General features: G+C 39.7%; 10 protein-coding genes and 3 long non-coding RNA genes across 31 annotated transcripts in view; 7 read left to right on the top strand and 6 right to left on the bottom strand.

Moving 5' to 3' along the window:
• Positions 1-3,191, top strand: part of LOC116917206 (flocculation protein FLO11) — a 7,325-nt gene extending 4,134 nt beyond the window's left edge. For 3 of the 4 annotated variants that reach the window (XM_045169471.1, XM_032922581.2, XM_045169472.1), the window contains 6 exons: positions 256-545; positions 613-746; positions 834-1,128; positions 1,545-2,279; positions 2,340-2,663; positions 2,724-3,191. In XM_045169471.1, the coding sequence (XP_045025406.1) occupies positions 256-545; positions 613-746; positions 834-1,128; positions 1,545-2,279; positions 2,340-2,663; positions 2,724-2,948 (2,003 nt within the window). In that variant the 3' untranslated portion in view covers positions 2,949-3,191. The remainder of the gene's footprint in view (positions 1-255; positions 546-612; positions 747-833; positions 1,129-1,544; positions 2,280-2,339; positions 2,664-2,723) is intronic. The other variant, XM_032922582.2, reaches the window with a different exon arrangement.
• A 9,003-nt stretch (positions 3,192-12,194) lies between these two features.
• On the top strand, positions 12,195-17,122 carry LOC123469968. Its single transcript, XR_006643257.1, has 4 exons — positions 12,195-12,566; positions 13,918-14,075; positions 14,274-14,668; positions 14,843-17,122. It is a non-coding gene; the product is annotated as an uncharacterized LOC123469968 (long non-coding RNA).
• A 2,286-nt stretch (positions 17,123-19,408) lies between these two features.
• Positions 19,409-23,296, top strand: LOC116917568. Its single transcript, XM_032923084.2, has 6 exons — positions 19,409-19,429; positions 20,141-20,392; positions 21,794-21,872; positions 22,010-22,047; positions 22,169-22,392; positions 22,476-23,296. Exons 1-6 carry the CDS (start codon positions 19,409-19,411, stop codon positions 22,531-22,533), a joined length of 672 nt encoding a protein of 223 aa, XP_032778975.2. The 3' UTR covers positions 22,534-23,296.
• A 410-nt stretch (positions 23,297-23,706) lies between these two features.
• Positions 23,707-32,720, bottom strand: LOC116917567. The gene is made up of 12 exons (XM_032923083.2): positions 32,496-32,720; positions 32,102-32,426; positions 31,783-32,006; positions 31,407-31,694; positions 29,522-29,638; positions 26,293-26,383; positions 26,193-26,225; positions 25,864-26,025; positions 25,603-25,788; positions 25,397-25,535; positions 25,083-25,276; positions 23,707-25,020 (listed from the first exon to the last, which is right to left on the bottom strand). The coding sequence occupies exons 1-12, from the start codon at positions 32,582-32,584 to the stop codon at positions 24,835-24,837; spliced, it is 2,034 nt and encodes a 677-aa protein (XP_032778974.1). The 5' UTR covers positions 32,585-32,720; the 3' UTR covers positions 23,707-24,834.
• Positions 30,083-31,410, top strand: LOC116917571 (U-scoloptoxin(01)-Cw1a). The gene is made up of 5 exons (XM_032923088.2): positions 30,083-30,464; positions 30,556-30,833; positions 30,924-30,937; positions 31,024-31,104; positions 31,210-31,410. Exons 1-5 carry the CDS (start codon positions 30,422-30,424, stop codon positions 31,286-31,288), a joined length of 495 nt encoding a protein of 164 aa, XP_032778979.2. The 5' UTR covers positions 30,083-30,421; the 3' UTR covers positions 31,289-31,410.
• A 23-nt stretch (positions 32,721-32,743) lies between the features above and the next one.
• Positions 32,744-34,305, top strand: LOC116917569. The gene is made up of 5 exons (XM_032923085.2): positions 32,744-32,884; positions 33,108-33,184; positions 33,254-33,437; positions 33,508-33,738; positions 33,828-34,305. Exons 2-5 carry the CDS (start codon positions 33,110-33,112, stop codon positions 33,941-33,943), a joined length of 606 nt encoding a protein of 201 aa, XP_032778976.1. The 5' UTR covers positions 32,744-32,884; positions 33,108-33,109; the 3' UTR covers positions 33,944-34,305.
• Positions 34,160-36,369, bottom strand: LOC123469936. Its single transcript, XM_045169291.1, has 4 exons — positions 36,361-36,369; positions 34,807-36,015; positions 34,619-34,744; positions 34,160-34,554 (listed from the first exon to the last, which is right to left on the bottom strand). The coding sequence occupies exons 1-4, from the start codon at positions 36,367-36,369 to the stop codon at positions 34,405-34,407; spliced, it is 1,494 nt and encodes a 497-aa protein (XP_045025226.1). The 3' UTR covers positions 34,160-34,404.
• Positions 36,370-37,152: 783 nt separating this feature from the next.
• Positions 37,153-39,998, top strand: LOC116917570. Of its 3 annotated transcripts, none has more exons than XM_032923086.2 (5): positions 37,153-37,289; positions 38,783-38,859; positions 38,929-39,103; positions 39,174-39,404; positions 39,494-39,998. In XM_032923086.2, the coding sequence occupies exons 2-5, from the start codon at positions 38,785-38,787 to the stop codon at positions 39,607-39,609; spliced, it is 597 nt and encodes a 198-aa protein (XP_032778977.2). In that variant the 5' UTR covers positions 37,153-37,289; positions 38,783-38,784; the 3' UTR covers positions 39,610-39,998. The 3 variants fall into 3 exon arrangements, with proteins under 3 accessions (XP_032778977.2, XP_045026091.1, XP_032778978.2); XM_045170156.1 differs by lacking the exon at positions 37,153-37,289 and adding an exon at positions 37,919-38,051; XM_032923087.2 differs by lacking the exon at positions 37,153-37,289 and having other exon boundaries at positions 38,719-38,859.
• On the bottom strand, positions 37,762-39,312 carry LOC123470194. The gene is made up of 3 exons (XR_006643812.1): positions 39,207-39,312; positions 38,909-39,049; positions 37,762-38,841 (listed from the first exon to the last, which is right to left on the bottom strand). It is a non-coding gene; the product is annotated as an uncharacterized LOC123470194 (long non-coding RNA).
• On the bottom strand, positions 39,896-41,948 carry LOC116935052. 3 transcript variants are annotated; one of them, XM_045170154.1, is made up of 3 exons: positions 40,500-41,948; positions 40,312-40,437; positions 39,896-40,247 (listed from the first exon to the last, which is right to left on the bottom strand). In XM_045170154.1, the coding sequence occupies exons 1-3, from the start codon at positions 41,946-41,948 to the stop codon at positions 40,098-40,100; spliced, it is 1,725 nt and encodes a 574-aa protein (XP_045026089.1). In that variant the 3' UTR covers positions 39,896-40,097. The 3 variants fall into 3 exon arrangements, with proteins under 3 accessions (XP_045026089.1, XP_032798322.2, XP_045026090.1); XM_032942431.2 differs by having other exon boundaries at positions 40,321-40,437; XM_045170155.1 differs by having other exon boundaries at positions 40,105-40,243; positions 40,321-40,437.
• Positions 41,949-42,313: 365 nt separating this feature from the next.
• On the top strand, positions 42,314-45,578 carry LOC116917327. 12 transcript variants are annotated; one of them, XR_006643808.1, is made up of 12 exons: positions 42,314-42,449; positions 42,512-42,591; positions 42,653-42,812; positions 42,897-42,994; positions 43,071-43,502; positions 43,567-43,642; positions 43,715-43,781; positions 43,837-43,953; positions 44,052-44,306; positions 44,434-44,696; positions 44,879-45,096; positions 45,158-45,578. XR_006643808.1 is itself a non-coding variant. In XM_045170157.1 (5 exons), the coding sequence occupies exons 2-5, from the start codon at positions 42,720-42,722 to the stop codon at positions 43,640-43,642; spliced, it is 384 nt and encodes a 127-aa protein (XP_045026092.1). In that variant the 5' UTR covers positions 42,314-42,449; positions 42,512-42,719; the 3' UTR covers positions 43,643-43,703. The 12 variants fall into 12 exon arrangements, 1 of the variants encoding a protein (XP_045026092.1); XR_006643807.1 differs by having other exon boundaries at positions 42,650-42,812; XR_006643803.1 differs by having other exon boundaries at positions 42,512-42,812; positions 44,052-44,133; positions 44,196-44,306.
• A 1,892-nt stretch (positions 45,579-47,470) lies between these two features.
• Positions 47,471-55,137, bottom strand: LOC116917121. The gene is made up of 7 exons (XR_006643770.1): positions 48,745-55,137; positions 48,556-48,677; positions 48,161-48,489; positions 48,029-48,100; positions 47,880-47,921; positions 47,739-47,819; positions 47,471-47,643 (listed from the first exon to the last, which is right to left on the bottom strand). It is a non-coding gene; the product is annotated as an uncharacterized LOC116917121 (long non-coding RNA).
• Positions 55,138-57,071: 1,934 nt separating this feature from the next.
• Positions 57,072-61,972, bottom strand: LOC116917120 (meteorin-like protein). The gene is made up of 4 exons (XM_045170090.1): positions 61,433-61,972; positions 59,271-59,439; positions 58,364-58,643; positions 57,072-58,189 (listed from the first exon to the last, which is right to left on the bottom strand). Exons 1-4 carry the CDS (start codon positions 61,636-61,638, stop codon positions 57,681-57,683), a joined length of 1,164 nt encoding a protein of 387 aa, XP_045026025.1. The 5' UTR covers positions 61,639-61,972; the 3' UTR covers positions 57,072-57,680.
• Between the last annotated feature and the right edge of the window lie 4,724 nt (positions 61,973-66,696).

The following is a 66,696-nucleotide window of genomic DNA, read 5'->3' as shown; positions in this document are numbered from 1 at the left end:
CGTCAGGGATAGAAAATAGAAATGAAACTAAAAGATCGACTTTCCATCAGACACACGTTCATGGCAGACGAGTATTATTATATAGCTGATGGGCCTGATTACACCGACTTTTAGTGGAACACTTTCGCAAAAGGCGAAATAAACCCAAACTGCGGCCAATCTCTGCCCACAGTCTCCGTCAAACAACAGCAAAACAGAAACGTGTAACCTCATTTTTTTTTCCCCCTCTCCGTTTTCCTTTAAAAAAAAAAAAAGTTTTAGGTCTGACGTTGATGGTCTCGTGCCAAGAGGTGAAACTCGAAGAGGTGAAATCTGATGTTGTCGAAGATGTTCCGGCCAACGTTGTAGAAGGATCCACTCGGCCGCCATTAACGGGCATCCCGCAGATCGACTACATTTGGGATCCGAATCTTCCGCCTGCTCTAAACGGCTACAATCTCAGCAATTATCCATTTTACTACAAAATGCCCGGTCGTGACGAGATGAATTTCGAATGCGACAATCGCCTCGATGGCTTTTACGCAAGCGTCTTCCATAAATGTCAAGTAATTCACAACAAGTTGCCCTTCATTTCAAACAAAATCAAACTCTTTCCATCGATGATGCCCACAGGTTTATCATCAATGTCTGTTCGGCCAACGCTACGACTTCATGTGCGCAAACTTCACCGCCTTCGACCAAAAGATTTTCAATTGCCAGTTCGCCAATGAAGTGGATTGCGACAATTCGCCTTTGTTCTACGACAGGTCTGTTATTGATGTGACACTTGCTCGTATTTTTATTTACAACCTCAATTTCTCTTTTCGATTTTTGGTGTGACCTCCATCGTGAAGGAACGAAGCGCTTTACAAAGAAGCGTCTACAACGCCCGCACCGACGCCGGCGCCTCAGGTTGTCGTGGTACGAACCCGTTTCGTCGATGAGTCAGGCCGTGAGGTACCGCCACCAGGCCGTCCTCAAGGTGGACGTTTCCGTCGTCCACAAGGCAAACGCCGACCCGTTTACTACGACGATTATTACGACTACGACTATCAAGAGTACTACGACGCTCCGGCCAACGAGGAAGAAGATCCGGCTGCAGCAGGAAACGGAACGGCGAAAGCCAAACCATCAAAAGCCCCAATTGAGGTGAGGAAAATAGCCCATGGAATCGAAAAAAAAAAATTTTTTTTATTTGAAATGGAGAAGGAATATTTTTGAACGAAATTTCTATTGTCACCTGAATAGCTGACAGTTGAATAACCATAGTAGAATAGGGTAATAGAAGAGTCTATGATTGGTAAGTAGGAGGCATAATTCGGTCACTGTAACATAAGTCGTTTTTTTTTACAGCATACGGGAAGAACTAGCTGAACTCAAACCAGAAGAGAATAAAACAAATTTCTTTTTGATCTATTTACTGCAAAGTTTTGATTTCGATGGGAAACTCATCATTCCGGTTTGAGAGATTGCGCTTGAAAGAATTATAGGACATACAGAAAGCGGGAAACTCTCAAAATGAATTCAATTATCTTCTGTACATAAATTTTCTTCCCTCCTTTTAGGAAGGAGTTGCTGCGCCAGTTAGACCGGCCAAAACGGGTGGTGGAAGACAACAACAACAAAACAAGCCGAATTCAGGACAAGGCAACAAGCTCAACATTTTCAACAACAACCGACCCCCACCGAGGATCCGTCCACCCGTTCCAAACAGCGAAGGCAAGAAACAGCAACCGGTGAAAACGACAACTCCATCGACGACGACTGTCCTGCCTGCCGAAGACGAGTACGAATATGTCGACTACGTCGATGGTGAACTGGGGGTGGAAGTGGTCACTACCACCACAACAACAACTCAAAAACCGACGACAAAGAGACGTGTCAGACGTCCAAAGATGTCAACGACATCCACGACGACGACATCAGCGCCTTTGGTCGAGGAGTTTATCGATGACGAGGTATTCCTTGACGAGGAAATCATCGAACCAGTTACTACTCCTGCCCCACGTCCCAGAAGACCAAATGGATCATTGAGAGGCAGTGGAACAAGATTTTCGCAATCCAGCACAACGTCGACGACTGTTGCATCGACATCAACGACTACATTAGCGCCAGCCGTCGAAGAAGAACCGATTCAATTGCCTTCGAAACCCAATCCTTCTTTATTCAATCGCAGGACATCCGTTGTCAACATTCTGAAGCGGAGAAGTTCAACAACCACCGCGCCATCTCAGGACATCTTCAACGAATACGATGAAATAGTGGACGAAGTCGTTAATGAAGCGCCAGCAGTTACTCAAGTAAGTCAAACAAAATCCTGATGGCCGCCAGTGTTTTAATGGCTTCTCTTTGTTCGATAGGCAACAACAGTTAAGACTACAACTACGACCACAACAACGCCAGCACCAACTAGACGGACAACCAGAGCCAGGCCTTCGAGACCTTTGAACACGGCCCGTGCTCGTCCCACTACGGAAGCGCCTGTCGTTGTTGTCGAAGAAGAGGCTGTTGCGACCGAAGCGCCTGTCGTAGTCGAAGTTGCTTCTCCTGCGCCGGAAGAAGCTCCTACCACACGGGCGGCAGTTCGTTCGAGACTGCGTTCCAGACCACAAGCTTCTCCGGTAGTGGAAGAGGAGCCAGTCGTTACAGCTGCTCCGGCAGTGAGGAGAGGCGCTCAAAGACGAGTATGAAATTTGAAAATGTTTGCGTTTGATTTTGGTGTATGAAGAATCATTTTACATTAGATTCTTTCTGTACAAAAGGGTCCACAACCAGTATCTGAAGTCGAGTTGGATGCGCAGACAGATGTTATTGGGACGGAAGAAAATTCGCGGCAAGGAAGAGATCTGATTGCGCCTGAAACATCCCGCGTCATGCTGGAAGAGTCAACAAACTTTGATGAGGACCACGGCGAGAGCCAGTGGTCTCTGATTCATTTATTTTCTCGTGTTTTCCCACAACGCGCTTGATTTTTCACACACATTTGGCCCTTTCCCTTTAAATTTGAGCCCAACATTCGCCACAAACGGAAAAATTAACGTAAAGTAAAATAATAATTATAAAAAAAAAAAAAGATGAGAAAATTTGGTTCAAAAATCGGGGAATCACGTGCCTCATTGTCCCTCACGTGAACGCCACATTGAAAACACGCATCAACACGAAAGCGCAAATGTTTAAATAAATGCACGAATACAATTAAATATAATTATAAATCATCCATTCTTATATTATTACATCCAGCCATGTCGATAAAAACACGATAGGTTACGGTGAACAGTATCAGTAAACGAACGACCTTCTATCGAACATGTGATTCTTCCATCATCCAAAAGGTTCAGTGCCCTGATACTTCTGATTCATGAATGCGTTGTATGTACAATGACAACCTCTTGGTTTACTGATGAATCTTCCCTTTTTCCAATTTCTTTGTTCAAGTGTCTGCAATTTAGGAAAATAAACTAGGAATAAAAAAGGACTTGATTGCATGCAAAACTCATTTCCACGTATAGTTGAGAAAAGAAAATTCTTCGAATTGCGGACAATACATTCATGGCTCCGCATAGTAGGTAAAATCTATTTTTATATTGCCATTCTGCGTATTGAATAAATAGCCCAAGGATTGTTGATCTATGCTATAAAGGACAATGCTCGACTTCCTCAATCCCATAGCCCAATGACCGTTAAAATGTAGACTGTTGACGAGTCAGCGTGAGTGAGATCATTTCGATAAAAGAAAAGACCGAGAAAGCTTTAGCTATACAAGCAGCCGACGATGATACGGCAATCTTCCATTTCCAATTTGTTTATTTTTAAAACCTTCTTTTCCTTCGGCCGGAATATGACCCAATCAAAGAACGAAAATGCACGCAACCTCCATCTTCCGACATGGTCGGTAAGTTTCTTACAACTTCACTTCACTCGACATCTTTCTGGAAGCTCCTCCCTGTTTTAATGAATTCACACACACACGGTAGTACCACAACAGCAAACTTTCACCCTCCCTTTCTTTGTGTTTCTCCACCTCATTCGATTGGAGATTAGCCAATGGAGGCAAAACAGTTCCCATCGTTAAAGGGATATTACGTGTTTTCACGATTCGCGCAAAAAGGGTGACGATCGTCTGTTACTAATTGTGGCAATTGATGCTGGAAAAAGTATTAAACAACCATCGGAGAGAGCTCTTTTCGTTTTTACCCGTACTTCCCCAACTGAAAGTTGAGCCAACAAAATGAGAAATTGCGGACCACCAAAAAAACATTTTTTTTTTTTCCAATTATTAATTTCATCGCTTATACTGGTGACAGGCAGCAACCACGTAAAAGTTGGAAGATCAATGGTTGTTAATTAGAGGTTTCCTTCGAGGGATTTAAAAAAAAAAAACATAACTGGATCCAAGCCAAAAACACGCCAGTCCACCAAAGCGAACAAGAAGAAAAGTTTATGCAATTTTCCAATCAGGGATTCCATCGTAATTTTTGTGTGTGTGTGTCAATGATATGAAAGAAATAAAAACACGGTTACATACACATCGCGATAGTATCAAGATTCAACGGATGCTTTAGTTGTTTGTCAACGTTTTGCTTTTGTTTATGAAAAAAAATGCGCGTTTTTCCTTTGAACTTCCTTGTTCCTTCTGGTTTTGTTTTTGTTATTTCTTGTTTCTTTTCGTTTAAAGGTAGAAGTAAAAGTGAAAACGGAGGGCGACATGATGGCGCTGTGTAGTCGAGAAAGTTTGTTGTGCACCACCTCCCGTTGTACGCCCTTGTCCGTTGCTGGACGATGAGGCGCCATACTGGATTGATCCGGACGTTAGTATTATGTACGTGAGTGCCAAATTGATCGTCACGATCCTTTCCACTCAATTGTCTCATTATTATCTTGCGTCTCTTTCTTCTTTTCAAGGCGGACGTTCGTTATTTTTTTTTTTTTATATTCACGCCGTCGTTAGCATCTGACGTTTTTGTTTTTCTTATACCTCACGAGTTTCATTGCCATTCGTTTTTGTTCCGCTGATGTAAACGTTTCAACATTTCAATTCCCATGTCAACTGATTAACCGGCCCCGAAAAATCATTGCCACTACATTTTTATATGCAGTTATGTATATTTGCGGTTATCACAGAATTTAGTTCATCCGGAATGGAATTTAAGCAGAAACGAGTCGCAAACAGACGGCACCGTTTATCAGAGTCAAAAGCAGTTAGACGTCTACATGCACACAGCAGTGGGCCCATCATTATCGGAGAAAGTTTACCTTTTTTTTTTTTTTTTTATATTGAACCAAACACGGCGTTCATGCGTTTCGTTATTCGATACGTACAGGATTTAATTATTCAGATACTAAATCAAGCGTGAATGAAACATTTTTGTTCCGCTTTTTTTTTTGTTGTTGTTGTGCCGCTTATGTTTTTTCTTCCCGACGAACCGGGTGATGATATTTCGAAATTCAAAGAACAACTTAACGTGTTTGTCTTCAACATCGATTCATCATTCACGCCTACTTTGATTCCAGTTTCCGGGTTTAAAAAAATAAATAAATAAATAAATTATTGATAAGTTTTATTCTTTGTTTCTAAGCATATGTCATCGACGACTCTGAAATAATTATCTCGATTTCTGTTATCATTTGTCTGTCTGTGTGTGTGTGTGTGTGTGTGTGTGGAACATTTCGTATTCTAGTGTAAAACCTCGGTCTGGATCTTAACACGAACGACAGGAGATCATTCCCTTTAAAAAAGGGATTGGGAGTGGCAGTATCACTATCATGATGTATAAACATGAGTAACAGCCCCGAATCGAAGATAAGGAGAGAGAGAGAGAGAGAGAGACAAGAAATTCCACGACATCACGGACACCTGACTGCAAGACATCTCTTGTTGGGTTACATAAATGATATTTTTATTTATGCAGTCCCGGGGCACTGACACAACACGCACCTATTTGGATATGCATTTCAAGGAAATGTAATAATCGAATAGGAAAAGGGCAAAGTGTTACGCGAAAGAGATCGCGCAAAAGAATATACTGCAAAAAAAAATAACATTATTATAATTATAATTATTACTAAGAAGTAGAGGGGAAGAAAAAGATTCCAATCATCAAGAGATTAACTGATGAAACTGTCACTTTCTCTGCTATCTCTCGCTCGTGCGTAGCCAAACCGGCGTCGCTAGCTGCCGGGAACAATGGCGTCTATAACGCTACACACAAAACGGGCCAGTCAAAGGAATAATTCAGTTTCGCCCTCCTCTTTTCACTGGAAGACCTTTGCTTCTATTATTTTTTTCCCCTCTTTTAATCAAGACACGCACGTTGACCTGCTTCTCGGACATGGTGTCGAAGATCGGATCTATCTACTACATGATGAGCCGCGAGCCACGAACAAAAATAATCACAGTATCAGTGAATTGAAAAGAAAGATGAATATTAGCCATCCATAATTTTAGACAGAAAAGCGGGGAAAAAAACAAAACAAACAACAATCGCTTGACAAAATCCTTTGAACAGTTTGATTCAGGTTTTTGAAATGTATACTGGAGAAATGCTTCCGTCTTGTTACAGATTTACCTGAGCCCGGGAGGGACGCATTTGCAGTTGGGCGCTTGGTATTTTACACGTTGCTAAAACATCCAAAGAATTTTAGAGACTGCGGACGCCGAAAACTTGTTTCTCCATCACCGCAACAGCTTATAAGCTCTTTGCGCAAATATTTAACTTTTTCCAACATCAATGCTCCCTTTTTAGAAAGAGAGAGAATAACACATGACGAATTTTCGCCTTTCTGAAAAGAAAAGTCCCCTCTCTGTTTGTTTCATCATATTTTTAGTTGTTTGTTTGTTGTTGTTTTTTTTTTGCATAATTTTTTGTTATCTTCTGGTGACTGTGAAAGGTTACCCAAAGAGACAGATCTCTCTCTCTCTCTCTCTAGGCTAAAAAAATCTGACGTTCCTGAGTTCTCATCTTGTAACTCGACTGCGGACTCTATCGGTTGCTGCTGCTTTCCAAAAGCCATCAGTTGAGATCTTACGTGTTGAGGGAAAATCCGTTTCGCTGGATGACGTCCAGTCAAGTTTTTTTTATTTTGTGTCCTATTCTTCGTTCTTTACTTTTAATATACAACATCAATACGTTTCAGGCTATATATCAAAGACGTTAGAGAGCGAAAGTAAAAGTTAGTCTTTTGAATAGGGGGAGAGAGAGAGAGAAAAAATGAAGAAGGAAAGATTTCTTTTCCTCTTATATATTTTTTCCTATTGTGTGTGTTTCGCTCTCTTCTGGCTTTTCATGTCCCTCTCTCTTCGTTGGGTGGACACACACACACGCACCAATGAAAATAGAAGAATTTGAATCTGAAAGCCCCAAAAACCAGTCACAAACGGGGCCGGAGGTGGTAAATTGTCGTTTGCTTGCGTGAGATCGAGTTAGTGGAAATCCCTCAATTTTTTTTTTTTTTTTGAATTTCTTCAACTACATTTTTTTATGCATTATTTATTGCCGTGCAATGTCGGCACGATTCGTTGATGGCTGGCTCTAAACAGCCGAATGCATAGAAAGACCGTCTTGTTCACCGTCCCGCACGAAATGGCGCAAGCTTCTTCTTTCTTCTGTCGTACCAGTGTACGGCACTCGGTCTGGTCATTGCTGTTATGTACGTGGACACAAAACTCACCCAAAAAAAATGCCAAAAGAAAATGGTTATCTTTGATTTTTGTCGTGTTGAAAAGAAGAAGAAAAGCTTCTTTTTGTGCAATTTGAATGCTATACGTATTGGCAAAGTGCACGAAAGCCAAGAGATGAGAAAGACGAAAGAGTTGGCCATGCTTGTGTGTTGCCACCTGCTATATATCTGATGATGGGGAAACACTATGAGCTTTATAATCTGTACAAGTTAACAGCAGCGACGACTCCATCACGAGGATCTTGGGAAACTTTCACTTCACGGCCGTCGTCGCGTCTACCCCTAGCCGTGTCTTCTTTATTTTTTCTTTCCCCTATATCTACTTCTCCTCTTCATATTTTTATTGCAGGGACTCGAACGGACGGCGCCCGTCTTTTCTGGCTGACAACGGCCAACGTCAAACAGCCTAAACGAAGCCTTGGGCGCAAAAGCCGCGTCATAAACGCCCTGCGTACAACACGGCCCGAGAGAGCCATCCAACTCAATGTTGCACACTTTTTAATGTCATTTCTTTTTTTGCTTTGTTTTTGCGTCCCACGCATTGTGTCTGTCCCTTCGACATGTTTTTAACCGTCTCTGTTTGCAGGTCCTGCCACTACAAGATGCGCGTGCGCAATTCGCTCTTTATGGACGATGACAATTCGGAATGACGAACACAAAACCAGAGAGAGAGTGAAAACTCACGAAATGTCATCAACAGTCAGGTGATAATAAAATCATAAAAAAAATTTAAAAAAAAAACAGAAGAAGAAGTACATAACGACACACTTTTGCTTTGTTTTCGCATATAGGCAAATAAGGCAAAGGCTTCATCAGAAAATCTTTCGGACCCTGAACCGCCACCGTTTATGGCTGCGATGTCTTTGATTCTTATGGATGTTGTACAACAATTGTGTACCCTTGGTAAATACGGTCTTTCTCTTTTGCTTGTAAACGTGTAAACGTGTTAGCTATATGTATTACCTGTCGTTCGTGAGGGTCACATAGAAATATTTCTGACCTTATGCCCCTTTTTTTCGACCATCATCAACCGACCTTGACTTCCAGCGGCCGATGATTTTGCTATTTCCGATCGGTTCGGATGTCGTGTCATCATTCGTTAGAGGCAATGCATTTCTTCTTCGCCACAGCATTTTAAAACAGAGGCCGAGCTTAGGCACTGTCAGAAAGAAACGAAAGATTATCTAAATGAAAATTGAAGAAAAATCATTAATAAGACAATAAAAATGTATCGCAGTAAAAGGAAAAGCGTCAAAGAGGATTTGCAATAAGCAAATGGCAAAAATGGATAAGAAATAAAAGTGTTTTTTTTTTTTTTTTTTGCTGCTCTCATCGCGTTATCACATTGTCAACCGTAGTTGGCCCGATGTGGTGGAGCGTGAGGGTCTTTTAACATAAAAAGAAAAAAAAAACGCGGTATGCCGTCACTACTTTGGGCTGATCTGTTGATTCCATGAAAGTGGTGGTCTGCTGAACATACCCATTTCGTCACAGCTCTCTCTCTCTCCATGCCAGATTTTCTCCGAATATTTTGCACGCACGAACGGGACATTTGAGAGCGAGGACACAGCGAGTGATTCTATTCAATAAGCAACATCCTACACATAAATAAATTATGTATTTATGTTTCTTAAACGGCGAACAATAACCAACAATCTGCTAAAATATAGACGCCATAATTGACGTTTTTGTTTCGTTTGTCAAATATATTCAAGTCCCGGTTTTATTCGTTTTTCGCTTTGTGCTAACATCACGCCGGCTCGACATCATCACGCAGTCAAAACTGGCAAATGCGTACGCACTTAATCGTATTTTATATACACACTCCACCCAAAGAGAGAGAGAGAAACATATAGAGAGAAGAAAGTGTCTTTCCATTTTCTTTTTACTATTATGCGCATATAACGAAACGATCGGACAGATATCACGATGGCACATCACGATAGAGTCATCACGATCATCAACGGTTGGGACGCATAGCATGGCGTTCATTGGCGGCATCGGTGGTCGTAGTTCTTTTGTTTTTATTCTATTTGGTATTGCAACGATGAATGTCAGTCGTGTACGTCACGAGCTCAGCATGCGGTGCATTTGTATTCAATATATTTGGCCGCTGTGCTGTATACCCCTGGGCAGGGTGTGATCTCTATTTCTTTAAATCACGAAAATTCACGTGCAACGGGGCGAGCTGTAAATAAATTGAAATGCATCAAATCGCTGAAATTGTTTTTCGTTAGAAAAGTTTTTCTCCTTTTTTTTCCCCCTGTCGTTTGTGTTCCGTGAAAACGATGGCGGTTGGATTTACAAGTCCCTTTTGTTCAGCGACATGTACGAAATCTGATTGATTGATGGAATAGCTTCTTTTTCTTTCTTTCTAAATTGTGCACAACTTTCCCGCAACGGCTTGTTGTTGGGACAACTTCGGACATGCGTCAACATGTTCTACGTATAAGGGGCCCGTTCTTTTATTCTGATGTCATACCAGTCGGTCCAGTTGCGGTTGAATACAAAACAGGAAGGAACAAGACGAAAGTAAAAAGGGTAGAAAATAACCCATGAACGAGACATGAGAATATCAAAGGGAATGTGTTTAATAAAAAGAAAAGAAAATTAAAAAAGCAAAACAAAAAAACAAGGAAGAAGGTGAAAAAAGGAGAAACTGACGAGAGAAAGAGACGCAGGGCAAGAGGAGGTGGTGATGGTGACCGGGACGAGTTGATATAGAGTGGCCTCATGTGATTGAAGTGAAAGTGAAATTCCATGTCAGCAATTTCATTAAAAGTATTTTATTTTTTCTATTATTTCGCTTGGGGTTAGGACATTCGATAGCGTCCATATAACTAACAAATATTATTGAAATTGACCAATCCGAGTGTTCTCGAAAAAATAATAATAACAAATAAAATCTTAATTTCAAATATTAGATTGGGGTTTGAGAAAAAAGACTTTCAACTATTTTTATTTGCAGCGAGACCAATAGAATAAGTTCAAGCCGGTTGGACATTAACACATCCACGCAGCAGAGAGGCATCACATTGTAAAAATAGCTTGAGGAATCTATCAAAGAAAAAGCAAGGGGAATGTCTGCTGGCGCGTAGTTTTGGATTCGTATACAGAGTGGGTGGAAAGGTACAATGGCAAGTCGTTTCTTTTTCGGAACAATGTCGTGCAAAGTTTGAAAGCTGTGCTAACAATTGCGCAAGAGTTTTCTAGTCGTTTTTGTCGTCACCGGTGAAAATCGCGCTAGATTGATTTCCGAGGCTTTATCATTGTGTCGCCGTCAAATTTTCTCTTATTTCTTCACCTGTTTACTTTCATAAGAAACAAACGATATTAGTAAAACGAAAACAAACAAAAAATGCATCATTATCTTCCATCTTCATAGGCCAATCGTTTTCGGGATGTCGGTAGCCGAGCACATATCTGGGCGCCCTGTTTATTTCGGGAATGAACAAGCATATCACGAGCATTATTCACGCACAGCAGCACGCAGCTAAGATACACAAAAAATGAACAAGAAATTATACAATAGAAAGAAAGAAAAAAACTGCACCCCCCCGGTTTTTCTTCTTTCATTCGTATAGCCCAGCAACAACAAGGTCCTTATCACGTTCATATCACCCGTCAAATCTCATCATTGTTTTCACTTGTGTAGCTGTTTTTTTACGTTTGCACACACACACACAGCACATAAGAAGAAAAAATAATAGGCAAAACAAAATGTCGGACTCATTTTTCACCGTATCGAGCAAAAGGATAACATCATCAGCAAATATAGAAGCGACTGAACCGTTACGACTTGTCCCCTTTTAGCTCTTGGAACAATCATATATTTTTACAGTGCTGTGTAGTTCAGTAGATATCTAGGCTGATTTTCCGACAGCCAACTGGCCTCTAGGCACCATATAATCAAGCCAACAAGCAAATGTGCTCTATAAGGGTAATGAGCTAATGGGGAAGACGTTGAACAAGAGGAAAAAAATTGGGAGCAAACCTCCCAGGTGAACCTGTAAAAAAAACAAACAAAATCTTTTTTAAAGAAAAACGGCTGCCGTTAGAAGAAACGCACAAAACTGTGCGTGCGCCACTTGCGTTCTCGTACACATCAGCCGAATTTTGCTGCTGGATCATAAACGAAAGTGAAGACTTTCAAAAAATGGCGTTCTACATCCATTTTTTCTTTGGCTTCTTCTTTATCTTCTTTTCTATTTATTTTTCTATTTTTTGGCTGGCAAACAAAGCTGCTGGAGAGTGGGGCTGCTTTCAGTTGGCTGTGATTTTTAGTTTTTTGCTGCTCTTACTGGCAGAGTCTGAGTGGAAAAGTAGGAAGAAGACGGCCGAGCTCGGAAGAGGACTAAACGAGAGAAAAGATGAAGCGAGAGAGAAATGAGGGAAAGAGAAAATAGGACAAGTCCTTGTCCAAGGCCGTCCCTGCGTCAGCCTGCTCACGATATTCACTAAATTTCCAGCACGAACGTTCGAGTCTCGTATAGACGCGCTGCCAGTTGTATTTATTAGATATGCATACACAACCAGGACAAGCGGATGTACGCTGACTTTAGTTGTTTATGTCGCAGCCACAGCGTGAACCCACAAACAAGAAGTGCCACCCAACAGCATTCAGCTATTCGCCCGCGTGCGAATTGATGGTGCGACGTGCACCAGCAGCTTCTGCAACTCGTTGCCCTTTTGATTTATCAAAGCTAAACTAAAAAAAAAACAACAACTGCTGTTTTACCCATGTTTTGTTGTCTGTGCCATAAACTTTGTGCTGGCTCATCGTTGCAACATTTATCTATTTGTTGTTTCTCTTCTCCTTGACTCCCGAGGAGAAAAAAATTCATCGACAAGTACCGATCACCGTTTAAATGCTTTCCTCCACCATCTGTAAAAGAAACTGGATCACACAGGTGAAACGGTGAACATAGCGAACGTACCACTCCCTGTTTTTTCGCATTTTATCTATAGACGTCCGCTACGGATATTATCGTATCAAATTTCTTTTGAATTTATTATTTTTTTTCTTCCGTAAGTTGCAGTAAAAGAATTTCCTATACGTCTATGTGGCAGCTCCACTGACACACAAAAACGAAGGCTGGGCTATACTTTGCCCATTGAAAAGATATCAAATATTTTTCATGGGGAAAACAACTCAGTGTTAAAATGTATCCAAGTACGCCATATCTATTGTCGCGTGGACATGTATGGCGTCTATATACACATGTGAGCACTATAAGGCGTAAATCATGTACTCGATCTAACCCGCCCGGTAGCTGGCTTGACGTTATGCGCACAGTTATATGATACATTATGTATCATACATAGGACTATGCGCAACATTATTATCCTGCAATCCTTCATTGTCATCCGTTAAGGTGACTTACGTCACGACATGGAATGCAACAAAGGGAACGTGGCTAATATCGTGAAAACAGCGCTGGCCGGAAATTTTTTTAATTGTTTTAAATTATTAATAAACACATTTTTCTTTTTGTGTGTGTGTGTGTGAATGAAACGTTACAATCTCATGTGATTTATAACGTACGTACAGACTACGTATATCAAACGTTTGGATCTACTGTGCAACAGCAACTAACAAAAAATCACTTTCACTCGGCAAGTTTTCTCAAACGACTTGCTTTTATTTTTATGTAGCCGAAAGCTGTTGAATCGTGTTATAGTGATAAGGACAAATCGGAAATCAACCCAATTTCAATAGCGTTTTTTTTTTTTTTTAAATACAAAAGCCGGCAAAAATGTTGATCGATATCGCCGGTGGAGAGACTTGGCGCCTTTGACGGCATCAACTGCCTATAACACGTCGTCGTCGGCATTCTTTCCTTCCTCTATCAACAGCAGCAGTTTAGCAACACACGAAGATGAAAGAAAAAATATATATATATGTATTATAATAGCCAAAGTATATACATATAGGATAGGCCAATCGATTATCGCGCCGAGTGAGGACAACATAACACATTCACGCGCGCCAGCAACCAAATAACGGAAAATCCCAACTTTTTTTTTTTTTTTTCTGTGTGTGCAACTGGCTGGGCGACGGAATGCGCCTCGGAGAAGAAACTTTCACATCTCTATAGATATACAGGAGAAAATAAAGATTAAGAAAAAAAAAAACCGAAAACAATCACAATAAATAGATAATCTAACCACTTCCACTGTGTGGTGTGTATGGAGATGCTTGCGCATCGCACAGTGTATAATAATGTGAGCAATGCAATTAATTGCTTTTTCTTCTTCTAGGGGAATCGACAGCAGCGGGAAAACAACAGCCTCGTGATCTTTCGCTGACCTGTCAAATAGAAATCGCGTCGTTCACGGTCGCGCGGCTGAAATCAGCTATTACGGCTGTATACAACAAACACCCCCCCCACCCCCATCATGAGAAGAAAAACCAAAAGGTGGGTTATTATATTGCAAGCGCAGACGTTCACATCAGAGAAAAAGAGAGGGGCGTGTCGGCTTGTCAAGTCGACATGTCGGTCCGATAAAGATGAATCGGCCAAACAATAGGCAACGGTTCATTTCTATTTTGGCATCAGTTCCAAAACTAAAAAAAAAATTGTTTTTTGTTTTGTTTTTTTCTTCTGCTGCTTAAGCAACAAGAATAGAGCCGTGAGGAAAGAGAAAGAAGATATGAAGGAAGAAGAGACGAAAGAGACTCTTTCTTTCCGATGAGAAGGGTATCGCTAATGGAGAGGAATGCTGCCGACCTCGACGACCCGCCACTGACGACCTCTCTCTCTCTCTCGGCTTCAACTCGGGGTTCTTATCTTTTCTATTCCCCTCCAATAAGTCTTACCCGCGTTCGCATCGGTTTCCTACATGTTGGAGAAAGTTTCCTTCTTTTTTTTTCCGGTTAGGTTCCCTGCTGTACTGCGTTCGCCTGCAGCGCCACCTCCACCTCTTGTCATGTCTGCAGCAGCCTTTCCTTTTATTCATCATTTTGATGTATTCCCGCGCCCTGCGAGAATTCCATCCTCACAGCCATTTCGTGAGTCTTCCCTTTAAAAAAAAAATTTTGTTTTAACCCTAACCTCTCTTTCTCAATTTCTTTCGTGTCACCATCTTGCACGTGTGCCCAAAATGTCCACCTCTCTCTCTCCTATTATTCTATAATTCTATTCGTCGTTTTGTTATGGTTATTACTCTTTTGGGAGGATTGTAGAAGTTTCCTCGGCTTCTGTCGTCCTGCCAAACAGAAACAAAACTGGTGGTGTGTGGACTGTCGTGTCGGGTCCGCCGCTTTTCATTTCTGCAGCAAGAAACAAAACAACCAAATTTCATGGATATCTTCGTTGATAAATGGCGAAATCGAGAAGACAGTTCACGAATCACCTGGGCTCACGTCGGTAGCTGCATACCCTGCATCTCATTATATTCACCTGTTGCATATACGATCTGATTCGCCGTTAAATTACCATATTTTGTAAGCACCGATTTCATCTTGCCCCCTTAATCTTGGGTCAGTTTCTGCTTTGCTGGATCGATTCTGAGTTGGCTGGATTCGTCCCGCTGGTGCGCGCACACGCAAATATGTGATTATTAGCTTTGATTAGGAGTTACAACGGGATCATCAATAGTGAAACTTCATCGTCCAAGTATGGCTGACGATGCAGTTGATAAACCCTGTGCGTCTACTACCACCCCCCAAAATAAAATTCAAACCAGAAATTTTTACCGCCTTTTCTTTTTTGTTATTTAATTTCAATCTTCTTTTTATTTTGTTCGGAGGGATGTTTGTGTTGTCCACTTTGTACCCCCCCCAAACCATCGGCTATCGATTCGCAATAGACGCGCGTGTACAATGTATAGAGAAACTACGCATTGATACGTGGTGTATAAACGTATACCAAGCAGCACGCATTTGAATACGATTGCGGATGTGCTTTGAAAAGGAGGGGGACCCCTCCTATATATATATACGTATCCCGCTGCCGTCCGATAAATATCAGATTATTCAAATGAAGAAGTGGGAAGCGCGCTCCGTGCAGAGCGAGCAGGAGAAAGCCTCGTCATCGTACAACAGCGACGACCAGCAGCAGCAGCATCATCATCAGCAGCTGAATGTGAAGCCCAATGTTGAAGTCAAAGAGAGGAAAACAAAACTTTTTTTTTTCTTCTTCTTCTTCTTCTCTCCCACACCCACAATACCCCGTTCGAGACGCAGGTATACGATTGTGTAATCATTTGAATTTGGGTCCGATGGAGACCGTTTTTTTTTTTTTTCGATTCCGGTGCCAACAAACAAACATTCCAGCCCACCATTCCGGCAAGGTGTTTTTTTTTCTTCTTCTGGTTGGAAATGTTTCTTTCTTCTCATCAGGAAAAAGGGACTTTTGCCTCTCGTCGTACACATAAAAAAAACGTCCAGCATCACATGAGCGTAGATACAAAAAAAAAAAAAATCTAAAGAACTCCGGCTGTCTTTCGGAGCTAAATGGTGCCATATCCTGGTGTACAAGTCAGTCATTCGAGTGTGGACAAAATGGTAGATATGCTCTTTTAGATTACCAGGGCATCATGACTAATAAATGTTACAAGAACAAATATTAAAAAAAAAAAAAACACAGGAAAATTGGCCGTTCGTCTTACGCTAATTCTTCTGCGAGTTTCTTATGATTGGCTTCAATTGGCACGCTAGAGAGAAAAAGACGCGCGTGCGTAGTACCTACAAAGACACGCACGCAATGTACACCCCTGTCCTGACACACTGACTGCTGTAAGCGGCGGGCAGGGCCGGGAACCCAGGAGAAAGCTGCATCATACCAGAACCTGCTGGTGTATTATATACTTCTCTCCCCGTCTTATTTTTTTCTATCTCTCTTTCTCGTTTTTTTTTTTTGCGCAGCTATTCCTTTCTGTGAGCAACTTCATTTTCGAAAGGTTTTGACCCCTCCCTGACTTTTTTATTTTATTTTACGTCTCTCCTCCTCTCTTCGATATACGAGTCTGTCGTTCCTTATACGTGTGTCTCTCTATAACATCCACCATTTCCTGCCCAATCAAAAAAAAAAAAAAAAATCTCTTCTTTTAATTCCTCGAGGGCCTTGATGTCTGGTCGTCAGGAGCCCCTTCGCTCTGCTGGGTTCTTCTGTTCTGATGATTATTTACATTTATGATTTCTTTACGACCAGGTGAAATCAACAACATTTTCCCTTTTACTTTCATTCATCTGGTTCTACAGGTACTGAGTGCCCACTCCTCTAGCAACTAGAGAACTTGGTCATGGTCCTTCCTCCTATCTCTCCCCCCTTCCCTTTTCAACCCTTTCGGGTGAAATTTTTTTTTTTTCCATTTGATTTCCACCTTTTCACGATAAAATCCCGAAGGCAAGGTTGTAATTTTATTGTGTACCATTCTGTTGTTTGTTCTTCGTTTTCCCTTCTCTTGTCGTCCCGCTCTGCGAGCAAAGGCAGCAAAGAAAAATATACCTAAACAACATGTGTTTGTAACGAGTATAGCTTTTCACGTATCGTGTCGATTAAACGCATAGCTGATTAGCACCTCCATCTTGCTCGCTGCCTGTTTCGGAGCAACAGGAGGAACTCGACGGGAGGTTACGAAAAATTATGTGGATCTACTACATTTGTTGGACGAACATTTCTAATGAACACGCGATTATCTTTGATTAGGTGTAACGACCCAGAACAAGAAAGTGCGTGGAAATAAAAGAAGGACAGGATTTAAACAAAACAACAACAACAAAAAAATCCCGCCTTCGCTTAGCACGATTTAAAAAAGGGCGACGAAGCAAAAGATATGCACAACGTTATTAGAGAGTTAGCGAATGATGAGTCAGGTAAGAAGGATGTGCATAATTATACACCGACACGCATCTTTTCTTGATTCACTTGTTGACGAAAAGGTTGCGGGACGATCGTCTGTCACAAACGTTCACATTGTGTCTTCTTGACTGAAAATTAGAGAGAGAAACAACTGAGCTAAAATAAAGAAAAAAACAAACAAAGGAGATCCGCACATCCGGGAAACCGTTTACTCCTTTCGTTCTTAACCGTAACGAGATGATGAGCTTTCTAATCTCGTTCTTGTTGTTCTTCCTGTCTGCTATCAACACGTTTCACAACTGTATATTTGCAGCGTATATAGAAGAAGTTCAAAGAGCCAATCACCAGTGTGTGTTCTGTATGTACTGAACTCATTTAAATGAGCAAGAGAGAGAGGAGAAAAAACAAATACAGTGGGGCACAATTTGATATATTCCGGCCATATCACGTTTAACGACAATGCCCACCATTGCTCAATGTTCGTCAACATGAACACGGAAAACCGGTGGCAATGACAATACAGGTTTCTCTCTCTCTCTCTTTCTCCATGCTCCCTGCCTCCTGGTCGATGGCGAGAGTAAAAAAAGCAAAACAAAAGAAAACAAAAAAAAAAAAAAAAGGTTCCGATCTGCGTTTGAATCGGAATCAGTGCTATAATAAAATAAAAACGAAATAAAAATGGGAAAAATTTCTCCTGAATTTCGAATAAGCTGCCGTGCGATTGCCGTTATGAAACGACCGGGTTGACCAGTTTGCATAGCAAGGAATTTCAGATTCTCGGTGAACTGAAGTGAGAGCCAAAATATCAAAGTAGGTTCAGCCATTGTTAGTTTGCCACACACACACACTCATGTACACATAAGTGAAGCGAAACATAAACTCCTTTCGTCCTTCAACAGCATCGAATCAAATCCATCCGCCCAGACCGTAGTGGTACCAAGAAAGCCATCAGCCCCAGCAACTCTATGCGATGCGTTAAATAGCCTTAAACTTTCTCGTCGTTATTTATTCTTTTTTCTTCCTTTCTTTCGTTCTTTTTTTTTTACCTGGCAAACTCGTGGCAAAAAGTCAGAGAAAACATCGTCGAATGTCACTTGGCAAAAGCCGAAATCTTTTTATTATAAAGTAATCTTTTGAAACGAAACTTGGCAACTCTTTTTTTTTCTTTCTTGGCTATTTGATTTGAAGACGAAAAGAAATGAAAGAAAAAAGAAACGCATATACGCAATAATATATATGTGTGAATCGTGTGACGCTAGAATCGAGCCCCATCCCAGCCGCTTTCGCGGAATTGACAACCGAATTGACAACCATAGTCACCTTCCTGTCCTTTTTGCATTCGCGTATCTGATGAATGGACGACCGGTGTTTTTTGTTAGTTTTTTTAAAATAAAGAAAGAAAAAAGTGAAACATTGACAGCGGGAATCGAACGTAATAGGTCACCGGAATAAAAAAAAAAGGTAAACAGGTCGAACGAGATGAGGGACTCACGGAGAGAGAAGGAATGTTCTAAAGGAAATGCCAAAGGAAAATTCTATTTGCTAGAATTCAATGAGTGACAATATGCGCTAGAAGTGGGACGCTATAAGAAGACGGAGGAGATACAACACACAAAAAAAGGGCGAATGGGTTTTGAAAAAAATTCGAAAAGAATTTAGAATGGGAAATTCGTGATGGATGCGAGGAATTCGGATGATGCATTCGCGGTTTTTTTTTGCGACCTGCTGCATCAAACACCTGTGAATGACGAGCAATAAGATCGGTATCGATGACGCCCGGGTAGAGATCAGCATAAGAAAGAGATGGATCGATCTACGTATACAGTCGAGACGTTTTCAGTGACACACGGGGAGGAAAAAAACGGAGATGAACACCGGTGCGCGTGAGCTAAATATCAACACCTAAATGGGAAACTCTGGAATTCTGCAGATTGCAATTGCCAACAATGTCAGCAGAGGACAAGGGGGTAGGTGGAGGAGAAAAAATGGTTGGCATGGACTAGGAATTTATTTTTTTTTCTTTTTTTTTTTTTTCCTTCATACGATCGATGAGCCCATGTGTCGTGATTTAGAGTTGAAGATGCGGTTTCGGATAAGTGATCACGTGACCCCCGTCACGGCACCAAATATTGTAGTAGCGTCTGCAGCAGCTAGATCCAGTGGGCCAAAAAATATACAGAAAGAAAAAATTAAAAAAGGAGTGAGGCAAGTTGAAGTTGCTGGCTTGTTTCCATTCCGGGTAGGAGGTGACCGATAGAAAATAAAATAACCCTCCTCGTGAAATTCAAAAATCAAAGAGAAAAAAAAAAAAAGAAGAAGAAGAAGGTGATGAGGTGGAAAAAGAGAGAGGAGGGTAAAAGGCAGGCAAAGAACATACATGCAAGGAGAAGGAACAACAAAACAACCGAACACTGGAGCGCAACCCAGATGAGCTATTGTGCCTCCTTCTACTGACTCAACTGTGGCCTGGGAATAGGAGAGAGAAAAAAAAAAGCCCAGCGTTCGCGCATGCGGCCAAAAATCTCACCTCCTTCCTTCTTCTTCTCCTCTTTTCCAAACTCCACCTCTTTTGCAGCAGCACCCTCTCTTTCTTACTCTCTCCTGCGCCCTCTCTCTCTCTCCCGCTCCAGCGCTATCCATTGGCTTCGGCTGCCTTGCGTGAAGGGATCCTATAAAAGCCGCTGACTCTGCCGTTCAACTTGAACTTTCACATCGCATCTTTCACGCAGACAACACTCTCCCGAAATACTGAGCTCCAGCTTCACAGCGTCTTCATCAAGACTTACCTATTCGCTCATTCAAGTCCTTTGCTACGTTGGATACCCGACTCCACCGTCTACCCCGATCATCCGTTGCTTTTAGCCGCACTCACGAATCTCTCCGAACAAGGAAAATCTTTGTTCCCGTTCGTTTTGACGTCTGTAATTGAAGTAAGTCGTCTTTTTTTTTCTTCTTCTTAAACTCGTCGTTATTATTACAGTTTCATTTCTGTTTAATCAGACCACTTGATTGCCCAATCCATTAAGACTAAGAGGGTCGGCAAGGTAACCTGTAAAATGCCGAAAGTTTTTTTTTTTTCTTTCTTTTTTTTTATCATCGACGACGATTCGATTTGGGAACACACACAAAAATCGAATGGCTATTGGACTAGATTTCTCTAAAACAACTTCCGCAATCTCAAAGCGCGAATCGTGTTTGTCATTGACCCTACGAAAACAAACATCCACCACTCCTTATAGGAAGACAAAAAGGAAAAGAAAAACGAACCCATTTTGCCATTTTCGAATTATTAGCGCGACAAAATAGAGAACAATTGCTAGGTAAGAATAAATCAAAAGGAGAGACCCGCTAGCGGCTCTGTCTGTCCTGTCTGTCTGCGTTTGCAAGTCTTTCGTATTTTTAACAACTATCGCGCCACCGTGGAAGAAAAGAAATTGATGAAGAAAAAAAAATGTTTTTTTGCTTAGCTTGAAAAAAAAATAGGAGGAGAAAAAAGTCTATCCTATTGCAGATAGAGAAGGAGGGGGGAGAGTTCGCAAAGGAAAGAGAGAGAGAGAGAGAGAGAGAGGAGAGAGTGAGCGTGGCCCGTCTCGCTCCGGGTGAGAGCGGTTGACCCGTTTGGCAAGGAGCACCGAAAGTGAGAGAGCGTGCGCGCACACATACACGGGAGAAAGAGAAACGAGATTCACCTATTCATATACTTCCTCCTTTTTTTTTTTTTTTTAATCTGTTTATTTATTTTTTAAGAACGAGGGAGGGGGGGGGGGCTGTTGTTATTGGCTTCCAGGTGTGTTATGCTCTTGTATTTCGATTCGGCTGTTCTCCTGTGTGTGTAACATGTAACATTCAGCCAATGGTTACCTTAGGGCAAGAGGGTTTCAATTCAGTTGTGTGTCACAGGAAGAAAAAGATTTCACGTTTGCTGATTGGGTTGGATAGGATCGAGACACAGATTGTTCTGAGATTTTTGGAGTTTTGCAACATTGGGCGACGATGCAACCCACTTTCGTCGCACCTCCGGGGTCCGCGCATTAACAAGGTTCACAAAAGGCATCAGCTCTCTACCGAAATTGAAGTAGCGCACGGCAGAGAGAAACGGATACAACGAGATGTGTACAGCCTCTCCTCTCCGTTCTATGCAACTGAATGTGTTTTACTATTTGAACGCTTACCTTCGCAATAGCTGATCCAAATATTTTTTTTTTTCTTACAACTACAACGCGCACACATTTTCTTTCTTGTTATCTAAATACTTAAAAACGACCCGCAGTGTGATGTTACAAAATACTAACGGTGAAATTCGTTTGGGCCTTTGCCAATTATTCCAACAGTTTGGAGCAAGTAATTCAAAAGTCAACATCCATTCAAAAATGATGCGTCAAGTAGCAATCCTCCTCTGCGTGGTATTCGGTAAGTTATTCCGACCCGATCTAGAATCAATCAGTGCTCACGTCTAGATCAATAACCGATTGTCTTTTTCGTTTTTCGTTCGCATCCACGTCCTTGTTCATTGGCCTAACTGTAAATCGCCCGGTACCATTCCACAGCCATCACTTTGGTTTACTCGCTTCCGGCCTTGCACCGAGTAAGTGTTGAGTTCTTTCTTTATTAAGCCTTCACGCCTTTGTTTGTTGTTGTTGTAAACGAACAATGAAGGGAACCGTGAAATGCAACCGGTAGTGTTCATCGTGTAACTTGTCTTACAGGCTAAACGCTGGGAGGAGTTCCCTAACGTGACTCTCACCTTCGACTGCACTGACCGTCCCCTTGGATTTTACGCCGATCAAGAATTTGAGTGCATGTTGTTCCATATGTGCGACGAGGACGGTCGCCGTATTCCTTACATGTGCGGATCCGGAACTGCTTTCAACCAGCAATACCGCATCTGCGATTGGATTCACAACTTTGACTGCAAAGAAGCCAACAAGTGGTAAGTGTTACACGAAGCCATGGTCGCACCTGCTGTTGTTTATTGTCATGGTATTCAATATTCGCCGCGCTATTAAATTGCAGGTTCTACTTGAACGAGCTTACCTACGTCACGGATCCACCCAAAATCGCCACAGCTTAGAAAACTGTTTGCCGATTGGATGAAAAGAAACTGGGCTAATCTTTTTGATTTCCTTCCATGTTTCGCTGTTTTTTTTTTTACACACTTTTCCCCGTTCTTTTCACTTCTGAGTTTCCTTTTCATGTCTTTTTTTTTTCTTTTCCTTTTTTGCGTTTCGTGTGAGCCGGTCCCTCCCCTCTATTATTCATCATTTAAAAAAGAATGCGCTTTTGTACATATCCGTCACACAGAGGGAGAGGGAATTGCAATCTGCTGATGGCGACTGTAATGGCACATGTGTCTCTCTTTTGTCCCACTTATTCTTCTCGGAGCTGTTTGTTTGATAGGAGGGAGAAACAGTGGACGATCGACATGTTTGTGTCATCCCGCATCTTTGATAACACGACCGAAGCATAACCCCCTCCAATCAAAACAGAAGAAGAAAATAATACGAAGATTCGATGATGGGGTCTGTGGATGCCATATTCCTCTAATCCGCAATTCGCAGTATCCTGCTGCAACTACTATCATCTCACACACCTCTCCAATTCTTCACTTTTTTTTTCATTCCTCCTCGTCTTCCTTCATATCAAATTCGTTTAAATTGTTGCCTTGCGCAGGCGCAACTAACCTCTAGCAAGTCTTAAACGACAATACAAAAACAATAAAACAAAACACAAACCAATTAAGAAAATACCGAGGCAGCCAATAAAAACAAGAATTTCAATGTAGCCACCTCATTACCCAATTTTTTCGAATACACTCAAACATTTAAAATTGAAAACCTGGCTCCTTTTTTTCTGTTTTCTATTCGCGAAAAAGAAAGAAGAATAAACATCACAAAAAATCTACAAAAAAAAAATGCACAATGCACATTCCTGTGCTCAAGATCTTCGTTTTCCCGGCTTCTTGTTTGATTGATGGTGTACTGTCACGACCGGTCAAAGTAATACAAGCATTTATACACACGCAGAATATAAAATTGTACATAGCTAGTGCGCAAGCTGCGTTGGAAGTACGTGGGAGTGGGTGTGTGTATACTGGCGAGTAGAGCTGACGGGACGACACAAAATGCGGTGAATGATGTACAGAATTTAAGAGAGGGAGAAAGAGAGAGAAACTCTCGACACAGGAGATATCATCATCTCACCTCGGGGAATAAATAAATAAAAAATAAAAAAGTGGGTCACGATATAGATTTGAATGCGGCCCGTCTATTTATTGTGTTTTTATGTGACATCCATTGAGAAACATCGTGCAACGTCAAGCGCGCAAAGAATATTAAGATAAGAAAAAGAAAAAAATAATTCGCATTTCCTATTGTTGTTTTTCTTTAGTTCCTTCCTTCTTGTGGCTTAATTTTTTACCATTTCCATAACATTAGTTGGTGAAAAGGGAAAAGAAGTTGAGTCAACACGACTGATATAACGGATGCGTTTTGTCAGAGACGTTAACAATGCAGGAAAAAGGAGAAGAGATAGCATCTCTAAACCCACACCCACCCATACACAGACATAATGCATACACATTGAACATGCAGACGATAATAAAAAAACCCTTTCGCTACGTTTCGATGGGAAATCGGATGCACGACGAAATGGACGTATGCTATACATCAAAGACTGCCTCTAAATTGTTTTTTGTTTTTTTGTTCTTTTGTAATTGATAGGAAACACCATGGAATACATGAAGATGCTGAAGAGATACCAATAAGAAAACGACCGACGCTCCAAAACTTCAATAGCCAAAGAGCAGTTGCAATTAAATAGAACAGTTCAACGTTAGCGGAATGTGGTGATCATCATTGATTTGCTTTTAAACAAAATTGAAGAAGACCGGCCGTTCCGCAAGTTTGGAATGTTATTGTATGGAACAAACATTGCTCAGATAATTTCGCCTTTTAAACAAGAACTAAACGCGGTAATGCCGAGTGCGCAAAAAAAAAAAAAAATTTACAGGAATCCCATTCCAATTAAGAAGGGCCACATTTTTACAGGACTCGAGGACTACGACATTCAGAATAGGGGAAAGAGCTTTCGTTGTGTACAAAAGAAACACATTTGAAAACTTTTGAATACAAGACATACTAAATAACACGCTCTCTAACGACAAATCGATTAACTACGTAACGCAAGTGTTGATCTCGCAGCGAAACAAGATAACGCGACCGTTTTAGCATTTCCCGTATAATCAAATGCGAATAAAATACTGATTGGATTCTTTGATTCTGACATAATAATCAAATCTTCTCCGAAATTTCCTTGATTTCTTTCCGGGTATTCTGCCAAGTCCGTTTGCTTTTGGAACCCTGTGCATCTGAGCTTATTCGTAGCTTTGAGATTCTTCGCGAACGAACTTGAGTTTTTTCGAGTTGACCACCGTCTTCGGTCCAGGTGGAGGAGGACGTGGAGCCGGGCCCGTCATGCCCATGTGCTTTTTTATGTAACGTGCCACGATAGCCTGTGGTCTATTTTGCCATTCGTTCAGCACTTCTTTGCTCGAAGCCACCTGATCCAACAAATAATTATAAGGCCAATTCAGAAACTAGCGTCATTAACATGTGATCTTACCTGGTCACCGTTAAGGCGATTGAGCAGTGTGACACAGATGACAGCAGCACGAATGCCGGCATGGTGGGTGAGCGCAGCAAAGGCCAAGGATTCCATTTCCATGTTGAGAATATTATTATCATGGATCTTGTGTAAGAATTCCAACTTTTCCTTTTCAGTGTAGTCACAGAACGCTCCGTCTAAACGTCCCTGTCCTGCAAAGTAGAATTGATGTTTAATGACCGCTCAATTTAACGTTGTGATTTCAGCTGTAGATTTGAATAAAGAGCCGTTTCCTGTGCCCTACGTCATACGTTTAGCTGTGTCATATGTACCTTCATAGAAATCATAAGTGCACATAGTTCGGCCAACATGAGTTTCAAAAGGATCGTCTTGAGTTGAAAGTGATTGCAATTCTTTGGCCAGCTCCACGTCAAGCTTGGAAGGTCTTTGGACCAATTTACCCAAAACTGGCTGCAGTTAGGAATAGGCAAATTAGTTTTCAACTCCAGTTTGAGTAAATATAATGACTGTAATTTACCAATTCAAGGTATGGTCTCATCATGCCGTCGACGGCTTCGTCCGTGATTACCAAATGTCCACCATCCAAACCAATGCCACCACATGTTCCCAGACGGAAAAAGACGGGATCCCTGACACGAGCGTGATACATCAGCTTAATTACTTCATGAAGCAGAATCCCAACTGATGGAATACCCATTCCGTGCTATTGAATGTAAAAGGAGCAAGGAATAATTAATCTAGGGAAAGGGACGGCCCAAAATCGATTAGATTGTCTTACGCTAATTGAAAGGACCGGGCCGACTTTGTACATAGAGTATCGATAGGAGTATTGAGAGATGTCCAGCAGAGTTGTTCCAGCTGGCAATTTGTAACCAATCTCATCCATAATAAAGTTGGCAAATTGTTCCATGCGTTTCGGTGTGCCTCCCATACAAATGAACTGAAACAAACGTTGGAAAACACGTAGCAAAAAATAGAAATATTAAAGCATGGGTGGGGATTCTTTTCAGAAATTCTCGAACTTTCTAAGGTATCTTTGCCCTGACAACAACATTGCTACAGGATTAAAACCTAAAAGATAAAGAAGACTTGAAAAAGAGGACTTACCTTAACGTCGCCAAACATTTGGTGAAGGTCATGCTACAATGATCAACAATACGAATTAAGTTTGGAATGTCTTTACCTTAATCTGCAACTAAATACTTACGCTTCCGCTTCCCAGCGCCAAGTGATACAGGATGTCCTGGTCCATCAGCTCAATGTTGGGATTGCGAAGACGAACCGCCCCATCCGGATACCTTAACGAAAATAATTCAAACAAAGTTTAACTTGACGTTTGCTAAATCAGAAAATTCACTTTCATTTGGAACAAATAGAACTAAATTTGGACATGAAATAAAAAATTAACCTAACGTAGCAGCAACTTTTCACTTCGATCTTGACCTTTCCGTCGTCCAGCGTTTCGCCTTGTGGTCTTTCGTCTTGACAACGATCGCAGGGAACAGGAAAATCTTCCGAATTGCACGGCATTTCACGATTGCCAAATAATTGCTATTTGATTGAAGATCGATCGGTGACTGCTGCCTCGAACAGACTGAGAGGTGGAGCGCGCGCTGTATTCAATTAAAAAGGGTTCGCTGACTGAAATCCTATCACGCGGTAGAATTCTAGAACTCGATCGCGGAATGCGAAACTATCTGTCCGTCCGGTGCAGGGGCGAGGCGTAAAATGACGATCTGGTTGGTTATGAATTGACGACTATGGCTCGGTTCTCAAGGCGAATTCAAACAAAATTGAAGGAGAACCAAGGTCCTTCGATTGTCATTCGAAAAATGTACCGCTAACGCAGAGCATTCTGCATTGTGTGTTTTGTTGGGTTTTTTTTTTTTGCGGTTTTCAACTTGTTATGTTATCGCGGCCATTCACGAATGACGTCAGCCGTAGGTAGGGCCGATTCTCATTGGCGCAGAAAGAGGGCTCGATTTTCTATGCAGTTTCCTTTTATTCCGACCTCAACAGTAAAGGGGCCAGTCATTTCTAACGCCGCAATCGTTGCCTAATCTGTCATCATCCATTATTTTAGCGAAAACGGGCAAGCGCTTTCCATGCTTGGCAAAAAAGGAAAAAAAAAAAAACACAATTGTGGTTTCACTGTTTCGGTTTATTAATTATTCAAAGAATCTAATTCTTATCTTAGCCTGTGGAAGTTGTAAGACGAGTACAACGCCTTTCCCTTAGGAGGTTGCCACGTGTTCCGCTTTCGGTCCCGAGTTCTATCGAATGACAAAACCCGTGATGAAGAAAAACAAAACATAAACACAAGTTTTTTGTCGAAGGTCTTTCTGTTTAAGAAAAGAAAATTGGACTACCTTGCGGGAAAATGTGACTTTTCAAATAAAAACTAAGCAGAACTTGTAATTACATTTTTACAACGCTTTTGCATTTCACTACGAAAGTGCCATAGAAATATATATTTTTTTAAAGAAAAAATTCACGCTTCGTTGTAGGGATTTTCCCCGCTTGATTGCATGATTGGCTTTACTTTGAATGCAACCAAAGACAGGGTGGAGATAAAAGAGTGTTTACCTGTTTCGAAACCCAGGGTTTTTTATATTTTTACTAACCATGATTGCAACTTTGAACTTTCAAGAGAAAAAAAAAAGAAAATTTAATTGCCAAACCAAATGGTTCTGACGCAATGCGTATGCCGTGTAACCCTCAGTGGTGCAAAGGGATTGTGACCAAGGGAACGAAGAAATCTGCAGCAAACCGGAGTTTCGCACCAAAAACACGGAAGGATTTCCGCCTTCCACTAGTTTACACCTCAAATAAGCCGACAAAAATGTGCGATTACAATCACGAGTGCGTCCCATGTCTTTGTCTGTACAAGACATTGTGTCCGAACTGGTAAAATTCGCAACAGAAAAGACATCGTTGTTTTTGGATGACCCACTCAAAGTACAAGGACCTACTTTATACAGATGAGAAGTAATTGATAAGTGTAGCGGAAAATCTTTCTTCTCTTTCTTGCAAAGAGTAGAGAGGTATATTGATCGCTCTTTCTATTGATATCCGTTACGAAGAATTCATTCATTTGTTTTACCGCACCAGGATATCCAGTCTTGCATCAGAAACAGTTTTCCTTTTTTAAAACATTTGCAATCTTTGCGGGATGCTTATCGTCCCTATTGAAGCTCAACGAACTTTAATACATCGGCAGTTGTAATTGTCAGTTTGCGCAATAGCAGCAAGAATGTATCCCACGCTAAGGATTGACCATCATGAAAAAACAAACAAAAAAAACATATCTTTTATTTTGATTCGAACTGGACTTTCACCGGTGCACAAATCGTCGCGAACTATAAACTGTCGGATTTGAGAACTTTGCTATTTGAGAACTCACCCCCATTCTAGAGATAGAGAGAAATAAAAGTCGGTATGGTATGTTTCCTGTGCTCCTTTAGAAGATGGCAAAAGTTGGCCAATTCCTCAATGTACGTTTAAACAAGATTAAAAATGAGATACAGTATGTCTTCTTGTGAACTTGTAAATGGCTTTTTAGTTCTATTTAGTTCTTTCTTAAAAGTCTTTCTTTCAAAAACCATTATCAAGTTTCCATAACGTTCATTGCGTCGGGTTGCTCCAATGCCATCTCCCGGGGAGAAGCATTAACCGAAACGTCCTATTGATCGAATGAATAAAAAAGAAACAACGAGAATAAATGGAAAAAGTGAAACGGAACACTCTCGACATGACGGGTGAGCAGATTAGCCGTCACAGTCAGACAGCGTCGACTTTCCCGTGACACAGTTCGTCTGTTTGATGATGCATAGATGCGGACAAAAACACACCTAAATGGTGCTCTGTTCAAAAGACCTTATAGGCCATGGTTGACGAAGTCTACCACCAAAAAACCTTCATTTGGTTTCGCGCGCTACGAATAAGGAAAAAGCGATCGGAAGTCGTATAACATATACAAGCGACGTACAAATTTGGTGATCTGGAAAGCGAATTTTCATCTCGTATGGATCTGAAGAACTCATCGAAAGGTGACAAGTATAGAGAAAACACGGATAAAAACGGCTATCCTGCACCATATGTAGAGTGTACGGCAACGCCGGATTCCTATTGGAAATCAATATTGCTCTTAAGTCCTCACAGGCAGACCAGCGGCACGTGAACCCGAAACCCAACCGAAATTGAAACATGCAACTACCGAGGCAATGATGAAAAAGGGACAAAAAAGATAAAAGAAAAAAGCCAAAACAAAGGAAAAACCTTATTTCTTCTGGCCCAGTTCCAGTATCGAACATTTTTTCATACAGAAACCCGAGATAGCTTTCGCATCATTCTGACGAACGAAAATCTTGAGCTTAAGATAAAGGGTATTGCGCAAAAATACAATAATTTTTAAATAAAGATTGATAACAACTTACTCGTCTGATTCGTCGTGGTAAGACATGGTGCAGAAACGATGATCACTTGAGGAAAATGGTGAAGGAATACGCTCTCCGAAGTTGTAAACGTGCGGCTGACGGCGACTCCTTTCCAGACTAAACTCAAAAGAAAAAGTTTATCCTCGTCTTCTAGATATGCCGGTGGAGAACGGCTGAGCAGCGCAAGCGTGAACGTGATCTAGCTGCAATAATACCTGAAAATCCAGATTAAGATAGCATTAGAAATAGGAAATGTTTCGTAAGAAGTGGAAGTACGTTACACGAATGGATGAATTCGTCGATTACACATCAGACATCATCAATTCAATAACCAGATCAAAATTCCGATTGATAAAAAATAACCGGAGCGAACGAAATGCTTAAAGAGACAGTTACCTAATCCATTTTACAAACATTTTGGGACTGGGGTCTATAGGTCCTGGCGATAGTGGAGCTGACTGTGTCTGATCCAAAATTCCAAAGTACGACGTGAGGCGTTCAGACTTGCGTTTTGTATCAGCTTATTCTTTTACCTGTTTACACTGACAATTTGTTCTACATTGTAATAGTGGCTGTCTACTTTCTTACTCGTAATGAAAGAGAAATCGCCAGACAATGCGGCTTTCTTCAGAAAGAAACTATTGCTTTTTAGCCTGCATTGAATTCTTGATTTTTTTTTACTGAACGGAAATGACGATTTCATTGTTGCCCGCTTTGAAGAAAACACGCATCCATGTTGAAATTGAATATGGAAATATTTGTGTGACATACGGCATTGACTGGCAATTTGAATACAAAAAATCGAAAGTGAAGAATCTTCGTATGGGAGCCTAACATCATATAAATAGCTGGCTGATTTGCCAATAAACTGAGTCACTAGATATCACAACAGGCAAGAAGATGTACCAAAGGAGAGCGTTTACTTGTTTCGTTTACATTATTGGTATAACTTAATAGCTTTTGAGCGCAATCGATTATCTTAATAGCTAATTAATTACGGTTTTTTTTTTGCCAATCAATTCTTTCTCACTAAGGTTTTATCATTTGCGATGCTAAAGGCGATCCTCAACAGGATTTTTCAAGACCACATCATCGACCTCCACAAATGACTAACACACAAGCGCCCATTCCACCTCAGGGGACCTTACAAGTTCTTGGAATCCCGATTGTCCCGGCCCTGAAACTAGCTGGTGGAATCGTTGGGAGCGTCTTGGCTGCCCATAACCAACCAGAAGAACCATTACGGAGGCCTCCATTCTCTTGCGTCGGCAGGGTGCCCGGATACTACGCCGACGTCTTCACTAATTGCCGGGTAAAATAAAAATAAAACGGCTAAACACTAGTTTGGCGAAGAAAGTTGCAATAATATCTAACCCATGTTTTTGTTTTTTCTCTTCTCCAGAATTACTATACTTGGTAGGGTTTTTCAATTTAAAGTATAGTGTTGGTTTGGATGCAAAAAAAAAAAAAAAATAATGATAATAATAATCTAACAATTAAAGCACACCCCGTGGACGCCAACACTACTACCATTGCGGCGAGCGCACGATCTTCAACCAGTTGCATTTGACGTGCGATCATAGGTACATCAGTAGTCTCGTTTTCGATATTTACAGCCAGAAATGCTTTTAAGGACGACAGGAGTAAAAAATTAACAAAAAATAATTATATATATTTTTTTAAATAAGGCGCAATTACGATTGTCGGCGGGCTCCACAGGACTACAGCGTGAATGAACAATATCGCCCCTTTCGTCAGCGCAATTAATTTAATGCATACTAATGTGACGAATATGAGATTCAATCAGTTACCCAGATTGTAACTCATTGAATCCACTTCGCAAATAAATTTTTAGCTGATTAATATAATAGGGGCATCTTTTCACCTTCTTTGTTGTTGAGATTTAAGTAATGCTTCTACCGGATGCTTAAACCGTCCAATTCCTAGAAATCCTTTTTGACCAATTTTGTTGCCGGCAATCTGGCATGCGAACTCGAGCCCCTTCTCCCAATCCCACAGGTTGACTTGGCTATAGATGAATGCCGCGTTAAATGTATCGCCAGCTCCGAGAGTGTCAACAATCTGAACCGGTGGACACGCACTTTGGGATACAACCGTACCATTCTGTCCTGCAGCCGCTCCTTCTGATCCCCAAGCACAAACGACAATCGTCCTACAAAATAAAAGGAATGTATGGAGCTGAGGATTTAGGTTCTACTAAAACACGATTTAAGGTGGGTGAGGGGCAGAACAAAATGTACCCCGGTTTTGTCACGTCCAGAAATCCTTCGACTGCTTCTTTCATTGTCCGGAAGCCAGAAAAGTATGCATATTCTTTCGATACGAAAACCACGTCTGCCAATGGGAGAAGTTCATCAAGAACAGGACGTGCCTTTTCAATTTCGACAGATATTTTCATATATTCTAAACGTTCTCGCACCGTTCTTATCATTTGCTTGATGTTGTCGATATTGGTACTCCTCCCCTGAAAGAAAAAAAAATAATTAAATGAATAAGAATAATATTAATAATAAATAAATAAACTCCTAGGCAATGACATTTGATAACTATTCACTTTACCTCAAAGTGAATCCATGAATAGTTGGTTAAATCAAGATTGCTGAAATGTTGAATATCCAACTCCGGTAAATTTTTTGGATGATGTAAAATGGTCCGGGTACCATTAATGGTACTAATAATAACAATAGATGTCGGAAACTCACAATCAGGAAAAATAGGGCACTGTTCAATTGTAACACAGTGTTTAGAAAAATCTTCACGGATGAAATCAAGTTGCATTGAATTGGTAAGTGTTCCCAAAAACTCTGATTTCATCCCCAACTGTGCCAAAACAGTACTTGAGTTGGAGGCATTTCCTCCTCTTCTGTATGAGAGGTCTGGAATCCTTATAAAAATCAAGCTGAAGTAGTTGGCCAACAGGTGAGGTCAAACATATGAATCATTTTCTATTTACCTTTGATCTGTGTCCTCTACTGGAAACCCTTCAGTTTCAGCAACAACATCAACACAGACTAGCCCCACACAGAGGGTTGGTTTTTTCATATTTTACGTTTGACCTCGCAGTCTTATGGTGTGAAAGAATACGTGCAGGAAAGCTGCTTAATTAAAGTAAGACAGTGGCTTCAAATGAATATTTAATTTCAACAGTGTCAAACCGAACCGGATTTTGAAAAATTTCGTCTGTTTCAATGTAATATGCCGTAGAAACCCATAAGGACCACAAGATGGCAGCTAAGGGAATCGGCCCGTGGATAGTATTGTTACCACCATAGTGTCTTTTAAAATTATTCGTGGTTGATGTGTCTGTTGAACGACAGCTGTGAATAAAACAAGGTTTAACAGGTAAAAGAAGTGCTTTTTTATTTATTTGTGTAATGATGCTTTATAATGAGCAAATTTAGTGTTATTTAGCTTACCATTTATCTTTTAAAATTGATCTTGGATTGATCAGCCACTCCCTGTTTTCATGCCTATATTGAGATTCTATAAATAAACTACTACCTCACCGTACAATGAATGCGCCTAAAATGTACAATTAAACGCTGTTTTTTTTCTTCTTTGTTAGTTATGGCTATTCTGAGGAGATGCTGTTGTTGTTTTCCTCTGCGAAGAGGAACAGTTACCCTTGGAGTCATGGGATTTGTTAGTTCACATACTTTTTTTGATAAATGATTCATCCAATGTAACACACCTTCTTTTGATGTTTTCCAGACTGGGGCCATCACAGCCATCATTTTTCTGATTTTGGCCTTGATCTTTGTTGATGAAATAGCAACATTTGTCATAAAATTTATGGAGAAGATCATTGATTTTCCCAGGGCTACCGGAACTAGACATCTCCCTAAAGAAGACCAAGATAAAAAGAAAGAGGAACTTCATGAATTCTTAGTCCATGGTATGATTCACCATTATTACATTAAATTAAATGTTTGTATAAAATCTCACTAATGATGTTTCATTAACAGCATATAGCACTTATGTATTTGTCCTTGCAATACTGGGAGAAATTCTTGGTGGAATATTGGCTGGACTTTTAGTTTGGGGAGCCGTGAAGAAACGCCGCAACTTCCTCCTACCGTGGCTCATTTTTGCTATAATGGTCATGGTAGGTACTGTCGTCTGTATTATCACCTGTGTCGTCATTCTACCAGTCTCCTATGGCATTACCTTTTTAATCATCGGTGTACTTGAACTACGTGAGTTTTATTTGCATTATAATTTCATTTTTGTCAAGGCTTAGATAAAGGAAAAATAATGTGAATTAATTTTTCTCCGTTGCTTTCAGTGGTTATGATCTACTTCTGGCTGGTCGTGTTCAGCTTCTTCCAGCAATTGCGTGAAAATGACCAGATGAACATAAATTCTCCTGCGGAAATGAAACGTCTCACTTCGCATATGTAATCCGTCCCTTAGACGCAAATCACCTTCCAAACGCCTGAATCATGACTTTTCCCACTTAAGTGGCAATCCTAATTTAATAATAATGCCAAGTAAAACATAAAATGTTATACAAACCCGGTTATGTATAGCAATACGCCATATAGCTCTCCATGTTAAACAGTGCCTTATAATCTACGTAGTCTAGTCTTGAATCTCCGTAACTTTTGGTGGAGGTAAATATTTTATAGGATATTTAATATTGCAAATCAAATAACGTTTCTCAAATTAAGTATTCTCTATTAAATCTCGAAATCATGCAGCTTAACACTGATGACGCTTTTTGAATTTCATAATGATCTGGATAATAAATTTTTCACATACTATATCTGGAGTGATCGTTTGTCGTTATTCATTTTCCGGGTAAACAGAAATACTTTTTTATAAACCTGTGATTTTAAGTTTTTTGGATACTAATTAGGATATCAAACCACTGTTGTGTTTAACATTTGTCGAAAATTATGCTGTTCGGTGAGCTTTTGCTCGTCCCCTTTGACGTGAAGTTTCCAAAGGGCCAGTCCAAAATCTTCCATTTGAATGTCGGAACTCTTGAAACTATGTTTGCTCACATCTTTCTGGAATCAGAGAAACCAAAGTTTATGAACGTTATTAAGGTCTGCAAATTAATTACTTTCGCACTTTATTTACTTCACTAAGTTTTTCTGGCTTCTCTTGGAGTGAAGTCCATAATTTTTCGATTTTTTTTACTCGCGCATCAACAGCCAAACACTGTGACTGCAAACGATGGGAAGTTTTTGATAGTTCCTTAAAATTTTAAACTAATTTTGAAAATTGTTATTGTAATGAGCAATTATAAATTCTCATACCGCTGAAAATTCATCTAAGCTTTGCTGCTTTTCTTTAATTTTCTTCTGGAAAACTCGCAGTTCCTTCCTATCGCTGTTTAGCTTCTTTTTTTGCCGCTCGAGCCACTTACACTCTGCTTTAAGCAGATGAAGCGTTTCTTCCTGTTGATGCCCCGAAGCGGTGGAACTCTTGACTAGTTTGCTTTCAAAATCCAATAGTTTTTCCTGCATTTGTTGGAATATGAGTTCTCGGCTACTGCTTTCCTCGCCTGCATGATGCTTGCACTGAGACGAATTGGTCGAGATTTTTTTATCGAGATTATCTACGGTCTCTCTCATCCATTTGAAATGACTTTCCACAACAGCCTCTGTATCGGTCTTGATTCTTGAGGAATCGTTGCGATTTTCTCGCAGTTGGTTTTCTACAAATTCAAGTCGCACACGAAGATTTGTATTTTCTTGGCTGGTCAGTTCGAGTCTATTCTCTAAAGTTATCATCCTTCTTTCAAGTTCCTCGAATGCCCGGTCAGGAACATTGTTTTCAGAACTCGACCAGGTATGTGTTACTGTATTAATGGATTTGTGCAGTTCAACAAGGCAATTCGTGATATCGCTAAAGTTATAATTTTCCCCAATGAAATTTTCTAATCTTTTACAGAAGTTGTTAGAGAAGTTGTCAAGTACATCTTTAATGATTGTCAAATTTTTTTCATCCAATATTTCTTTTGAAACTGGTTGGCTCTTTGGTGATGGGAATGTGAAGGGAATGACATCAGTTGTTACTCGAGCCTGCTCATTCGGGATCTGCTGAGTCACATTTGTTCCTTTGAAAATTGGTCTAGAAAATAATGCTGGTGGGATAGTTGGAGTCGGAAGCTCACTGTGGGATTTTGAACTGCTTTCTGCACCATCTTTTGATTCTGGAACTTGCACTGAAAATTTTAACTGTAGTGGGGAGGTGGCTGGTTCTTTTTCCAGGGGAGGAATGTTGAAGGATTCTTTCAATAATCCTCCAGACCCAAATTGATCTAAGGTTACAGACCTTTGTGCTAGGCTAGAATTTGATGGTTGGAAGAAATCTGTTTGTTTTTGTTTACTAGGGGAATCAGAAGAGGTTGGTCTGTTCTTTGATCCAGTAAGCTTTGTCCAACATGGTCGCGCACGACTAAACGATGCGTATTCAATAGCTGCGGCGTCACTTTTTACCCTACGAAGAACGGTACTTATCGTCTATTCGATAGGTAAGTAGATTGCATTACGTATCGATTAGCATTTGAAATCATTTTACAATTTTGAAAAATAGTTTGCTGTCAAAATGGAAAAGTTACATGGTGGAAAAGTGAGTGGAAAAGCAACGACGAAAATAGTGGAAAGAAAGTCGCAAAGTGCCAGTTCACTTCTAAAGTCTAGAGCCCGTCGAGATAGAAGGTCTATCGACTGATGTTGGTGTTTTTTACATGCAAGAAATATTTTAGCCGTAATTAATTTTTTTAATTTAAAATTTTTTGCGGGGGGAGGGGAAAAGAACCAAAACTGTCAAACTTTGGGCACATCGTTTGCCTCTTAATTATTTACAATTTTCATTGTCTTAGGCCCTGGGTATGATGATACCCTTTTACAACGCAGCTCCTTTTTCCTTACACACAATGTAAACAATACCGTTAAACATTAAAATTTAGCTGTTTTCTAGAATTAAATACCCTTAAATTAATATTAAAATGTAGCTAGTTCATTTACCTTTAACACAAAATTATTGCTAGTATCCTTTGGTAAATTGGGAAGGTTTCACAAATTTTTTTTTTTTTGTGATCCCCTTTTTTCCCTACAAGGATTCTCAGAGGAAAAACGGACTCGTAACAAGCATGGCGAAATCCGCAAGAGTGCCTTCACAAATAGGGAGGGGGTACGCGTCAATCACTTGCTCTATAAACGTAAATAATGGCTGCGATAACTGGCAGCTAGACAATAAGTTTCATCTACTGAATAAGTGTCAGCTAGACTTTAACTATCATTCATAATGAAGCCTACTGCATATAGACTTATGCGCTTTCCAAGAAGCAGAAAACACTATCCAGATCAAGGCCCCTTGGTGTCTCTTAACAACCGACGTTTGACACTGTTCGCGCAGTCGTCAATACATCGTCGAGATGTTCTTCTCTCTTTCTCTGTGTCGACTTCTTGGTGTCTTCCTTGCTCCACTTGTTCTCCTCTAACCAAGTCCTGTCAGTTTTGTGTGTACAAAACTATTGAGTTATTTCACTCTGTAAGTATAGTTTGTGGCTTTCTAGAGCCCAAAACTAAATCTACAATACAAACTTTAACCTTGTCTGATCTATACCTCATTAATTCACCTCTACAGAAAAAGTAGCGGTGCAGCTTTGCCATAGGCTTCGTCTAGGCGTGCGCGACCAACCTGGTATTGTTACCACCATAGTGTCTTTTAAAATTATTCGTGGTTGATGTGTCTGTTGAACGACAGCTGTGAATAAAACAAGGTTCAACAGGTAAAAGAAGTGCTTTTTTATTTATTTGTGTAATGATGTTTTATAATGAGCAAATTTAGTGTTATTAGCTTACCATTTATCTTTTTAAATTGATCTTGGATTGATCAGCCACACAGAGGCGACAAAATACTTAATTTTTGATACTTAAAAAAGGCAAGCCTACTAGATTTTTTTTTTCGTACTTAATTTCTATAAAATACTTAATTCTAATAGGCTACTAAAAAATTCAGTAACTTGAGTTAAATTTTTGGAAAAAAGAGTTAGACGTGCTAGGATTTGAACCATTGACCTTAAGATTCGCTGTCTTATATTCTACCGCTGCGACACATCAGTTGTTGATTGTACAACTAATTTAGCTAAAAATAGTCTTAAAAAAGAAAAAGTGATTGAAAATTTTCGGAAAATTTTTTGATACATTTACAAACATGTGATTTTGCAGCTAACCAGCTAAAGTTTTTAATACATTGAAAAGTAATGATCATACAAAATGTATTTCATAAAATTTAAGTGACATATATTTCAGAAATTAAAGAAAATTAACATAAAAAAATTTTAAGCGTGGTTCAAAAACCCAAAAATCCCTTAGATTAAATAACTGATTTGTAGTTATAACTAGTAACTTAGTTCAGGCAACCTGTCATGAGATGGGCTTGTGTTTGCCAAAAAATAGTTAGCCTTATTGCTAAATTTAAGTTTGGTTCCTTAAGATTAACACATGGTTTTGAGAACGAAGAAGTTTTAGTCACCGATACTTGTGAAAAGGTGATGTTACCAAATATAGGGTTTTTGTAAAATTTTCATTGCATATTAGACCTAGTCTACCTAACAATAGAGACCATTATTTAACAGTGCAGTCGATGCATTTCATATGATTAAAATGACTGATTGTATATGTTGACTTGAAATCAAAACCTGACCGATTGGGCACTTTCAAAGATTTGCCAGTTGTTAAACCAAGGTGACATCAGTTTGCCAAATTATTGTAATAATAAGTATTAATAGCCAAAGTCCTAATATTATTGTATAATATCATTTTAAAATATTAATTAATCCTAATTTAAAGATTGTTAGTTAATCCTTATAAGCATATATACATCAGTAATTCAGTATGCTACGCAGGATACTTTAATATTTTAAATACTTACAAAGCATTTTGTCATACTTAAACAATTTTTTCAATGCTTAAAATCGATAAAAAAAGGTATGAAATTGGGTTTCAGTAGGGGAATCAAAATTTTTCTTTTTTCTTTAATAATAATATAATTTTAATATTAATTTTAATCTTTTTTCAAAATCAGGTATCATTTAAGGATACTTAACTTTTTCAGTAGCTTTTTCCTAGTGAAAGACCCTTAATTAAGTATTCAGTCGCTGCTGTGCACTCCCTGTTTTCATGCCTATATTGAAATTCTATAAATAAACTACTACCTCACCGTACAATGAATGCGCCTAAAATGTACAATTAAACGTTGTTTTTTTTTCTTCTTTGTTAGATATGGCTATTCTTAGGAGATGCTGTTGTTGTTTTCCTCTGCGAGGGGGAACAGTTACCCTTGGAGTCATGGGATTTGTTAGTTCACATACTTTTTTTGATAAATGATTCATCCAATGTAACACACCTTCTTTTGATGTTTTCCAGACTGGGGCCATCACAGTCATCATTTATCTGATTTTGTCCTTGATCTATGTTGATGAAATAGCAACATTTGTCATGGAGAAGATCATTGATTTTCCCAGGGCCTTCGGAACTAGACATGTCCCTAAAGAAGACCAAGATAAAATGAAAGAGGAACTTCATGAAATCTTAGTCCATGGTATGATTCACCATTATTACATTAAATTAAATGTTTGTATAAAATCTCACTAATGATCTTTCTTTAACAGTATATAGAATTTATGTATTTGTCCTTGCAATACCGGGAGAAATTCTTGGTGGAATATTGGCTGGACTATTAGTTTGGGGAGCCGTGAAGAAACGCCGCAACTTCCTCCTACCGTGGCTCATTTATGCTATAATGGTCATGGTAGTTACTGTCGTCTGTATTATCACCTGTGTCGTCATTCTACCAGTCTCCTATGGCATTACCTTTTTAATCATCGGTGTACTTGAACTACGTGAGTTTTATTTGCATTATAATTTCATTTTTGTCAAGGCTTAGATAAAGGAAAAATAATGTGATTTAATTTTTCTCCGTTGCTTTCAGTGGTTATGATCTACTTCTGGCTGGTCGTGTTCAGCTTCTTCCAGCAATTGCGTGAAAATGACCAGATGAACATAAATTCTCCTGCGGAAATGAAACGTCTCACTTCGCATGTGTAATACGTCCCTTAGACGCAAATCACCTTCCAAACGCCTGAATCATGACTTTTCCCACTTAAGTGGCAATCCTAATTTAATAATAATGCCAAGTAAAACACAAAATGTTATACAAACCCGGTTATGTATAGCAATACGCCATATAGCTCTCCATGTCAAACAGTAATCAATTCAATTCAATCAGTAATTAAACCTTATAATCTACGTAGTCTAGTCTTGAATCTCCGTAACTTTTGGTGGAGGTAAATATTTTATAGGATATTTAATATTCCAAATCAAATAACGTTTCTCAAATTAAGTATTCTCTATTAAATCTCGAAATCATACAGCTTAACACTGATGACGCTTTTTGAATTTCATAATGATCTGGATAATAAATGTTCCACATACTATATCTGGAGTGATCGTTTGTCGTTATTCATTTTCCGGGTAAACAGAAATACTTTTTTATAAACCTGTGATATTAAGTTTTTTGGATACTAATTAGGATATCAAATCACTGTTGTGTTTAACATTTGTAGAAAATTATGCTGTTCGGTGAGCTTTTGCTCGTCCCCTTTGACGTGAAGTTTCCAAAGGGCCAGTCCAAAATCTTCCATTTGAATGTCGGAACTCTTGAAACTATGTTTGCTCACATCTTTCTGGAATCAGAGAAACCAAAGTTTATGAACGTTATTAAGGTCTGCAAATTAATTACTTTCGCACTTTATTTACTTCACTAAGTTTTTCTGGCTTCTCTTGGAGTGAAGTCCATAATTTTTCGATTTTTTTTACTCGCGCATCAACAGCCAAACACTGTGACTGCAAACGATGGGAAGTTTTTGATAGTTCCTTAAAATTTTAAACTAATTTTGAAAATTGTTATTGTAATGAGCAATTATAAATTCTCGTACCGCTGAAAATTCATCTAAGCTTTGCTGCTTTTCTTTAATTTTCTTCTGGAAAACTCGCAGTTCCTTCCTATCGCTGTTTAGCTTCTTTTTTTGCCGCTCGAGCCACTTACACTCTGCTTTAAGCAGATGAAGCATTTCTTCCTGTTGATGCCCCGAAGCGGTGGAACTCTTGACTAGTTTGCTTTCAAAATCCAACAGTTTTTCCTGCATTTGTTGGAATATGAGTTCTTGGCTACTGCTTTCCTCGCCTGCATGATGCTTGCACAGAGACGAATTGGTGGAGATTTTTTTATCGAGATTATCTACGGTCTCTCTTATCCATTTGAAATGACTTTCCACAACAGCCTCTGTATCGGTCTTGATTCTTGAGGAATCGTTGCGATTTTCTCGCAGTTGGTTTTCTACAAATTCAAGTCGCACACGAAGATTTGTATTTTCTTGGCTGGTCAGTTCGAGTCTATTCTCTAAAGTTATCATCCTTCTTTCAAGTTCCTCGAATGCCAGGTCAGGAACCTTGTTTGCAGAACTCGACCAGGTATGTGTTACTGTATTAATGGATTTGTGCAGTTCAACAAGGCAATTCGTGATATCGCTAAAGTTATAATTTTCCCCAATGAAATTTTCTAATCTTTTACAGAAGTTGTTAGAGAAGTTGTCAAGTACATCTTTAATGATTGTCAAATTTTTTTCATCCAATATTTCTTTTGAAACTGGTTGGCTCTTTGGTGATGGGAATGTGAAGGGAATGACATCAGTTGTTACTCGAGCCTGCTCATTCGGGATCTGCTGAGTCACATTTGTTCCTTTGGAAATTGGTCTAGAAAATAATGCTGGTGGGATAGTTGGAGTCGGAAGCTCACTGTGGGATTTTGAACTGCTTTCTGCACCATCTTTCGAATCTGGAACTTGCACTGAAAATTTTAACTGTAGTGTGGAGGTGGCTGGTTCTTTTTCCAGGGTAGGAATGTTGAAGGATTCTTTCAATAATCCTCCAGACCCAAATTGATCTAAGGTTACAGACCTTTGTGCTAGGCTAGAATTTGATGGTTGGAAGAAATCTGTTTGTTTTTGTTTACTAGGGGAATCAGAAGAGGTTGGTCTGTTCTTTGATCCAGTAAGCTTTGTCGCACCACTTGGAACATAGCTGCCAAAGCTGAATTCTTCATTTTCCTTTCCTTGAACTGTAGAATTTACCAGCAAACTATTGATTGGCATGGATTTCTCTGTGTCTTTTTCATTCTCCTCCAAACTAGATTCTATTGCACCAAAACTTGTAGAACTTGGACCGAAGAGTTCAGCTAATAACGCAGATTTTTTTTCCTTCCTCGATGACTGGATATTCGGAGTGGAAAATAATTCATCAGCGACGACATTGACGGCAGGTTTCTTAAATTTATTAGCTGATGTGTCTCGTAACAGATCGTCTAACGAGTCATCATCAAAGTCCATGTTTATACCTTTTTTCAGTTTGTTTTTGTTGTTTTTAGACTTGACGCATCTACCGCTTGGCAACCGGCAAAGTCGAGTTGTTGCATTAGAAATTTTCTCGCCAGATGACTCTGGTGTTTTCCTGATAGGAATTTTACAACAACCTAGTGTCACAGTCACGACGGTACCAGTCAAACAAACGGCTCCCGATGTTTACGGAACGCCGTTTGATCCATTTTTTTATAGACAACTCTTATCGCTAGCTGATCGTTTCTGTAGCAAATAAATAGCTAACTAGCACTGCCATCTGACGTTAAAAAACGACACTAGTAGGAGGGATTAGACCACGCCTTCAACGAAGGAGGAGTCCACTACATATTGAATTTATCGATCGATTGTTAGGCCCATTTCGATCACTAATGTACAGTCAATGGCGGCATGGCGGAGACGCACATTGGAACTTTAAGTGGCTGCATGTGCGAATTGATGTTGCGTTGCATGTGGGAGGCTCCGTTGGTAATGGTAAGCGTATTAATAAATTAGGGTATGTAAGGCAATGAGTTATGCCATAATATCTCACTTAGTTCGCAGACTGGTCATTTGATGATACGTGTGAACAGTGGTAGTTCTTGGGTGCCTCATTAGGGAATCGCAGAACAGAGCCGTAGAGCTAAAAGTCATAGAAGATTTTTAAATTGTTACTTGATTTTGTGTTATTTCAGCAGTAGTATGTCCTTCAACTATCTGTTATGTCCAAACATGGAATGAGTCGCATGTGACTAAGTCAACCAAATGTGGCAACAACAATTAGTCAGCAATGGAATTAGTCAGTGGAAAACAACACATTCATTCCTTAGGACGGTTTTGAGTTTATCTATGCTTATTGTATGTTTAATTTTTATTGTTATTATTTTAAAATTAATATCTGATGGTTTTCTTTATCATGATTGAAATTTGCCATGTTTTCAGGTCAACTGGAAGGATTCCTCTTTTTCACAGAACTTTAACCATTTTCATGGTATACTTAACTGCTTGTCAGCAGATTGTCACTTGGCATCATTTGAATGGTACAATATATTTGCCCATTATTTCTTTTAGTTTTTGTTTGTGATCATATGTCTCACAATGTTTGCATTTCTTCAGGTATGGTCCATATCAGCAGTGTTATGATGCACTTCTTAAATACACCAATCCCTCAGAAAATATTCTAATTGAAATTATGGAAATTTCTGCCCTTCATGCAGAACTGCACAATGATGGGTTCGTATAAACAAGCTTGAAATGACAAACCAACCGTTTTTTTTGGTTTGGCTTACACATGCAGCTCCATGACATGTTGATGTTAGCTAAATTGTTAGTAATCATAGGGGTTGGTAGTATGAAATGAAATATCTTCTCTTGGATGTTTGTGTCTATTTATTTGTTTGAGATTACTCTTGATGCAGGAAGCTTTTCCTGCTTCTTACGAAAAGGGACATTGGATGCCTTAATGTCTAATACCAACCAAGTGCCATTGCAAAGATAGGTCAAAGATATATTAATATAGATTACACTCTTGAGTTATGGTGACTTATGGTAAAAAGAGAGAGCAGTATGAATATTTGCTGCATCATTTACTTCTATTATTTATATCTTCAAGGTATTTTACTGATGTCTATTGGTTTTATTTGTGGAAAGAATATCTTGAGCGGGAGAATTGGATCACAATTGACTAGGTGTTTTACTATTTTAAATGAGTTTATCACAAAGAATTTTTTACTGATTCATGTTCTGTTTATGTAATAAAGGTAGAATAATCGCAATGTCGTGGTAGTAATTCGCGAGAGATATGCCAATGGGGTTTCGCTGTTTTCAGTAAGTGTATCAGCAAGAATGTTATACTGAAGCCCACTTAATTTCTTTAACGTAGATTCGCAATCGTAATGGATTTGAAGAGGATATTGATGGAGTTTTGGTATAAAAAAGTACATGTTCGTTGGAAGGGCACCGAAGAGTTCCGGATCCTTTTACTATCGCACATGTTATGGTATTTTTACAAAAATCATTTAAGTGCATATTTGGAACCCCTTGTTTTCTGTGGCCCCGTTTCCCCCTTGACTTATATTATTTTCTTTAACCCTTTAGTGCGTGTAAAACTAAAGGCTGAAAGAAGAAGAATGATTCAAAAACTGTGGGAGAGAATCATCAAAGAATTATACTCGTTTAGGTAATCCTTTCGGATTCGATTCCGCCGTTTGTGCTGCCCTTTTCTATAAAGCACTTCTACAGAGTGAAGACTCGTCGCGAGTGCATAACATCCATATCGGTAACGGTTTCCTGCGTAAAGACGAATCCGAGCAAGTCGTCACTAGTTTACAGCAACTCGGGCTCAATCTTCGGGTAATTTGAGATACTTTTCTGGACCTTTCGGAATCTTATAATTGGCCAAAGTTTGATACGAGATTAATTGATACGTCGTCCTGTCACATCTCAAATTCTATGGTTTATAATTCTTTTTCTTTAACAGAGTTCTTTTCCAGACAGTGGCTTCTCATTTCTATTGTCATACCAGCGATCAGATTTGATGTTTCGAATTGTTTTGGGTTGCCAAAGCAAGATTGACTTTCTACGATGCTTACACCAACGTGCATGGTCGCCAAACTTTGTCGTTGTGTCGGACTGTAAATCCGGAAGATAAATGTCGAATTATTGGCGATATGTTTGTCAAAGTGATAGATAGAACGGCTAACGATTTAAATGTCACTTGGGATAATCTACTTCTCGGACAAGGTATCAAACTTCTCTTTTTTGTTGTTGCATGTATTATATTGCCTTATATCACTGCATAGCTTTTATTAACCATAGTTTACTTTTACAGCTATCAAAATCTTGAAGAAATGAGGAAGTAGAAAAATTATATATATATATATATATATTTTTTTTTTTTATGGCGAAACCGGTTGCCGCAACAGCTGACATTTCCCGTATATTTTCAAGACATCTAGGGGAGAAATAACTAACTCCGTAGAATTTTCAATGGTATGTCAGCTGTCCCGTCAGCTGTTTCATTTCGCGTGGCTTTGGACAGAGGATGGCTGCTGAAACGAACGTCTCTTCTTGAAATTTTACCACTGATTCCGTGTATTTTGAGTTGCATCTTGTGAATTCAATCAATGCAGAGTTGTTCAAGGTATTATGGCTAAAATTCATGTCAAAGTAACATCGTACCACTTATATTTTAAATTTTAAAGGAGCAACATGGCTTGGCTTTGCTAGCACGTTTTTCATCTCCGTTAGTCTGATATAGATCTTATTGCAATTCAAAAGTACGCGACAAGCCAAAAGTCGTGCGCAGCTTACGCGGATGCGCACCACTGTGGCCTATAGCTGAACTAAAAATTGTTTTATGCTTGACTATAACCATTCGTACGATGCTTTACCGTTAAGCAGACAGATCGCACTCATGGTCATGGAATCTGCAAGTTTGTTTTCATTTTAAAAAGTAAACTGTGATGTAGTTTCATAATGAGCGGCAGTCGAGTCACTCGAGTGTCATATAAACTATCCGAATTAGCCAAAAGTTTACCTGAGGTTGAATTTAAATCATACTGTGAAAAAATTGAAGAACTGAAATGTAATGATCCTCTTGTAATTGATCTACATTTATACAAATCTTGAAGTGACCTTAAGAAACTCATCCCTCCAATAACGAGGGATCATCTTATCGAATCTTATCTATCGTTATCTTATCTAATCGTCGTTTCGAATTCACCACAAATACAACAAACTCGTCTCATGTTATTTAATAACAAGGTTTTACGCTGCAGTGACTGAAACAACGGACGAAATGTCAACTGGAAAATAACTGGCAATCCGTCTGTGGTAAAGCATCGTACAAATGGTTATAGTCAAGCATAAAACAATTTTTAGTTCGGCTATAGGCCACAGTGGTGCGCATCGGCGTAAGCTGCGCACGACTTTTGGCTTGTCGCGTACTTTTGAATTGCAATAAGATCAATACCCATTTTGTTTCAAAGATGATAAGTAAAAAGAGTAGTTCTTTATAATCTTTTTCTCTATCCAAATCTCTTAGATTCTTGGAGGTGTCATCACGTGATGTTAGAATTTATTGGTATTAGTTTGTTTTTTAAATCATGCTTTCAGTTCTTGATGTACCTGATGTACTGTGGTGGATCCAAAATCATTCAATGACTTGGTTCAATCTAGGACTTGGTTTTTTCTATAGTGGTCAACAGTTTTTATTCACAGAGATACTGGAGGCACCTGATGTGTTTCATTGGCGTTGGAGTCACTCGTTGAAAGTAATGTTATGTTGTCAGTTTAAATAAAACATATCCAGTATCATTCTTGTGTTTTAGAATTATTATCCCATTCAATCGAAACAAAGGAGTTAAAGAAGGTAATGGTTAACTCTTTTTGTGATTCCACCATGTGAAGTTAGTTTGTTTCAGTCATTTTTTCTATCTTTTTTGTCAAGTGATTGCACTTGAAGTCTAATGGAAAAAAGAAAACAATTTATTCACTGATGTTTTACCGACTGTGAAATCTATTGAAATAAGTACTTGTGAAAAGGCTGTACTTAGAGTGAAATAGGTTGGGAAAACAAATAATCTAAGTTTATCTTTGATTTGCATAAATTCGAATAAGGTGAAATGAAATAAACACGAAGAATAAATTAAAATTGAAATTGTTTTTATTGTCCCACCTCCTCCCAACAATTCCACCACTATTTCACAAAACAATATACATACACACAAATATTTACACAAACATACATACACTAAACTAAGTTAACCCGTTGGCTGCCAGGCCACGCAACCCGTAGGTTGCTTAAACTACAATAACTAAACATCGCGTCTTAAGGATCGCGAACAAGGTGGGACTTGTCCGAAGACAAGTCCGGGCTGACACGGTGACGGAATCCATTACAGGGAATGCACACCCTCAGGAATCCGCCACCGCATCGACAAAGAGAAGTCCCTACTGGTGCATTGCCTAAGGCGCCTTGCGGCGAAGGCCATTGCGGCCGGTCCCTACAAGCTACAAAAAAAATGGGACGCAAACGGGGTGGCAGCCAACGGGTTAACTTAAACATAATAATGTAAAAACAATACCAGAGCGAAGATCCACGGTGAATTCCCAACGTGAAGGGCGAAAGAGAAGCCGGCGACGAGGTGATGGCGTAGACAAAGACGGCGAAGACGCCGAGACGGAGGTGAAGGCGAAGATGACTAAGACGACGAGACGGAGATGAAGGCGAAGACGACTAAGACGACGAGACGGAGATGAAGGCGAAGACGACTAAGACGACGAGACGGAGATGAAGGCGAAGACGACTAAGACGACGAGACGGAGATGAAGGCGAAGACGACTAAGACGACGAGACGGAGATGAAGGCGAAGACGACTAAGACGACGAGACGGAGATGAAGGCGAAGACGACTAAGACGACGAGACGGAGATGAAGGCGAAGACGACTAAGACGACGAGACGGAGATGAAGGCGAAGACGACTAAGACGACGAGACGGAGATGAAGGCGAAGACGACTAAGACGACGAGACGGAGATGAAGGCGAAGACGACTAAGACGACGAGACGGAGATGAAGGCGAAGACGACTAAGACGACGAGACGGAGATGAAGGCGAAGACATCAACGAAGACAGCGATGAGGTGAAGTCGTAGACAAAAACGACAGGAAGACGAAGAAAATGTAGTTCTAAATAGATTAAATGAGGCAAAAAAAGAAGTAAGTGATTTTGAGCGGAAAATGGCATTTGTCTGATAAAACGATGAAAAAGATAAAGAACTTACGCGTGTGGTCCACTGGGGGCGAAACTACCGAAATTGTCAAAACGGCAGTGTCATACCGAAGGAAGATGAATATTTGCAGTCCTACCATAGAAGTTTTTGTTACAACACAACAATGCTCCATAATATAGAAACTTAAAATACCAAAAAATGGAGATGCTGTTAAAGCCTATCCATGTGAGCTGGCTAAGTAACGGTGAGAAGAACAGCAGGATTAACAATGAAGATTTCCGTGTATACAACAAAGATTTATTAAAAATGAGAAATCTAGATAATCCACCAAATTAAAATACCATGGAAAGGCAATGATGATGAATCTTATTCAATGTTGGCATTCAGCAGATCAAGAAGAGAGGAAGAGAAGCCTGTGTAGAGAAAATTGTTACAGATGTGTGTAGTGGAAGATAAGTTATGTTCTGAAATACCACATTGAAGAGCTGAAGGGTTTTGATGATGGTTGGCTAATCAGAGAAACTTGGAAATCTGGATACCTGGGATGCTGAGGGTGGATGGTTAGCAACACAAAGTAGATGAAGTCTCAGTCGTTGACTAACGAGAGAACACATCACTAAGCTTAAACAAAAGGCTTGAGGTCCATTAACAGTACTTGAACTGGATGGTGATCTTCATGTAAGCAATAGTGCCTTCTCAAAGTGTCAGGATGTCTTGTGGTACATTGATAGCAGGAATGCAGGCTGCTGGTTCAGCAGCTAGCATAGCTGACAAGGCGAAACACCAACAGACAAAAAGCAATCTATTTCAAGGGTTTCCTATTCAATATATACCCAACGATAGCAATACTGAATAGATAACAACATACCGTAAATTTTTTGACGAAAAATCCTTTGAAACACATAACAGCGTAACGTAACAAACACCCATTTAACTTGTCACTCATAATCTTCATCATAAACGCACAAAAACGCCATCTAGAGTTTTCGCCTAGAACCAAAAATAATATTTTATTTTGAATGTTGAAAACGGTACAATACTTGCTTTATTAGAGTACTTGAATTTTGTTAATCTCTGATAGCTGAATTCCAATTTTAGGCATTACATCCTAGAAAATAGACTACTAGTTGCAGCACGAAACGGCTAAACATTTGTAGGTAAAACTGTCGTAGCTCGTAGGATCAGCCTGTAGTGTTGAAAGCAAGAAAAACACGAAATAATAGCTACCACACCCTAACGAATGCGAGAAAAGTATTTGAAATTGTTAGAACATTAAAGCTCATTTTTTACTTTTTGTATATTGTCAAGGACATTTTCCGGAAGTAACCGGAAGTAGCCAATATATCAGGAAATACTGATCCCATAACAAAATGAGTAGGATTTTCGTGATCCTTATTAAATTAAGTAAAATTATTAATTATAGATTAATATAAAGATAATAAATATAATAATAATAGATTAATATAAAGATGGCAGTGCTAGTTAGCTATTTATTTGCTACAGAAACGATCAGCTAGCGATAAGAGTTGTCTATAAACAAATGGAAACGGCGTTCCGTAGATGTTCGCGTAGTTTCCGTTATCCTTGGAGGCCTATGTTTTGCCTAGTTCTTTCAACATTATGTTTTGTATTGATTATTCGACCAGTGAGGCAGTGGCTGTGAGTGGGAGAGAGCGGGAGACAGACTCGGCCGATTAGACGTTTTTGATACTGGCTGACACCTAGCGCTCGGCCCCGCGCCAATCGGGGAACTTATTAGTCGATTGGGTGCGGGGATGATCTTTATCGGTTCGGTGATTTCGGTGCTCGGTGCGGTGATATCGGGATCGGTGCCTTCCCCGATTACCAATGAATAAGTGATCTAAATTGGCAGTTGCCCTGCGGCCAACAAGAACAAAATGTGACGCAAGTCACGTGATTCTCGTTGGCCTATCAGAACGCAAGGTCACTGGTAAGACTAACCCCCTATGGCTGAAGGGGGCCATAGGGGGGCGCTAGCCTCTATTAAAGGCTAGCGGTGCCGATTATAGCACCGTTCCGCACCGAACTCCCCCGATTCATTTTTATCGGGGAAGCTTAGCGGTGTCCCCGATTAGAATGTGATCGGGGCCGAGCCCTACTGACACCATATACGATATGTTTCTGCTTTGAGATAAACAAAGAATTAGGCAACGCCGCAAACCGCGCAATTTTTCAAAATAGGGGAATTTAAAACATAAATAAAAAATTCCCAAATTGCACCGTCATTTTAATTCTGGTCCCAAAAAATCGGAAATAAAAAGGAGCCCTAGTGGATTCACTTTTCTAGCAACACGAACTGATAATAAAAAATTCTAAAAATAAAAAAGGTGTTTTGCCCTATCACCCCTGTAGACGACCGGCCTGCTAGTCTAGCGAACCTAGCGGGGAATCCTGGAACCACTTAGTAAACACCCGCCGTTTATACCTTGCTATTATATCGTGATGAGATCATGCCTGTCAAAAGAAGCTCACGGCCTCTAGAAAGGAACAAGAAGTTTTACCAGCCAGCCATCTAGTGACAAAAAAATTGAACTTGATTCGAGCTTTGTTTGTTTTATGCTTTTAATTAGAAAACACAAAAAATGTAACGCGATGTCACCCTGACCGCCATATTAGCCACATTATATCAATTTGGGTGAAAATTACACGAAAAACTAAAAAGTATAATACATTAATAAACCCTCTCCCCGCAATTGGTCCCGAAAACCGCAACCGCCATCTATTGGCAAAATTATCGCTAAACACTTTAAAAATACTGTATCGCCTTCTAGTTTCTAGAATCAGCTTTCTAGACAGAATCCCTCGTGGAAGACAACAAACTAGAAGACACGGCAACCCATTGTGTTTCTTTTCGTTGTCTCAAAAAAAAAAGGAAATAAATAGTCCGGTTCACGAAGCAGAGCTAAATGGGACATTATATGAGTTGATCGAGAACTTCACGGTATGGCATCTAACAAGATGGTACGAAGAATGAAAATAAAAAAATATACATATATATGTTTGCCCAGCATGACAATATGGCTGTAGCGTTCATATTATGTACATACTATTCCAAGATATGACATATTGACATATCCATATGTATATTCTTCTTCCTTTTCTTTTTTTTAGTTAGGAGGCGGGAAAAAAAGGAACGGCAAGGGTCCTGATAAAAAACAAATATTTGCTTAAGGTTTTCTTCGTTTCTCGAGTGCATGTTGAACCGTTGGAACGAGAGATGTTAGTAGTGAACATACCAGTCAGGCGGGCTGAGAAAAACACATTTTCATTTTGAAGATTGTTTGGGGTCATCGGATCCGCTGATGGGGAACATCACAACAGAAACAGAGTCGTCTCATTCTTGCTGGCCGTGCCAGTACTGGCACACGTGTCAACACACACAAGAAATAACACAGTTCAACACAGGGTCCCTTGTTATCGGTATTGTGTACTATACAAGTTTATTGCCTTGCATAATGATGTCTTTAGATTCCCGAACATTCATTTCGATTTGATGGGAGGCCTAGTCTACCAATAGTTATTCAAATCCATCCTCAGCTTACATACACCTAACACAGCGAAAGAAAATATCAAACCCGCTCATCATGAAGTAGCTGTCAATCATTACCTCAGCTATTTGATAGTCAAATAGCCCAACCAAGAAAAAAGAAGAGAAAATCTTCAAAGGAATCTTGCTAGGGGTAATTCAGTGATGGTAAAAGGGAGAAAAAAAAGAATTTCATTATCTTTTTCTGAATCGTCGATCGCGTGATTCAAGCACGAGCAGCTCTAAGAGGGGAAAACGTATAGGGGCCAGGCCAACTTTTCTGGCGGCTCCGGCTCTCTTGTTGTTTGGTTGCCGGCCTCGGAGGTTACAGTGTATGTACATATACCCATTTTTTTTTTTTTTTTTTCCCCATTTTTTTTCTTCTTCTTCTTCTTTTAAATTGTTGACACTGGATCTGTACGCTGGAACTCCTACTACTACCGTCGAAGAAGAAAAATGGTGATTTTCTTTCTTATTCTAAAGCTATGTAGTCCCTGCTGGCCTTCGCAAAGGCTATATAACCTCCCCTCGTACACTTGACTGACTTCGCTTATGTTTGAAATCTGACAAGCCCTTTCGAGATTTTTTTCGGAGGGGGGTTATTTTTTTTTAAAGGTTTTTCTAGCTGAAGGGGGGGGGGACTCGATCTCTCATCTATATCCCTCAACGTCTGGAACATCAGCAGCAGCAGCCAAAAGGTTCCCTCATCTATATACACATATTTTTTCTTCTTCTTCTTCAACATAAGAACGAAAGAAAAAAAAATAATAAAGAAGAGACAAATGTGGCGGTGTTCCATAACATAACGACGCCAGACGACAAGCGCTCCGAGGACTCTATCTCTCGACGATGCACAGGACAATGGGAAGACATCCATCGCGCGCGTTCAGTCTGTTGATGGATTTTTATTAGCCCGGTTTGAATTTTGATAAGACGCTTGGTTTTTTTAGAGCATCCTCTCTAATAAGATAACCAGGTTCTTCTCCGAGAAGAGAATTATAAAATGACATTTTCTTGTACGAAACACTCTCTTTCATGTTCCGACAAAAGGTGGGTAAATCTATTTATCATAACCAGACATCTGAATTTTATACCGCCCCAATATAGGAATATGAGAATAAATTATTATTTTAATTTTATATGGACATTTCATATTGACCTGTTTTTTTCTTTTTTCAATTGTAAATAAAATAAGGTCGTCCTTTCGCCACACATCAGCGCTTACCTTTCATTTTGCACAAATCATTCGCACTGTGTACATTATCGCGGTCGATTTGGTCGACATAATAAAATAAAAAGGCCTAAAATGTACATTGGTGCTCTTTTTAAAAAGCAGTCCACAATCGTAGACAAGGAAGAATGAGGGTGTGCTGTGAACAACTCTCAGCATATTCCCTACATTATAGTGGTGGTGGTGTGTTGAATATTTCAAGGGGGACTTTGGCATTTGTGTTATCTTTTGAAGCATTTTTATCGAGACAAGGGACGAGAGAGACAGCAGCAACAGAAAGTCAAGCTGTATAGCGCTGGAGCGTGTCGATAGCTTTCACACTCTGTCTTCACTGGGTCTACAATATTCACAGTCGTCCTCCCAAGTTCGACACACCTTATCAGCAGCCAAGTGTCCGCACACACAGACAAAACACATGGACCATGACTCTTCGCCCTGTCTGTCGAAATCACAATCTGTTTTCAATCCCGCGTCCACTTGAAGCGAACAAGTCACAAACAAAACTGTTTCTTTTCTTTTATATGAATCGCCCTTTTTAAAAAAAATAATAAGCTCACAAATCAAACAAGATTTGTTTTGGAAAGAATAAAAATAAAAACAGAACGAGGGCGACTGCAAACAAAGAAACACTTCCAAAACGCGAGGCAAATTAGAGGCAACAGTCGTCAATCAATATGAACTTTCGAAAGGAATTTGAAAACATCAGAAAAATAGAACGGGGCGGGTCAGAAACCAACGAGCTATCCAACAATTTCAAATATTACTCACGTCCGTTGAAGCTGAAAGAATTCAAAGAATGGACTGGAAAACGATGATGATGACTAGAACACGGATGGCCGTAAGCTGTAATGTTTTTTACCTCGGTCGTGAATAACATGTAAAAAAGAAAGAGATCAGCAAGTGATCGTGTGGGTTTTTATATCTGTGGTTATTTTCTCGTGCTGGCTCCATCGTCCAGTCCCGACTGATTTGCCGCAATTGGATTTAAATTGCTACCGTGTGCGTAGGTTGGAACGCCGAGGATGAGATGATGACCGCTCCCGTCATCATTTTTCCTGCCTCTTTTGCCTTCTCGGGCTCGCCTTTTATTGTCTACGTTTGTAGATATTCCAGCTACAGCTGCAATACTATATTCTTTAATCGAGAGATGAATTGTTCAGCAGCTGACTGTGTTACAAGCAATGCTGTTTATAAATCGAACCCCGCCAGCAGAAAATCAGAGCAAGTGCACAATTCTCAAAAAGAAGGTGCTCTCTTCCTATTATACGCCATCATGTGGGTTGTAAGCGGGAAAAAAAAGAACACAACGAAAGGCAATTATATTTCGAAATACAAGATGTACGAAAGAAAGAGAAAATTTGGAACTCTATTTTTTCTTTTCTTATCGTTTCTACCGTCAAGGTATTGTGTGTCTATAAGCTTGGAGGGCACGAGCAAAGCTCCAATTACTCGGCCCCAACAAGTGCGTGTGTGTGTGTTAGTCTTTTGTTATGATATGATGGCGGAGCCTAGTAAAAAGAAGAAAAAAAGTAAAAGCAAAAAGAAATGTGAAGGCTTATTAGAATACGTGCACACCCGCATGGTAATTGGACCCTGCCCTCTGTTGCATAAGCACAAAGCCTATAGCTATTGCATACAATAATTAGACCAACAAATATCTAGAGATAACCTGCTCCCGCCGTGGCAGGAACTAGTAACATTCTTTCGTCCATTTTGATAACAAACAAAAATAATTCTTTAAATAGGAGAAATGGAAATAAAAATATTAAAATAAAATAAAATAAAGAGAATTTGGTCGTCTGTTTTATAAATCTAACCTTGCGTTCATTGCCACTTTTTTTTCTGCAATCTGTAGCACTGACGCCATTTCCTCCTATTCACGTGGCGGAAATGAACTTTGCTGCCGCATCCTACACGAATCAGCGGACTTTACGCCGATGATGGTATGCCCAAAGGATCGGATGTAATTCGCAGGTCAATCGAGGAGGGGGGGAAAAAAAAGCGGATCTTATTACACACACACGCAAATACTTTTTGTAATAGCATTGCGCTGCACGACTCGGTAATATTTTTGCTTACGATCGACGGTTTTTTCTTTTTTCTTTTTTCACGTATTTGATCTGGGCACGCAGTGTGTGGGTAGTATGATGATCGTTCCTGCTGCTTTGTTATAAAAGCCTCGTTCGTGTCTCCCTCTTCTTTGTGTAATGATGAGAGAGGAAGAAGGAGGAGGCGTTTGCCCGCAAGGTCAAACACACACATGCATATTAAACGCGGCCGCGACTTGCAGCAGCGGAATATTTAAAATATCAGGTGTGCCCTCGCATAATCAGAGAGCCACACGGCGCAAAAGAATCTTCTGGTGTGTGTGTGTGTAGCACGCGTCTAACCTATCTTTTATTTACCTCGTCTTCGTAAGAAGCTCCTCGTCTTTTTCCTGCCTCTTGACGTTTCTTGCGTTAGCGCATAGTCTCAGCTCGTATATATTTGAATAATAATTCAAAGGAAAACTTGTATTATACGCTATATTGCTTAGACAACTACCGAAAGAATGGGAGAAAAGAATGCCTACGCAGCCAGGTAAGAAAACAAACAACTGACGAAAAATAAATAGGAGGTCACACACGATAACGATTTGAAAAGAAACAACAAAAAATCTCTTTTTTTTTTTCTTTCTTGAAAGCTGATGATGATAGCAAAGGCAATGACGTCGAAAAGAGAAAAAAAAAACTCGTAGAGGTAGGAAAAAAATAAAATAAAAGAACCGGATGGCTTTTGCTGTTAAGAACCCCGTTCAAAGCTCTCTCTCTCTCTCTCCCTTCATAACTTTGGAAAAGAAAAATATGATTTCAATCCAAGATGTGTGGCTCGTGCACGGACCCTGGAGGCCAATCTGATGGCGGCGGCAAAATGTTGTCTGCCGGGGTCTGTGCGGTAACAACACAGTGCCCTTTTGTGTATCTATTCCCTTTTATGTCGTTTTTTCTAAAAACTAAGGGAGGAAAAAAAAAAGAAAGAAAAAAAGAGGAGAATGAAGAAAATAGAAATTAAAAAATTGGCCGCAGGTGACGACACACGTGTGCCAACAATATCCAGCGGAGAGGAAAAACGAAAAGGTCAAAATCTCGACGGCTAAATAAATATTATACTTTTCATTTTCTTATGTTTCCCCTGCGGATGAAAGCATAAAACACCACAGGCAAACAAAAAGTATGACCGAAATCTTTTGCGTTTAAATGAATAATAGAAGAGTAAAAAGAAAACAAAAAAATGGTGTATCTCCCACGCACGGACAATAAGACTGAAAAAAAAAACCAAACAACGTCGGTTGTATAAAAATCAAAGTGGCCAACGTTTTTGATTTCATGGGAAAGAGAAATAGACGTGGAAGACACGGCAGCCATCCCATCGGCTCTGATATGCTTGTTGACGAAGACGACGTGATCTAGTCCGTGTGTGTGTCCCCACATCACAAGCGAAAAAAAAAGAATGAAGAAGCCGTTTCGAATCCAGTTCAATAAATACGAGACGGGCCTGAGTCCGTTGTCTAAAATTTCACAAGGCTGTTCGCGCATAGCCCTGGACAGTCTAACATTATAGCGTACAGTGTATTTCTTCTTCTTTTTTTTACAACTTAATTGGGCCCTCTCGTTTTCCCTTTTTCTTGTGCTGTCGATCCCCTTGGCGACTCTTCACAGTTTTCTAACAGGACCGTGTTATTATGAAGAGAGAGGGGAAAAAAACTTTGTGGACGTAGTTGAACACACAATATGCGTGTAGACATTCAAGTGTGTCCGAGTGGAAAAAAAAGGCCCCCGCGACGGCTGCATAAAAGGGATCTATTTGTGTATGTGTGTGTATCGAATGGTTTGCAAGAAATATCCAGTGGGCAATAACATCACACCCGAAATGCCGCCACCGAAAAAAGAAAAAATCGCGGCTTCTTTTAATTGTCCTAAACCCATCCCTCCGAAACGCGTTTCTATAGATCGGAGAGACACGGATTTCAGAAACAAAAAAGATGTTTGTCGGCTTTTCAGTTGTTATTTTTCCGAATGTCCAGAGCTACCTTTTTTTTTGTTGTTGGATGGCTTTCGGCAATTCATAATACAGACACGGTTTATGCAAAATCGGATTCAAAATCAGGTCGGCTACTGTCTTTCTTTTGTTTGGCATTTCTTTTTATGTATAATATTAAAATTCACATTACCTTTTGATTGTCTAATGTGTCTCGAGGTAGCTAATGCGAATCAAAACGTAGTCCAAAGTGAAACGTATAATTTACAAATCAAAACGACAATTTGATCACAATGTTTGATATTTTCGTACGACATTCTTGTTTTTCACATTTTTGTCCTCACTTTTTATTTGTTTCACTGCCTTTTTTTTGAGACTGGGTCGACACAACTATGATAACAATCGTTTTCGACTACCGTCCAACGTTGTCGACTTTAATTTATAGCGTTTCCTTTCTAAAACGATTATCGTCCAGAGGCGACAAAATATTTCCCCAAATTCAATCGTGTGTAACAAAACGGTACATTTTTTTGAATATCCGGTATGTATTAATAAGACGTAAAGAAAGAAGAAGAAGAAAAAAAAAAGATTCGTACAAAATTTTGTTTTCATGTATTTCTTTGATGCACGTAGTAATTCGTATCACAGTTGACTGCCAAAAATACAAAAAGGAAAATAAAAAAAGGTAAACAAGTGCGTGCATGGAGACACACGCACACAGCACAGGCACAAACGTTAAGGTCAACGCGCAAAACTGTCTGTACAAATTGATATCCACAGGTGTGCGTCAAGGCTTCATCATACACACAATCAGATAAAGGCACATAATCAGTGAATTCTTGTTTTCCCTTGTTAAAAATTTGAGTTTTCCTTTGTTTTTCTTTTCCGAATTGGCGTCCGCCTTTCGCAGACTCGACACACATTAAAAAAAAAAAAACAAACAATTGAGACGCTCTGTTTTATAGAAAAATGTACACATAATCTGTTTTCTTCATTTACATATGATAAAATTGACGTAGAATCGAGGGGGGGCGTCTGCACGCCGACCTGCCAATCAAAACGTTTTGATTGGCAGACGACGGTTCGACAAATAAAAGACGCACGATGATAAACGCACACGGAAAAAAAATGGCACATCACATCAGACGGGTGAAATCAAATGTCACAGCGGAAAGGGGGGGAATGAGATAACCGATTTTCACGCCTCCAAGCGGCACTGGGCAGATCCATCCATCTGAGCCTGATGAACCCACTGTTGCCATTCTTCCAGTCGTGGGGCGCACCAAAGAACAGCGTCACCCAATCGCTTCCGGCCCATAAACACGAACTCACCGCTGCCGTGTTTCACCTGACACGTTAACGGCACGTGAAGCGTTCCAGTGTGCTCGTCGTCCAGCAAACTGTTGTCCATTTCACTGTCCGTTAAATCCTCTTCGACGCCGTCCATTCCCTTCCATTTGGACGGAATTGGAATGAGGCGTTTAGGCGTCAACGGACTCCGTCGTTTCCGCTTTGGCAAAGACGCTGATCTGCGATTAACGGGTTGAAAGACGGACGAGGCCTGCCGGATGACCCGCGTTGCCCGCACCTTGAGCAGCGTCCTCTCTAATTGGGCGTCGTTGTAAACAGACGAGATGAAGCCTCTAGCAACAAAATCACTGCTACAAAACATTTCCAACGACTCTTTGACGCTGCAAGGTCGACATTCTGCAAATAATCAACACGAAAAGTGCATTTGTTAATTAAGGTGAAGATGATAACTTGTTATTTAAAAAAAAAAGGGGGCAATCACGTGACGATATTGTGACATCCGAAATGCGTTTCAAAGTCATTGATCGTCCGCTGGTGTAAAATTTTAGAAAAGAAAGAAGACTACTGTACCTTGCCAAGGATCGTGTGACTGATCGTTTTCCTCCTCGATCAGTTGGAGATCGTAATCGAAGGCGGCCGTTTCCCTTCGAAGGGGATCCGAGCCACCGACTCCGGGTGAATCTGATTCGAGAAACAGCGCCACCTGACCCTGGTGGCTGTCGAAACAGTGGCGTTTGCCATCCGGTCGCAATATCGCCGATGACGATGCGCTGTGTAACAATTTCAGCGTCCGGTGTTGTTCCACGTAAATGTTGGCGCCACCAAAATCAGCTGATAATTTCAGACATCCCTGAATTGATCAAGAAAAACAAATAGAAAAAAACAAAATTTTAACATTTAAATAAACAAAACGTGTACATAAGAGAACGAGAAACCAAAATCGTATGCCCTTTTAAAGGTAAAAAGGACAATCTCATCTTGGCTCTCGACGAGTCTAACTGTTAGATCGAAATCAAGATTGATTGAAAAACGGCGCCATTATAAGAACAAGAAGAAAAAAAATACACACGACACATGTAGGATGGAAGAAGAAGAAGAAATTAGAAAAAATGTCTGTCTGCCATGTAGTTTGGCGTGTTCCCGACGACGAAAGGAGAAAATGTCTAAAGTTGTTTTTATTTTCTAGTTTAAAACCAAAACATGTTGTTGTTTTCTTTTTTAGGATTGGTGACTAGAAAACAGCAAAGAATTTAAATTTTTTTTTTCTTTCTTCTTCTTCTTCTGAAATATATTCAAAATTCCTGTAATGAGAATGCAAGGGAAGAAACAAAAAAAAAAAGGGTCTATCGCTTTGCCCGCTGGTCTTTTCTTTTTCTTGTGTGGCGAGCACCAACTGGTGTGTGTGTGTGTATATAAACTATAAGATGCTACGTGTGCGTAAAAGAGGAGAGAGATTTTTTGTTTCTTTCTTATGTACCTGGAATTCCTTGCCAGCTGTTCCGTAGCGGAGCACCACCCGCAAGGCACCACGGGGATAGAGCCAAGAGACGGAACCTTGACTACATCGCAGGTAGACTGGCTTCACTCCGCGATGTGATTGTGGCTGTTGTTGTGTCTGATCTTCGCTCGATGGACTCTCCAAACCACTATAAGAAATTTAAGAAAAGAAATTTTTTTTATTTAGACATAAAGAAATCATTGCAGCAAGACATTTTTCACATTTGATTTCTCGTATGGTGCGCAATCGTTCACATGTCAATTATGCAATCATTTCTCCTCCATTCTTCCCACACACGCCCTTTTTTTGAGTTTGGTATTCCTATCGGAAAAAAAAAATGGGGACCGGACGTGACTAGACGAGAAAAATATGTTCTTATCGAGAGAGAGAGAGAAAAAAGATTGTGTGAAAAATATGATTTCGAAATGGGAAAAATAGGGGGCACACGTGCCTTCCGCCAAGTCTACGCATTCTCAACTTAAGCCCACACTAACATTTACACATACACCCACAAAGGTGAAGACATCATCTTCTTTTTTTGTTTGTTAACAATCTAGGTAAGAAAAAAAAATGCTAACCCTCGCATGTTGCCCTCTTCTTTAGGGAGAAAAGGAGGATGACCCGTGCACACTCGAACAAACATAAAAGATGAGCGTGAGGTGAAAGAATGGACAAAAAAAAAATAAGTCACAAAAATCCTTTGGGGTTAAAAGATGACAAACAAGGCAACTCCCTTCACCAACACGTGTGTGTGTGCCTTTAAATCATCTTCCATAAGGGTTTTTCTATGATGTTTTTGTGTGTTAAGATCTGATTCGTCATCATTGCAAGATGTAAAGAATTCCTTTTCTTTTTTTAATACTTATATCATCCTAAGGTGTCTGATTGTCCTAGCCGGAAATGATTGAACGTTCCGTCTTTAAAGGTAGAAGACAAAAGAGCTCATCAAAATTCTGTTAGAGCCGGAAGAAGATGACGGACACGACGGATCGAATTTTTCTCTTAATAAATTACTATCCGGTTAGAAGAAGCCCCTCGGTTAAATTTCGAAATAGAAAATAACAAAATCTAGGTGGGGGTTGAAACTCTTAAAAACAGGTGAGTTAGTTATTGCTTCTACGCATTTTCAATGAAGGGGGCACAAGAGGGGGGAAAGTTGAAGAGGGGAGGTAACCAAACAAAAAAAAACCTGGAAATTCCACCTACCTAGTGAAATATGATCGAGTTATTCATCAACCGAAAGAGCCCCAAACCCTCTACTTTATTTATTTTTTTCTCACCAAAATTGTTATAAGGAAGGGTACCGCATAGGAGAAAAGGGGGCCGTTAAAAAAACCGAGGCGGAGTCTAATCCGCACGGAAGAGAAAAAACACGAAGAATATCTTCCCCCCTCGACCATCAGACAATAGAAAAAAGGCGAGGTGTATGTTATTATTTCTTTCCCAATTTTTCTTTTTGCGCCCATGTATCAGTTTGGAAATCAGGTGCCATTGTAATTGGCGTGTGTGTGTGTGTGTGTGTATTGCGGATAAAAATCGAAATGGCGGCTACGGATTTCTACTACTCCACCCATTCGGCCCATTGTACGCAATCAAGTTTCGAAATACGAGGGGATCAAAACAGATCCATCGATCAAATTACTCTTCTAGTTCGCAATTGGAAAGCAAAAAAATAATAAACATTGTCTGTTTTTGTTTGCTTTTGGGGGGCACGTCTTAAAAAATTGAAGACATTTTTCAACCTACTTTTTTTGGGGAGGGATAAAATGAAGGACTCTAGTTTTTGAAGAGAAAAGAAATTTGACTCTCAGGATAGATGTGACCTCTGCGAACACGCCCAAAAAAAGAAGAAAAAGGCCATTAAAAGAAACGAAGAAAGAAAAAAAAAGGTCCTTTTTTAAAGAGTAGGATTAATGACTGGGGAACTGAGTTGGACACGTGTTTGAGACATTTACATATTGTCGAAGCTTGCAACATTTCTAATTACATGCATACAAAAAGGGAGAGGAAGGAAAGCATCCCAAAACAAAGATGGTGGGAAGAAAACCGGTTGACAAAAACAGCAACAAAACAGAGTGGAATATTTAAATCGAGGGCCATTGCGAAAGAACGTAAATTAAAAGAGATAAACACAAACCAACCTGCCAATCCAGTCACATCCATCGGCTGCAGCTTGTGAGGGGCACATAAATAAGGGAAGGATAAAACAGGCAATCAGGGGCACCCAAAAAACGCGTAAACTTTTGACGCTAATCCGTCGCGAGAAACGAGGTGATGACCTTTTCTCACGCTGCTCATCGTCGGCATTTGTTCGCCGCCTGTCCAACAATGTCACAGGATTCAACATTTCCCCTTGTTTTGTTTCAACGTCGTAAGGATTAGTGTTTTGTTGTTTTTTCTTCTTCTTCACTTTAAGTTTCCCAGAAGGAAATCACAGACACACGGCCTTCAAATAGCCGGAAGGATCCGATCTCACAGACACTAGTGCGCGCATAGTTGTGTATAATAATCCAATGTGTTGGTTCTTTCTTTCTTTTTTCGCAGGAGGCAAAGGTCTAGCAGATGATAATGAGATGCACACGTCCACAAAAAGATGTTGAACAAACAGCGGAGAGTCGTGAACCATCCGAACAGGGAGAGAGTCAACTGCCCAACTGACCACTTCTCACCGAGTCCTTCTCCACTTCTTGCCCGGGCAAGCTCAGCATGTGAAGATGGCGCCAGCATCAGAAAAAAAGATGGTTGGTCATCGCCAGAGGGCTTTTTAGAGGGGAGGCGGGTCCCAATCAGAGATAGGGCGCGCGAGGTTTGTATGTTAAAAGCCTGGAGCTTTTCTTCTCTCGCTTCGACGTGGAAAGCTTTTGGTGGTGGTGCAGCAAAAGAGATAAGAAGAAGAAACATTTCCATGTAGAGGATGCAGAGAAGAGGCAAACAGTCAAGAAAAAGGGAGAGAGAGAGAGAGAAAGAAAATAACACGGGCCACTTTTTTTAAACACGAGAACTGAAAATATATTTAAAAAAAAAAAGGGAAAAATATATGTTTTAAAAAAAAGAAGGAGATACACACACAAGGATGTAGAGAGACGTGATGAATGCAAGTAGCCATAGGGAAGGAAGGGAATAATATATTCCTCGACTTCTTTTTTTTTTCTAACTATATAACGTCCTTCCCTTTTCTTTTTTACGATGATCAAAAATGTTATTTTTTTTCTTTTCTTTTCTTTCTACCCTCCAATCTCCATAAGAAGAAGAAGAAAAGTCGATGTCATGATGGCGCCTGATGTTGAAGAAACAACAACAACACATCCCTTTTGGCTTTGGTCGTCGCTGACGGGCGAATTGGAAAGAATTACTTTCTGATTGGAATTTTATTTTTATTTTTTAGTGTGTTGTTGGACTTCTTATAAAAGGGCATCAGCGCTATATTAAAAAAAGAAAAAAGGTAGATTTGGTGATTAAGGTTTCTCTCCTCATCCAACACATTTTCAGATATCGAATCACAGATCTTATTCATCTGCTTCAACTTTTTGCGCTACAGGGCGATTAGAAGCCAGGTAAAAAGAGAGATGCCATCGCACATCAAGGAAAGGGGCAGCAACGATTGTCAGATTCCGTCGACTTGTTGACGATGAGCGCGCGTGTGCTGTTGCACCAGTTTTCTTTTATTATAAGAGAAACAAAACAAAAAAAAAAAATGAAGGGAATTCCTTATTATTATAAAACATGATGATGGTATGGTATGTAAATCACTCTTCCATTCCCCCTTTTTTTATTCGATCAGAAGCCAAAAAAATGAATTCTTGGAACATTCCAAGGTCCACATGTTCGACAGATTTTGATTTTAAAAAATTAAAAGTTTTAGGTATTCGGGGTATGTAAAAGGTTGAACTATAAATGTTTACCACCTTATTCGTATCAGAAAAACAGAAATATCAAACAGAAACCCAAATGGAATTCGTGTGGGCAAAGAAAGAATTTTCATCAAATTGATTTCATTATTAACAGTTGTAAATGTCGAGTAACATTTTCAAAAAGAATAAGAGAGTGGTGCGATTGTACACGATTTTATTTGACAGATAAGAGGAACACGTTGCGCATTTGGCGACACGCACTGCTGAGCGTCTCTGTTGATAAAAAAAAAAACACGGAAATATTGCGGACTTGTTGCTCAATTTTCTTAATGTATTTCGTATGTTGTTTTTTTTTTATTCCGCTAAAGGGTCTTTTTATAAGCAAGACATGTCACAATATTAACTAGCGCAAGAGCACATGCACGTATATAGCTCCCATGCATGTATAATGCAACCATTTTTTGATTTTAAGTTGCTGGGTTTTGACTCGTCTATCTGCAGCGATAACATCTTGTCATATGTCATGAAATGCCGAAAGCTTTTACTTCAATTTTTTTTGCCTTTATACTTTTATTTATCAAGGGAAAAAAAAACAGTGGCTCGTTAATTTTGTCTTTGAATTCCAAGAAAAACCTTTTTCATTTTGATTCCCATAACATTCTAATGCTCTAATTAGAATTTTATGGGAATCAAAACGAAAAAGGTTCTTATTAGCCGGATTACGTTACGGTTCTTCCGTCTACCAGAACCTCGTTTCTTACGACGACCATATAGGCTGCTACCGCTTGATTCCGGTTTACTAAGTTTTACTTTCTTATAGTCAAGGCACTAGAAACGATGTTCTCTACGTCCTATTAGCCTATACTAAATTAAGTATTGAAACCGGATTGACGTACAGTGAAGGGACTTACAACGGACGGAATCATTCGTCATGTCAATCAAGAAAACATCTGCTATACTACACGATACACACGATATCCATGTAAAGCAGTTTCATTATTGAAACGAGTTCCCTTTAAACAACAAAATTGACACTAGAAAAATCTATTCTTCTGCTCAATTTCCAGAATTAAACACAGATTTATTGGCTATTCATTTTTTCTCTAAAATTCAAGAGCTGATCATTCTGTTGGCATGGATTATCAAAAGCCTTTTCTGCACGTCAAATCCCTTAGAAAAAAAAAGGGGTTTTGAGGAGGATTGATGTACATGGCATTTAACTTGCTAAATATTTTGTGTAAACGGGGTTTTGTGTGTGTGTGCAGGAGACTATACGGATGTACCATGATGATGTGCATACACAGGTGGCTGCTGATTCCATCATCATGATGGATCCAACCTTGAATTGCTAATGGTTTCTTTTTCTACTTGTCCACATATATCCCCTTCAGCAGCCATCACCGTTTATTTTATTTTTTGAGCTTTTTATTCTTCGACTGTATCGCAGGTGCGATGGTCAAACGTGTCCCGTAAAAAAAAAACCATCCTATACAAGGGCGGGGTTATGATCCGGGAATTCTTAATGGCCTTTAAGAAAATAAAACCCCCAGAGGAGAAGAAGACAAAGTCCTCAGCTGCTGCCCTGCAGGTGTGCTCATTTAGTTAAAGACTCTTGATTTTTCTTTTTTAACGAAATTTGTATCCGTCATTTTGTCACAGTGTCTATCACGTAAAAATGACGTCTTTCCTAACATTTTTGAACTGTCTTATATTACCTAAAAAAAAAAGAAAAAATTCAAGGTTTTTTTCTCTTTTCCAATACACTAAAGATGGAGCGGCATCGATCACTTAGGTTTTTTGCCTCGCTTGCGGTCAAATACATTAATACACAAGTCAGGACAGACTTTAGTCGTGTCGATCGAACGCTTCGAAAAAAAAAAAAGGGAAATACACCAAGTATTGGGGCCACGCGAGAAAAGAAAAATACAAAAAAGCTCAACAAGACTAAAACAAATTCTAGACAAGATGCAGGCAGTTTTCCCCTTGAGCTTTTCGAAAATTTGGAGGGATTACATTTGACTTGCAAATGAGTTTCGGGAACCTTTCCCTCTCCCTTCGTTCTTTTTCTGGGTATGAAGCAAGAAAAAAAAAATGCGTGAATAATATCAAAAGATTTGTCAGTGTTACCATGGCAACGTCCTTCCATATAAGGACCGCCCGCTGCTTTTGCCTCTTTTTTTTTTTTACCTTGTTGTGGGGCACGTTCCCTAACGGAAAAAAAAAAAGGAGAAAAGGATGATAATTCTAGACGCTGAAGAAAAAAAAAAAAAGGCGGAGAGCAAGAAACAAAAGGTGAAGACTGAGGGGGAAAAAAAAAGAAATGAATAAAGAGAGAGAATGAGAGAAAAGAAAAGTTTTTTTTCATTTTTAAAGAAATATATAAAGAAAAGAGACACGGGAAAACGCCTCTTGCCAACAGGTGGGCTGCCGATCAGGTAGGGGGGGCAAAAGAGACAGCAAAAATAAAGGTCATCCCAGCTTGACCTTTAATATATATATTTTTATAAACTGTGTGTACTGTGTATATATAACCTCTATGTACTATATTGTTTCTCTTTCTTTTCTCTTTTTTTCCAAATGATTTGGTGGGGGGGATGCCTTTTTGATGGTGGCAATTGAATGATGGTCCAAACCACCTTTGTGGTTTTCTTGTTTCTACTTTACTCGTCTCATCTCTGACTAGGATCTTGACAGGTTGAAGGGCGTCGTCTTTCCTCCTGACAAACGTCCATCAGGATTTTCAATTTATATTTTTGTTTTCATTATATCCCCTTTTTTTTTTTTAAGGGACATTTTTCGCACAGCAAATTGGCAATTCTCACAAAACATTAATGTCATCAAACATCTACAGCAAACTCGTTTAGTTTTCAACTCATTCCCTACGTGTATCGCACAGTGTCTGAAATACAAGCCAAACTTTAAAAATCAAGAAAAGTCTTTATCTTCCATTTTGGATCTTTCCAATTTCACGGAGAGTTAACAACAACAAAAAAAAAAAAGAAAGAAGAAAAGCGGAATGGATATAGAAGAGAGAAAGAAGTTGGCCAGCAATATCTTTCAGTCACGAAATGAAATGGGTTGTTCCATGCGAGAGCCATAAGGGACCGAGATTATTACACGGCCGATGAAGAGAAACGAGAAACAACTGCTTAGAACGAAAGGGTGCTGTTCTTATATATCTCTCGCTGCAATCCGAGACTTGTATCAACAATTTACGATGCCCCTTTCTTCTTTCTTATTTTCTTCTTGTTTTAACAGCGAGGGTCTTTGAAATTATTTCTCTTCGCGGAAGAATTTATACGTTTTTGTTTTTCCACAGGTAGACTGTCGACAGCCCTGCCATCTACATTTACTAGTCGATCTGTTTGGAGACTCACACACACACAAGAAAGGGGAAGATAAGCAAAAACCCAAAGAGTCGTACTCTTGTATACTGTGAACTTGGGGTTTGACACCTGGGGTCGGGCCACCCATCAACAACTACGTTCTCTCTGTGTATCGACGAGGACTTGTGAGAGCCTCTCTTCTTAACACGAGCCGACGCGGGGTTGTAA

Source organism: Daphnia magna, linkage group LG2 (genome assembly GCF_020631705.1).
Source record: "Daphnia magna isolate NIES linkage group LG2, ASM2063170v1.1, whole genome shotgun sequence".
NCBI lineage: Eukaryota > Metazoa > Arthropoda > Branchiopoda > Diplostraca > Daphniidae > Daphnia > Daphnia magna.
Note: the sequence above shows the minus strand (reverse complement) of the source record. Positions and strands in the feature narration are given on the sequence as shown.

Bases quoted from the DNA above. Each gene is read 5' to 3' on its own strand.
- LOC116917568 (XM_032923084.2), top strand. From the start codon at position 19,409: ATGTCAGCAGAGGACAAGGGG. The intron at 19,430-20,140 runs GTAGGTGGAGGA...ATCCTATAAAAG, and splicing joins TGTCAGCAGAGGACAAGGGG to CCGCTGACTCTGCCGTTCAA. The intron at 22,393-22,475 runs GTAAGTGTTACA...ATTAAATTGCAG, and splicing joins TGCAAAGAAGCCAACAAGTG to GTTCTACTTGAACGAGCTTA.
- LOC116917571 (XM_032923088.2), top strand. From the start codon at position 30,422: ATGTACCAAAGGAGAGCGTTTACTTGTTTCGTTTACATTATTG. The intron at 30,465-30,555 runs GTATAACTTAAT...TTTCTCACTAAG, and splicing joins TTGTTTCGTTTACATTATTG to GTTTTATCATTTGCGATGCT. The intron at 31,105-31,209 runs GTACATCAGTAG...TTTTTAAATAAG, and splicing joins CATTTGACGTGCGATCATAG to GCGCAATTACGATTGTCGGC.
- LOC116917567 (XM_032923083.2), bottom strand. From the start codon at position 32,584: ATGAAAAAACCAACCCTCTGTGTGGGGCTAGTCTGTGTTGATGTTGTT. The intron at 32,007-32,101 runs GTAAAGTGAATA...TTTTTCTTTCAG, and splicing joins ATTCATGGATTCACTTTGAG to GGGAGGAGTACCAATATCGA. The intron at 26,026-26,192 runs GTAAGTCCTCTT...CGTTTGTTTCAG, and splicing joins AAATGTTTGGCGACGTTAAG to TTCATTTGTATGGGAGGCAC.
- LOC116917569 (XM_032923085.2), top strand. From the start codon at position 33,110: ATGGCTATTCTGAGGAGATGCTGTTGTTGTTTTCCTCTGCGAAGAGGA. The intron at 33,438-33,507 runs GTATGATTCACC...TTTCATTAACAG, and splicing joins TCATGAATTCTTAGTCCATG to CATATAGCACTTATGTATTT. The intron at 33,739-33,827 runs GTGAGTTTTATT...CGTTGCTTTCAG, and splicing joins CATCGGTGTACTTGAACTAC to TGGTTATGATCTACTTCTGG.
- LOC123469936 (XM_045169291.1), bottom strand. The intron at 34,745-34,806 runs GTATGAGAATTT...TAAAATTTTAAG, and splicing joins GCTTAGATGAATTTTCAGCG to GAACTATCAAAAACTTCCCA. The intron at 34,555-34,618 runs GTGCGAAAGTAA...CTCTGATTCCAG, and splicing joins AACTTAGTGAAGTAAATAAA to AAAGATGTGAGCAAACATAG.
- LOC116917570 (XM_032923086.2), top strand. From the start codon at position 38,785: ATGGCTATTCTTAGGAGATGCTGTTGTTGTTTTCCTCTGCGAGGGGGA. The intron at 38,860-38,928 runs GTTAGTTCACAT...GATGTTTTCCAG, and splicing joins CCCTTGGAGTCATGGGATTT to ACTGGGGCCATCACAGTCAT. The intron at 39,104-39,173 runs GTATGATTCACC...TTTCTTTAACAG, and splicing joins TCATGAAATCTTAGTCCATG to TATATAGAATTTATGTATTT.
- LOC116935052 (XM_045170154.1), bottom strand. From the start codon at position 41,948: ATGGACTTTGATGATGACTCGTTAGACGATCTGTTACGAGACACATCA. The intron at 40,438-40,499 runs GTACGAGAATTT...TAAAATTTTAAG, and splicing joins GCTTAGATGAATTTTCAGCG to GAACTATCAAAAACTTCCCA. The intron at 40,248-40,311 runs GTGCGAAAGTAA...CTCTGATTCCAG, and splicing joins AACTTAGTGAAGTAAATAAA to AAAGATGTGAGCAAACATAG.
- LOC116917327 (XM_045170157.1), top strand. From the start codon at position 42,720: ATGTGGCAACAACAATTAGTCAGCAATGGAATTAGTCAGTGGAAAACA. The intron at 42,813-42,896 runs GTATGTTTAATT...CCATGTTTTCAG, and splicing joins TGAGTTTATCTATGCTTATT to GTCAACTGGAAGGATTCCTC. The intron at 43,188-43,566 runs GTTCGTATAAAC...TATATCTTCAAG, and splicing joins GCAGAACTGCACAATGATGG to GTATTTTACTGATGTCTATT.
- LOC116917120 (XM_045170090.1), bottom strand. From the start codon at position 61,638: ATGTTGAATCCTGTGACATTGTTGGACAGGCGGCGAACAAATGCCGAC. The intron at 58,644-59,270 runs GTACATAAGAAA...TGATCAATTCAG, and splicing joins CAGCTGGCAAGGAATTCCAG to GGATGTCTGAAATTATCAGC. The intron at 58,190-58,363 runs GTACAGTAGTCT...GATTATTTGCAG, and splicing joins GTCACACGATCCTTGGCAAG to AATGTCGACCTTGCAGCGTC.